Genomic DNA, 72,089 nt, shown 5'->3' with positions numbered 1-72,089 from the left:
GTGAATAGTGAATTGGATGAACAGTCCGCATCCGAGCAGGACTGGTCGCGTTTGAGGGAGCTCAGTGTGCCATAATATTGGCATAATTTACCAAGCTAATACTGCGTTCGACGCGTATAGGGCCCAGGAGTGGCGTGAAGAGAATCGGGCAGCAAGACAGAGAGATATCCGACCCCTTTGGCGTCGGCGGATTCGGTCCGTCGCAGGAGATTGAGACTGAGCCCCAACCATCGTACAGTGCGGCGAGCTCGGAGAGCTCGGAGCAGTCTCGGGCGCCACCAGCAGGGGGGGGGGGGGGGGAGGTCACTTCTGTGCCTAACACCATCTGGAAAACAAACGGGCACACTTTTCAATAGTGAGCGAGTACGACTGCGAAAGTACACTTAATGCCTACTTGCTGTAATATACGTATAAGTTAGGCATGTAGGCTTTTTAATGCGCTAATAAATGTGACTTGTATATTTCATTACGTCATTTCTGTACCTTAGTGCGCATATACGGTCTGCAGCACGCACAAGCCGTATCACGTACACCATGTACTGCGGCTGCGTCCCTGATACAGCCTACCCGGGCTTTTTTTTTTGTCATAAGACGGATAAAGCCAGCGAGATAATACTAACACACACACACACACACATACTATATATATATATATATATATATATATATATATATATATATATATATATATATATATATATATATATATAAACGTCAGAAACAAAAATAACAGAAGAAATGAGGAGACAAGACAAGATAGGTCGCTATAATTGGCATTATTTTCATTTCTTTGTTGCTGTTGCTCCGCACACAAGAGAGAGAGAGCGATTGATAAGTGAAAGGTAGGGAGGTTAACCAGGATTGAGCCCGGTTGGCTACCCTACACTGTGGAATGGGAAAGGGGGACAGAAAGATTAAAAGAAGAAGAGAAATTCCACTGGCGATATCATTCGATCACTCAGTCCGGATCACAGACGCTGACTCAACCCGGTAACTTTCAAATATGGCAGCAGCGCTTTTGTGGCCTTTTGCAGCTGCGATATGCGAGGCCATGGTCTCAAGATTTTGTTCAAGGTGAACGGCTTTCTATCTAGCTGATTGAGAGCTGTGCAGAGGTCATGTCTTTCATTTTCAAAAGATGGTCCGCACACAAGAAATTACAGTAACAGAGGTACCTGACATCTCCAGGTAAGTACGTATATATATATATATATATATATATATATATATATATATATATATATATATATATATATATATATATATGCTGAACTGTCACCCGCAAAGCCAGGTCATTTCAAGGACACTATCATATGGACCATGTAAAGATCATTTTTTAGCTGCATGTGCTAAAGGCACGCCGAGTTAAAGAAGACGACGTTCGGTAAGTTACAGATTCCAATACAAAAGGGTGCAATGCAATACTACCCGCCGTCGTTGCTCAGTGGCTATGGTGTTAGGCTGCTGAGCACGAGGTCGCGGGATCGAATCCCGCGGCCACGGCGGCCGCATTTCGATGGGGGCGAAATGCGAAAACACTCGTGTGCTTAGACTTAGGTGCACGTTAAAGAACCCCAGGTGGTCGAAATTTCCGGAGTCCTCCACTACGGCGTGCCTCATAATCAGAAAGTGGTTTTGGCACGTAAAACCCCATAATTAGAAAAAATGCAATACTGTAACGACACTCGAAAAGGGAATAGCTCTACAGTCGAACGCCTCTACAACCAAACAACGACGAGACCTGTACAACGAAGGGTTCCCGCGCATGTCCCGCTGAAATTGCTATTATTCATAATTATTGTGAAAGCGTCTAACAGCGAAGACCGCTTCAACGAATTGGCCTGTACAGCGAAGGAATTCACGCATTCCCCAACGGCTGATCTGGTGTTTCAAAGCGAACACACAGCTGCCGCTGTCCTCCGCAGCCGCTACCTGAGCGGCGGCGTTCACAAGGAGAAACGGTCGACGCAATAAAGACGCGGGAGCATGCCGTGAGCCTCGGTGCCATATAAGGTAGACCGCGGTCGCACATTTCGTCGGGCGAAGTGTGAAGAAGAAAATTATCCACCTCTTTCACTAAGTATCGCTTGAATTCGTGTTAAATATAGATGCATTCTTTTGTTTACCATAATGCGCCTCTCCTGCACTATTGCGAGTATTACGGTACGCGATCCTTACCACGAAGAGGCCTGTGTAAACGAAGGAGTTTGGAGCTTCCAAGCGCTTCACCATAAAGGCGTCTGACTATGTTGTGAATATTAGCGTTTGACTACAATGACGCGAGCGAATCTGAGACGAAAGAATGACGATAATTTTTGCATGCGCGCCAGCGTAAGGGCCGCAGGTGAAACGCTCAAATTATAGCATTAGTTGCAAATTATACATCAACGTGTGCTGCCCACTTCGCGGGGCAAAGCGTACAGACGCGAGTCAGTTGGCTGCGGTTAGAGCCGCACTATCGCTTTCTTTGCTAGTGTATATACTAAAAGAGATTGGCAATAAATAGGCACACCCGCTCAGTGACAGAATGAAGAGAATCCGCTGAATGATGTCGAGCAGTATTTGCAGCATGAGGGTGGCAGCACGTGCGTTTGTTATAGGATGCGGCATCCATTATGACTGGTCGCATGCAGCCATGCGATAGTTCACGACGTCAGCCTGAGAACGCGCAAGTGCGAAAGGTCAGCTGACTGGGAAAAGGAAACGACACGGCTGCGAACTTTAGGCATTCAGAGTAGCAAAACCATTACAACAGGTGTTTTTTGTTAACTCTAAAAAGAAATTGCCGCTGGTAGTTGCGCGGCATAATTTTTTCTTTTTGAGCTGGATTACTCGAACAGGCGGACATTAGTTACACGATAAATATAAATGCATAATTGAATAATAATAATTTTTCTTTCAATAAGCTAGTTCACTGAAAGCTTTAGGGCGTATATATTGCAGTTTGCTCATTGAAGCTGATGGATTTTCAAGACACGTCCATTTGAAACGAATATCCAAACTGTGTCAGCTTCATAATTCCTTCTAAGTATTGCGAAGTCCGATTCGTTAATTGCAACATATACCTTAAAGTAATTAGTGAAATGTTCATTAAGAAACAGTACATTTAGATTTCTCAAGCAAGTAATGTGTCGCCTATTTAGAGCAATTCAGTCAAAAATAGTAATAATAACGCTGTATATGGCACAGTAAAAGCAGTATCCTTTTGTTTTTGCGACCAAGCCTCGACAATCGCTACATCCCAGTCGTACCATAAAGGCCAAACTACACGTACGCGCGCCGGCGCGCGACAGCTCGCGCCCAGGCGCCTTGCGTTGGCCCCTCGTCGCGAGTAATGACGCTTCGAACCGACAGGACGCGCGCCAGCGCGCGCCCAGCACTTGGTTCACTATTTTCGCCTTGGCAGACGTCGTGTCGTTTTGCAGAGAAGCTGTTTATACGGACCCTGTGCCGTCGTTGTCGGACTTGGCGAAAAAGGGGCCACGTGACCTTGAGGGAGAGGAAAAGAAGGGCTCAACAGGGGGAAAGGGGTTGGAGTGACCCCTTTCCCTCTGTGAGAATGGTATCTTATACGCGAATCTTATACGGTTATCACACGGTACATTTTCGGCGATCGAGCCAGATCGGCATCGAATTTATCGACGATTGATTCCACCCTGTCGCGAAAGAAACAAACGTTATGCTGGAGGTATGCGGCCAACGAACTGTGCCCAATGCCGGCAGCCACGTCTACAGACCTCTCCTGGGCTACGTCACACCGCGACGTGACGTCACCGGCGCACGTGCAGTGACCCTGGTTGGCAAAACATCGCCTCCGCCAGCGCTTGGTGCGGTTTGAGCCTCGTGGACGCTTTTTTTATTATTATTATTTTCGTGAAACCCCACTCTTTTCAGTCAGATTGGCCGTATTGTGTGCCGGATAGCATCGGCGTGTGGTAAACGGCGTGATGTAAAACTGTCCACGCTGGCTTTTTTACTTGCAGCAGTTAACAACATGATGGTTTATGGTGGCCAGCAACATCGGCTTTTCTTTAGAAATGCACCACGTTTGTATTGTAGTGATAAAGTATGCGGCAAAAAAAAAAAAACGCGACGGCATGGGCTCATCTTTGCATTGGGAAACGGAGCACATTTCTGCGCGGATGTGTGTGTCGCGTAATGCGCGATTAGCAATGCGTCATGTTCGCGAAAATGTGGACGTGATGACTTCTAATAATGGGAAGTCTTAGTGACCAGGAATCGGCAGAACTTCAGGACCCATCATTTTTGTACAGGTGGGAGTGAACGAGACGCGATGACCAGTAAGCGCGTTTATCGCAGTGTCGACTGCGCTGTATGGAGAAAAAAAAAATGTTTCAGCATAATCCATCGGCCCCTAAACGTATGACTGTAAATGAGCTTCTCGCATTCTCGGGACGTGCATGCGCTATAAGCATGTTTTTTACCATTGCCGAAGATGCTGTGTACGCTTCGCCAAGGGATCGCACAAAAGGCGACCCACTAACTTAATCACGCTTTACAGCGGATATCACGGGTTTTAGCTAAAACAGTCGACTTTCTTGTTTTATTTTTTTTTGTTCCTATACTTCCTTTGTGAGAGAAAAGTTATGCTGTGATGATGCGCATAAACGCGTAAAACTGGGTCCTTTAAAATTAAAACCAGCAAAGGGAGGCCGCAGGCACAGCGAAGTTAATGCGCAAGGAATTCATGATGATTTAACTATATACGCTTCGTGCATTCGCATTCCGATGACGAAGCGCTAAATCAATGAAAACATGGTGTTTGACATTCCTATTCAGCAGGGTAAGTGGCTTATGAAGAACGCTGTAAGCGAGAGCTCCGGATTAAGTTGGAACACCTGGGGTTTTTCATCGTCCACCTAAAGCACGGTAACGACTATTTTTGCCCTCCGCCCCCATCGGAATTCAGGCGCCACTACCGGGTATGGCTGATGGCATGTACACCAAATTAATCTTGTATATCGTTTAAGATTACATTGTAAATGGACGCAAGTAAGTAGACTCATGTCAACGCAATGCAATTTCTTTTTTCCGACGACCACGTGTGTCGTTTCGGCACGAGGAAAATGTTCAGCTTCGTGGTAATATATTCGCTTTCGAAGAGTAATGTAATTTTTGTGGCTGTTTGATCTACGGAAGAGGCATTCTTACGAAATCACCATATGCTGACTTAAAAGCTCCATGCACTTGGCGACAACGCTACGCTGTTGTACCAGTAAAATGAAGATGGGCATTTTCTGAGCACAGTTCATAGATGCTGGCACCGATCGTAGCCGCTTAGATACAGGCAGCGCTCCTATGCAGAGAACCGGTCGGCTGAACGTTTTTTGCCAACCAGCGCCCTCTTCGGAGGTGGGGCAGATGGGAGGACAAATCCCAGTGACGTCATACTGATTGCAAACAGGCAGAGGTCTATCGTCAAACCAACCCAACCAATTGTCAAAACGATTGCAGTGCCCGCCTCTCCAGTGGCGAAACACAGACAAAAACCTCACGCGCAAAAAAAAAGAAAAAAATCCACTGGGAGAATCGCAAAAAAAAAGAGCACTTCTAAGGCATGCTCACCACGCAAAGCACGCAAACGCGAAAATGAGGTGAAAGAATGGTGGCACAAAAGAAAAAAAACTACGATATACACTGCTTGCGAAATTTGACTTGCATGATGTGAAGTGTGTTAGTTACTCGGTGTAACTAACACACTTCGCTGTTCGACCATCTTCGCGGATTGGAGAGGGCGGTGATTATTTTTGTGAGGAAGCCAGAGTACCGATATTTGTCTGGAGAAGATATATCCGTGCTCGCGCCGCGGTTCTACGCGTACAATCTCTCCTGCACCATCTGCGCATGCGTGATACGTGTGGGCCCGAGCTTTCATGCGCCGGCAAGCGTACGGGTAGTTTAGCCTTCAGAACATGAACTAATAGCGTACCCTCCGGTTTGGTTCTGAAAAGTACCTATGTTGCCAAAGTGATGACCGTGGCCACCTTCATCGCGCAAGGCGGCTGAGTAGGCCGCAGCACCACTATGATAAAAGGTGCCCTCGGAAATGGCATACGTAACGCATCTTTTTCATTGTTCCCGCAATGCCAAGTAGTGACCGGCAAGGTAACTATATATATTCCAATTCTCTATTGCATACTTTGTTTCCGCGAAGCTAGGAAAAAAGGGAAAGACATCGTCACGTATCAGTGCTAATTTGCTGAAAGTGCAGTTTTTAAGACGAAGACAACAGGGAGAGTACAAGTACATATATTTTGCTTCTGTCACGTGTTCCTTTCTTCTCTGTGCCCTCAGCCTTCTAACAGCTTGAAAGGTTGTGACAGCAAGTTATCACTTAACGATATTGCCTAAGCTGACGTATATGTAATTACTGTATGCTCTGTTTAATACCATTTGTGTTCTATGGACCTTTTACAGCATCATGCTACAGTGGACTGTAACCATATTTATAGGCGCCGCCATATCTGTTCACGTGACAGCGCCCGCCATTGAGCCCCTTCTGACCGCGGCGTCTGTACGCTTGTTTACAATGGCCATGGCGGCCGCAGGCACGGCTCAAAGAGTCGCTGTATCGGCCGCTACGATCAGTAGTGAGTGGATATGCGGCACAAAGCTTTGGCCAAAGCTGTATGGACCCGCCGTGTGGGCTTAGAGAATATGGTGTTGCGCTGCTACGAACAAGGTCGCGGGATGAAATCCCGGCCGCGGCGGCCGCATTTCGATGGGGGCGAAATGCAAAAATACGGATGTCCCGTGAATGGGCACGTTAAATATCTTCAGGTGGTCAAAATTAATCTGGAGTCCACCACTACGGCGTTCCTCATAATCAGTTAGCGTAAACCTCAGAATTTTAAAGGGCCCCTCACAAGGTCTGGTCATTTTGAGCTGCAAGCTTTCGTGATCTCTCGGATAATGCATGGGACGGCGTTCCTTAACCTTTCCATGTCGGAAATTGAAAAGTTGGAGACACTGATCAGGAAAGCCTACAAGACGGTACTGGGGCTACCAAACTCCACGCCAACGGCAAAGCTCATGGCTCTAGGAGTACATAATACCCTCAAAGAGATGTGGGAAGCACAATACCTCTCACAACTCAATAGGCTCGCACTCACAAAACCAGGTAGAGATCTGCTCGAAAGGATCCATATTAATCTGCCCTATACGATAGACCAAAGGGAAGCGGTACCACGTGATGTGAGGAGACGCATCAACGTGTACCCCATTCCGCGGAACATACATCCCACATATAACATCGAAAAGAGAAGAGCAAGAGGGGAAGCCCTGCGGAAGAAATGGGACGAGCAACCTAACACCCTTTACGAGGACGCCGCAGGACCAAAGAATGGAGTGATGACTATTGTGGTCTCAACGCCTTCAGGATCGATGGTGAACTGCGCCTCGATGAAAACATCCAACCCCACTCACGAAGGGGAAGCAGCTATTGCATTAGCTATAGCACCTAAGCCCAACGCCGATGTGCTCACTGATTCCCAGAACGCCTGTCGCAACTTTAATATTGGATTAACTCACAGGTCAGGGTTGTCATTGCTGATTAAGCATCCACCCAGCCAAGCCTCAGTCATCTGGTTTCCCGGCCACGTGGAACTACCAGGAAGAAACGAAGCCGCTCACAGGCATGCCCGAGCTCTTCTATACCGGGCATCTCCCTCTGATGACCTTGAAGGGTGCTGCGACCTAACTGCTTTAGCAGTGTATGCTGAAAATCTCGCACCATACAGAACAGCCAGGAAGGAGTACCCAACACCACATAAATCCGTCGATAAGTTAGGAGAGAACACCCTTAGGAGACTACAAACCAATACATACCCAACGCCAGCTAAGTTACACCAGTGGTACCCTACATTATACTCCCCACAATGCCCACACTGTGGAGAGGTAGCTAACCTCTACCACATGGTCTGGGCACGCCAATTTAATCCCATGGTTGACCCCATTCCAAATCCCGCAGAAGAGCACTGCGAGGTTATTCTGCTCAGCGATGATCCTGACCGTCAGCACTGGCTGGTGGGGAGGGCCAGCGCAGCAGCAATAACCAGTGGACTACCGGACTAGGCGGCCCACCCACGAATTCTACGAATATTCTGCAAATAAAGATGTTTTCAATCAATCAATGAGCTGACAAGCGCAGAGCATACAATGCGCGATAACGATCGTGTCTGCAAAGTATTACGTCGCTACGCGTCGCGGAAAGATCTGCAATTTCAAACCGAATGCCGTTTTCCATTCTCGCGGCCGGCGCGCTCCAAGCCGAAGGATAACGTACACGTGTCCGTGCTGTGACGTCGCTTGTGGTGACACGTGACTTCGAAAATCATCCAAGGAAGCATCTGTTATTTGTGTAATGTATTACTTGAATAGACAGAATAGACGTGAATAGCAAGAGAAGTGTACTTCCGTTTCGTCTGCTTGTTCCCACGTCGTGAAGTCGCGCACGCAGAGAGCGAAACTATGTCATTTTCTACCGTGTTCCAGATCGGGATCATGCTCTGTGGCCCGCTTGTGTCTGCCTCAGTGTTCGTGTAGCACACTGACTTATACCGCTAGTCAGGTGTCCTCGTGCACAGCGCGCAAAATCGTGCGCTGCGCCAAACGAGACAACAGCTCTCACGCGACGCCGTCAGCGCAAGTGCGCCGCGCCGCAAGAAAGCGAAGATAAAAAAAAATGAAGGCGGTGCCCGGGACGTATGCGCCGCGCGATCCTCGAGGTCCGGTATGGGAAAACGCTGGGAAGGAATTTCGCTTGCGGAGGCTAGACGGGGCAAGTGGAGAGAGTCTCTCGTTGGGCAGTGGAGCTCGCCTCTTGAAATCCTGGGTTCGCGGCACTGAAATATTTCTATCTCGGCTATTAATGAGCCGATTTGGAAATTCTTTGCGGCAGAACGCCCCCTAGAGGACACGTAACAACTTCCAGCGCATAGCCGAAGTTTGCTGTGTGGCTTGGTGAGGGGCCCTTTAAAGCTGCAGAGGCAGTGCAAATATACTTCTCGTTTATCCGTTTCGTCGGCATTGCAATCTTAATATGCAAGCTTGCTGGTTTAAGGCGACGAATCTAGCAGCCTGCTTGCTTTTATCCTTCATATTCTATTCTTTACAGCTGTATATCTATAAGGCTGTTACGGTACGTCCTGCGCCTGTTGTCGTTAACTGTATGCAGAAAACCTGCGCTCGGGAATAAGTGTGTGCGTGCGCGCTCAGAAAATATCTGTTTACGACCTGCTGCGACGGCGCTGTTTGGTTCCGACCGCGTAATTCTTGTCGCCGGAGCTGATCAGGTAAATTGGGGGTGGTTTTCTGATGATCTACAGTGCAGATTAATATGTACGCGTGAACAAAAAAGCATTGCAAGTGACCGAGCGATTGCTCGCCAGTCTGTTTGATTTCCAGCGCAGAAAGAAAACTCGCAGTGCGCCCGCCTATTATTCCACGTTTGTCTTCGCTTTGATGTAAAGTAGAAGTTGTTCGAGTATATCAGTCGTGCTTGCGTGGGGTGGACATAGCGCTGACTTGCATGAAGCTTATCGAAGTTAAACATTGCGTGATTTTTTTCGTGCCAGCGACACGAAAAATTTCGGCCTCCTCCTCAAGAGGAAGCTTTATAGTTCGGGTGCTCCTATCAAAATACATGTAGAAGGAGAATTCGTTTTTCTCGGTAACCACTGCACCAAATTTGACGAGGTTTGTTGCATTTAAAAGAAAAGCTTAAATTGTAGTGACTGTTTTTTCGGATTTTTCATTTAGATTGTCACTTCTTTATTAAAAATTGGCGAAATCGCAAATATTCAGAAAATGAAACTATCAAGTTTAAAACTCTGTAACTCAACAATAAAAAATGATATCACAATTCTGTGAAATGCATGTAATAGTACATCTACAGCGGACAAAATTGATATGTTACACATGAATCTCGAAAAATGTAGTATTATGGAAATGCGGCTTTTGCAGAACCGTTGTACAAAAAGTAACAAATTCACGTAAGATACAAACTGACTTACCAAATTTGTCCGCTTTGACATTTATAGTAGATGCCGTTTACAGAACCTTGATATCTGTTCTTGATGCAGAGATATTAGTTTGTAAACATCGTCCGTCTACTTTCTCAAAATTTCGAATTTTTCAAAATATTTTAAACAAAATTCAGGCCCTAAATCGAAATTCCGCTTCCAACAGACAGTAGAATTCAACTTTCTATCTCAAATGCAACAAATTTCATTAAAAGCGATCCAGGGGTTATCTCAGAAAATAATAATAATAATATTTGGGGTTTTACGTGCCAAAACCACTTTCTGATTATGAGGCACGCCGTAGTGGAGGACTCCGGAAATTTTGACCACCTGGGGTTCTTTAACGTGCACCTAAATCTAAGCACACGGGTGTTTTCGCATTTCGTCCCCATCGAAATGCAGCCGCCGTGGCCGGGATTCGATCCCGCGACCTCGTGCTCTGCAGCCCAACACCATAGCCACTGAGCAACCACGGCGGGTATCTCAGAAAAGCGTTTCTGCATTTTACATGTATCTGAAAAGATCGTGTCGGAGTTGGGCCCGAGCTAAAGCTGCATCTTAAACAATTTGTCGAGGGATCAAATACATGAATAATAATTGCAGTGCCATTGCCAAAGATGCTCCAAACGAATTCTTGAACGCTACGCAATGTCAAAGCAAGTAAAATAATAATTTTTTTTATAAAAGAGTATACTCTTATGTGCCAAAAATTGTACCCAAGTAATTGATATCAATGCTTCCATGTTTTTGTCTATTTAATACGTAAAGAAAATATCACACGAACTTTAGAACTATATCAGTTCGAAACCAGCAAAGCATGGCATGCCGCTGATATGAGAAATGTAAAGGCCATGAAGTGAACAAGTTGAGGACAATATGTTAATGAAACTTCGTCATTCAAGAACCTTATTTACATTCTTGCACACATGCAACGGCCAGTGAAAAATCTCAATGACGCTGTCATTTGCTCTGATGTATTACGCAAGAGCAGCGGTCACCGGTCCTGTATCGTGAGTAATTGCACCGAAATTATAGTCGCAACAAAGAGCGCGTATAAAAAGCAGGAGTTCTGCAAAATATACGAGGGCGAGTCAAATGAAAGTGATCCAATGCGAATATATGACAAACGGAATACTTTATTTAAAAGTAGCCTCCATGAGCAATTAGACATTTGTCCCATTGACTAACCAGTCACGTGATTCCCGTCTCATGAAACTCCTTGGGTTGCTGCCCCAAAAGTCTGCACCTGATTCTTTCACGTCATCGTATGACAATAATCTCGTTCCCTTGAGCTGTTTTTTTTTTCTTCAGTCGCCCCAAAATGTGGAAGCCGCAAGGCTACAGGTCTGAGCTGTATGGCGGATATTGTAGCGTTTCCCATGCACTTGAACTTCGCCACTTTTATATTAACCACATCAGCGACGTGGGGACGGGCATTGTCGTGGAACAAGATGACCCCATTCGTCAATTTTCCACGTCGTTTGTTCTTGATTGCGACAGTTAGCCGATCCCGCGTTTCTCAATATCGGAAAGAATTTATAGTCTCTCAAGATTTAGCAAATTCGATCAGTAATGACCCCTGAAGATCGAAAAAGTCAACACCTTTCAGGCGGAAATGAAGGCCTTTGCTTTCTTGAGCGTGTTGAATTCGAATGTTTCTACTGTAAACTTTGCCGTCGTGTTTCAGGGTCGTAGTAGTGGCACAATGGTTCGTCCCCGATCACAATTGCACACAAGAAGTCGTCACCCTTATTGTTATACCGGATCAGATGAGTAAAGGCAGCGCCGAACTTCTCCGTCTTCTGACGGTGGTTCAAAATCTTGGGCATGCAATGCGCACACAAGAGCCAATAACCGAGATGTTCATGAATTATGGCGTGAACGCAACCGTGACTGATGTTCACGCGCTCAGCCGGTTCATCGATGCTTATCCTCCGTTCTTGTCTCATCAGCTCATCAACCTTTGCAATTTTTTGGGGGGTGATTGCATGGTGGCTTTGGCCCGGTCTTTGATCGTCCTTGCAACTTTCACGTCCTTGTTTGAACCGTTTGCTCCAACTCTTCACAGTGGCCAATGAAGTGCAATGTTCTAGGATACACGGCAGCCATACGACGACTAATTTCTTTTTAGGAAACACCTTCAGCTGTCAAAAACCTAACGGCACCACGCTGCTAAACTTCTGGAGAGTTCATTACGTCACGCAACCATGTTCAACCCAGTGTATGAGAGCATTAAAGAACATTTATCCTCACACCTGCGTGTCAATTTTTTAAATGAGAGATGCCTGTGTGCTACGCGCATGCTTCGCAGATAATGAACTGAACCATTATTGCGCGGGGTGGGTAGACTCACTTTCATTTGACTCGCCCTTGTACATTAGAAATTCTAAGATAAAATGGAATATACAAATGCGAAGATACAGGTTGATAAAGGGCAAAAAAGTGTCACTGGAAACCAAGTTCGCTGCACGTATACACAAAACCTCGCAACAAGTTATTTAAGTATACGTATAAGTCTCCAATAAATCTACGTATCTAAGAAAAAGTCACGGTATATAATAAATGAAATAAGGCAAATAAATATGTTGCACAGTCACAGATTCACGGAATCCTAGATCCCGCCCCCATTACATCCACTCCCCCCGATGTATCGCCCGAGACGGGCGATACATAGAGCGCGCTTCCTCTCCGCTTACGCGGCGCGCTTACTCCGCTTTTCTCCTTTGCGCACAGAAGACTGAGCCACTATCGTCGGCCCACCCCCCACTTACGCTTTCACTTGCACATACAGCATGCGGTGCGCGGTACCGATGTCATCGCCCTTGGACTTTACGCGGAACGTGAGGGCGACGGCGACGGCGGGAATGCGCCGGTAGTGGCCGTATAATTGATAATATAATAAGAGTACCCGGCAAGTGAAGCTTCCCGCGGCCCATTGCTTTCCTTTCCGCAAAAGAAGTAACAAAATCGAACTTTCAGCATGCGACAATTCGCTGCTCGACAACAATGTCTTTTTTTTTTTGTTCCTCTTGTGGGGCGTGGGCACCAAAATAAAAAAAAAAAACGCGAAGGAAAGTATCTTGGGATCAACCGTATGCCTACTTTGGGCCCCTAATGTGGCTACCGAAGGGATATCGAAGAAAACGTGAGAGGTTTGGTCCACCGATAACCACGTGCATACTGCTCGGTATCCTACACCGGCTAGACAAGGCTTTCTAGAGATGTTGCTCTCAAGCGAACGCGGTGCAATCCGTCGAGTCCCCACAGTGATGGCGGCGAGCGACCATTGTTTCTTTTTCTCGTCTGCTAGCCAGAAAGCGTCCAAAACCCTGCTAGGCGAAAATGCACTCTGCCAGAGAAAACCGAATGCGCACCGAAGTGCGCTGCGCGGTGGTAGGAGCAACACGAGAAAAACGCATGCGCTCTGGGGACGTATTCTGAAACGTTCGCCGCCGCGAAAGTTTCGCCCTGGCCACGCCTCCGCCGTTGCGGCGCGCGCTGAATGGCTGCTTTGACAAAACCGGAAATTTACTTGCGCCACCTGAATTTCCGGTTTTGTCAAAGCAGCCATTCAGAGCGCGCCGCAACGGCGGAGGCGTGGCCAGGGCGATACTTTCGCGGCGGCGAACGTTTCAGAATACGTCGCCTGGTTGGCTCTGGCAGCCCGCGGGTAGGGTAGCGAGAACAAACAAAATGAAGAGGCTCAATGTGCCCTCGTGAATAAAAGTCAAAGTAGAAAAAATAAATAAGGACGTAGCTACCTTTGCTCGCTTTAATGTCTTAACATGGATGCTTTGGAGTAAGTGATAACAAATGTTGATATTTTTCTGTGTGAGATGGCGGCACAAATGAACCACCACAGCGCTTCGTCTCATCGGGCTTCGCTGCGTGCTTTGTCAACTTGTCTGATAGTGCGTTGATTTGGCTTGTCTTGTTGCATGTTCCGGTGTACCACTTTAGAAAAGTCAATACACCTTTGGCGTCAAATGCTTATAACAGCATTAAACCAACAAAGTTCCGCAATTGAAAACCGAGAGTACAACTTTGGAAATGTCAATGCACCTTTCAAATCAAAAGTTCATGAGAACTTTATACCCATAAAGTTTCGGAATTGACATTCATGAGCTCCGGAGATTCCGCGGCCTCTGCGAGATGCCGCGGCGAGCCCGTTCGCCATCAAAACGCCCTCGAAACTTTGTGCTCGGATGGGGCTGCTTGCGTTATGTGACTTCCGGTGCATGAATGTTGTCGCGAAATCACGTCCGAGTTCGTAATGTTCACGGTGAAATGTTTTTTTCGAGCGTGAAATAAACATTCTAGACAAAATCCAGAATGATTTCTGACGCCGGGGGTTGCTTTGGTCGGCGGTGCATGAACAGCACGAAAAAATTTCGGGGGGGGGGGGGTGAAGTCCCATAAGCCCCCCCCCTCCCCACTGGCTACGGCCCTGGCCAGGACATATATATCCTATGGGGATGTGTGGAATATGTCTTGCGGACGACCCTCACATATCCATTTGGCCGCTCTTGCCGTGCCCTGCGGACATCTTTCGCATGTCCACGAAGGACATTGCGGGTACTCGCTGCGTACATATGCGAGGTCCTTTTGCACAGTACTTGCCATAATCAAAGTCAATTACGCTCGAAGCACATGCTGCGTAGCAGGTGCAACGTGCAGCCCGCCCGCACATCAAGAATAGGTACATACGCGCACACGTTTTGCGCACTCGCACAAGTGCGGAAGTGCAGTGTATATACTCCTCATTCTTCTAGGCCTTCCGCCATGCGCTAGTGACCTATTGAAATAACTGGAGTTTGCAAAGTAAACTGCGTCAGAAACTTCGTAAAGTACGACGTACACACCAGCTGCAGACACAATATCTGCGGATTGTAATTCGTACACGCACAAAACATAATTCTGTTTACGAGGAAACTTCAAGAAAAAGCCTCAATTTAAGGTCAAATATTCACGTGTATGCCGAAAAATGACCATATGGGATAACTTTGGGACATCCGTGGTAGAATATCCGAAGCAGGTTCATGTGCGATATGCTTAATTGGGACATGCGTAATAGGATAGCCAAAACGGAACGTCCCGTGGATGTCCTATTTGTATCCGAAATGGTGCATGAACATTGGGACATGGTTCGGATGTCTTGTGGACGAAGTGTTTTCATTGGGCGACAGAGCACGCCTTCCCTCTGCTCTTCCACATAAGAAAAAAGTACTGAGCGATTTCCGGCCTCTCGGCAAAACGTTTCCGGAGCGACGGACGGTGACTGGCGCCTGCTGGCTCTCGATTCCTAAGGCGTTCAATGGAGGCGGGCTTGAGGCTACCCCTGGTGCGCACACTGCTCGCTGTAAAAGGTCTATAACGTCCGAAACGCTTAAATTTCATTACAAAAAAAGAAAACTCTAGGATTTTACGTGCCAAAACAACGATATGATTGTGAGGCACGCCGTAATGAGGGCCTCCGGATAAACCTTGACCACCTGGGTTTCTTTAACGTGCGCCAAATGCACGGTACACGGGCATTCTTGTATTTCACCCCCGAAGTCAACACGTTCTTCGCTAAACAACGCGCAGTTTTTTAGCTTGAATTAAAGCGGAATATGCAGCCATACTTCTTCTCATTCCTTTTCTCGCAGAGAGGAGCTAGACGATGCGTTGTAATTGTTGGGGCGCATTGTGCAGTGGTGACACGTAACCTTTCGCTCCTGACAAGCTATGGATCGTACGTGACCTTTTGGACATGATCATGCGCGATACTACTTCGTCATGTAGTTTTTGTACAGAGCGATAACAAGCAGACGAGCACCGGTTCGTGCTGTGGTCTCTATCTCGCGCGGTGCTCCACCGGGAGTCACCCGTACCACCTGCTTGGGTCCTCAGGGGGACGACACGCTCAGCCGCGTGTGTTTTGTGTGCCCCAGGCGAACGCTCGTTCGGTCTTCACGGGGATCGAGACAGAGCGCCGCAAGAGGGCCCAGAGTGCAAGGAAGGTGTTTATTGGACGATTACGTTGGCGTTGTCTAACTGTTACACCCTGTACGCGCGGTGCGCCTGAGCCGGAGCTGCCGCAATTCAAGGGTGGCACAACAGTATCAGAAAACGCTGTAACACGCCGCTATAGGGGAGGATAACTTCCAACGACCGCGTTACCAGGGTAGTGTTCCTTCAGCTCAGTATATCTCCTCCGAGGGTGACCCGGCGCATTAAGACCACGCGCGTGAAGTCAGCCCTGTCTCTTTAACGTAGCCTCCACAACAGGAGTAGTGAATTTATGTGTGCACCCGCCTCGGGTTGAGCACTCGGTAGTGCCGGCGAACAATTAGGGTTGGCCGGGAGAATCATGTCGCCGTTCGCGAGCTTCTCGCCGCTCCCCCGGTCGACTCGAGCAGCCAGGAAAGAGTGAGTTCCCACCCAAACAGACCAATCGGATGAGCCCGTGGTCCGTTTGGGGACGGGCAGCAGCAAGTGCTTTACGGTCCCGCTGCTGTACGGTACCCTTGGAGACAAGAGCTAGGGAAAACGGTAGTCCGCGCGCGCGAACTTCGAAAGCTACTTCGCCGAGATGCGGCCCCTATGGCTAAATCGGGCTGGGATATGGCGCAGCAACGAAATGGGAGAATGCAATCCCCACAATGCCTAAAATGAAATTGGCCATACACCTTTATCCAGAAATTTCTGTATTTCCCAAATAGTTGGTCACGGTGTCGCAAGCTTAAAACTTGAAAAAAAAAGAAAGAAAAAAGAGAAGTAAAAAGGAGGCCGCAAGTGATTTCCTCACATAACGCTCCGCATACTCTAGAGCAGAAAATGATAACAGGCCCCAGCTTTGGAAGCGTTGGGGAACATATTTCTGAAGGACGGCACAGTCGTGACACACGCATGCACACACACTTGCGCCGTAGCGGCAGCAGCTCGCATCCCCATAAGCGCAGACAAATTGACATTTTTTTTTTGAAACCAGGAAATAACTGTTCCAAGTGTTATACTAAACGAAGTCGACGCAGAAATGCGATCGTTTTGCCAAATTTGAGCAAGGACTGTGCAGCGGTGAAGGCGAAATCTTTTTTTCGACCACGCGCAGCGAAATATTCAGGACCATACATACATATATATATATATATATATATATATATACACCACCATGTAGCCGCAGTACACCATGTACTGCGGCTGCGTCCCTGATACAGCCTACCCGGGCTTTCTTTTTGTCATAAGGCGGCGATAGCCAGCGAGATAATACTCACACACACATACTATATATATATATATATATATATATGAGGGGAAGTCGAAAAGTAAAGGGACTTTTGAAAAAAGGTACATTTATTCTAATGATAGAAAACTGAAACACGTTATTTTTCTACATACCTTCGCTGCACTTCAACGCATTTTGCCCAACGTTTGCAAAGCTTTTTTGATTCCGTCGCAAAAAAAAGTTCTTTGGTTGCACCTCTAACCAATTTTGCACCCCCTCAATGACTTCTGCATCGGTTGCAAGTCTTCTTTTCCTGAGCGCTTCCTTCAATGGTCCAAACATATGAAAATCGCTTGGGGTCAGGTCTGGACTGTATGGCGGGTGTTCCAGCAATTTGAATCCCGACTCCTTTATTGTTTCGGACGTCCGTTTGGCAGAATGTGGCCGAGCGTTATCTTGCTGTAGGATTACACCTTTTAGCAGTTTTCCACGACGTTTGGATCTGATTGCAGGTTTCAATTTAGTTCCCAACACATCACAATAGTTCTCACTGTTCACAATTTCGCCTCATGGGGTGAAATGAACGGCTACCACACCTTCCATCTCCCAGAAGAGTGTCAGCATGATGTTACCAGCGTTATGGTTGAGGTTTCAATTTCTTAACTTCTGGTTATGATCAGTGTTTTCAAACTATGCTCGCAGCCTTACTTTCCGGTTCGTAATGATGTACCCAAGTTTCATCTACAATAACAAGTTGCTGTGAAAATTCATCTCCCTCGCGACGATCACGGGCCAAATGTTTACGACAGATGTCCAAGCCTTCTGCCTTATGCTGCTCTGACAATTCTTTCGGGACCCACTTAGCACACACTTTCCGAAAATTTAACCTGTCGTGTAAGATGGAATACGCTGAACCATGGCTGATATGTAAAGTATTGGCGATTTAGTCCACTGTGATTCGTCTGTTTTCCATCACCATGACCTCAACGACTTTCAAATTGTTCTCAGTCGTTGACGTCGATGGCCTGCCCGATCTTTCCTCGTTACATAAAGTTCTCTCTCTCTCTCTCTCTCTCTCTCTCTCTCTCTCTCTCTCTCTCTCTCTCTATATATATATATATATATATATATATATATATATATATATATATATATATATATATATATATATATATATATATATAATTTATTTCCTTGGGCACGAACTTTTTTTCTTTCAGATTGATACCAAATGACGTATTCAAATACGAGCAAATGCATCGCATTGACTTCGATGCTTTCTTTGGTAGTTGCTACCAGAAGCGCGCGCCCGCTCTCCAACAGAAAGAGCTCTTCCGTATGCTCGATCCGGCTTGTCGTGGTAATAACACGGGGAGAGGCTATATCTCACTAATGTGCTTATATCACTTGAACGCGGCAGCGAGGTGTTTCTGTTACGCTGCAAAATAGAAACGTAGAGTTCGAAGAGCTCGTAGATGCTTCTGATACGTTTGTTGCACGCACCTAGCTCGCGCCAAATTCGCAAAGTTCGCCTGATAAGTGATGCATTGCTGCAAGATTTACTTAGCCAGAATTTTTTGCAAGAAGTACAGTGGCCAGAAATAGTTACAGGCGATTTGATTTGAAGAGTTTTTTTTTTTGTTTGTTGAGGGTATTAAATTTTCCCAGCTGCCTGAATAAGGGGATGCTTGGCTCCTTGCGACTACTTAGTTGCTGGAATCTTCGTAAGCGAACTTCTTAGAGGAGTCGACTACATGAATGGGGTGAGCGGCAGCTCATGAAAGAAATAAAGAAACTGATGTTTCCAAGAAATAACGGAAGTATGCGGAAGAAGGCACGCAGCAAATTTCATTGATATCCGCTGACCTCGAAAAATCGCCGGAGTTGCGATGCCGTCAATGAGGTGATTCGAAGCTTGCCGCAAGTGAAAAGTTCAACGTTGATAGCATACTTTGCGCCCAGAGCAAGTCCTTGTATTTCTCTTACTTAAAAGCAAAGAAAAAGAAATCCTGTTTGGTTGGTGATTTTGTTACAGCTCTGATATAACGGAATGACCAGTTAGAAAACGAAAGCGAAACTGATAAGTACAGCATTTGACAGAAGCGCCACTGTACCGCGGGGCTGCGGCAGCAGCGGCGACAGGGGCGGGATCTGTTGGATGCTGACTGACTTATCGTTTACGCGCGCTTTCGTGTGGTCATTCTGCTGCGAAACTCGAAGCGCCGGAACGTTTGAAGTGACAGGTTATTTAGAGCATGAGCCGAGACGTGCACTCCAGAAGATCCCATGCTTATCACAGAGGTCTCACTCCTGTTGTAGGTCTTCAAGCTATCGTCCACTCGCTCTGAGCTGCACCCTGGCGCGCGAAGGAACGAGAGCGTTTTTTTATCCCCGTATCGCAAGGACAACTTCTTTACGCGAGTGGTGCTGAAGGATTGCGGTGAGTTCAGAGACCTCCTTGTGTCACTCCTGCGACTTTACTTGCCGTAACGTGCTACATGTGGCCAAGTGTACGCGATTGTGTCAGCTTGCTTCCTTCGCCTCTTAGCATACGTAACCGTCGCCAACTCTTTCCCTGACCAGAACCTTGTAATTTATAACGACTTTCCTCATTTCTGGTTTCCATTAGTTGTAACTGGTAGCAGGTAGCTGTGGGGGGGAGCGGTAATGAGGTCAGTTGCGCGGTTTAAAGTGGCCTTGACCAAGGAGGCACGCAGCTAGCTTGTAGGCGTCTACGTTCCAGCTTGATTTAGTTTAGGTCACAGCGAGTAGCCGTCTTCTGTAACCTGTGCTCTAGATCTAGACCTCTACAAGCTAGCTGGTAGCTCAGCTAATGCTCCCTCCCCTTGAGGCTTGTAGCCACACTGGGAAGCACTGCTGTAGCTGCGGTGTAGACATTCAGTGTCTAGGCTTGTTTTAGCTTCGCAGGCGCTACAGTTAGCTCTGCTTACCATGTTTACGATCCTGTAAGGTTGAATTCATATTTTACATGTCACTACAAACGCACAAAAAAGGCAGCTACAGTAAAATTTTCACTTTGATTGTGGTCAGTGTCTTTCTTGTGCCAAGTTAATTTCCAACCAGATGAGCTGTTGTCAAGCCCTTGATTTCATGCCACTAATATTGCAGAAATACCAAACTGATAATCATTTAATAAAGTAATAAATACAGTGCAACAAAATACTGAAATAGTTATTCCAACATTCACAAAGAAACATATTTGTGCTCTATGATTGTTCTCACTCACCTTGTAAACTGCTCCTTGTAAGCTGAAATACTAGTTTTTGCCCTAAGCTCGAGCAAGTATAAGCATTTCTAGTCGTCAAATGGTGTCGGCACTAACCAACTTTAATGTGTACCAAAGTTGGTAATGAAACATTATTGGAGGTTTTCATACAATGTATGACATCTGCCACCATGCATGTGCAGCAGAGAAAAGGGGGATCTCATTATGCCTCTTTCTTTTAGGAATTTAAGATACAGCTTAAATAAGTTTAGCAGGTCAGCCTAAGCAAACGCTGAGTGCACATAATACATTGCAGTCCACTCATTTTGTTCAGCCATTCTCAACATTTGAGCACCATGCTTGTAAACAGTTCTACATTTTGATAGTCTGAGAGGACCATTGTTTTCTGATAGTGGGGGGTCAGTATTACCTGAGATTACACCATACCATGCCTGTCGGCTATAGCAATGCACTTAATAAGCATGTCTGTCTGAAATAGTGCAACAGATGTACGATTATATTTCCCTAGTTCCACAGGCCATGAGTAGATTCCACTGCATGTGCATCTTGTGTACCAGTAGACTTTTCACTGGTACGAAAACATGTAGATCCATATGCTGAAGCCGCATATGACATTTCCATGACCGAATACAGCCAATAAATACCACTATCATTTCAGGTAAACTGTACTCTAAACAAATGGTGGCATGCAGTATTAAGGGCAGACGAACATATTGAATGAACATTTTTTAGAGAGGGTATAACAAGGAGGCATTAAAACAGCCTGCATAAAAGCTGTTTTCTCTCTCTACACAGAAACATCCTTGCACAATGGCTTATATATGCTTAAGGGAGCAGTAAACACTGCAGTTTATTTCATAAATATAAATGTGATTCAGTATGGCTACTATGCATGTGAGTAAATAGAGTGAGTCCTTAGTAAATGCAGCTTCTTTACAGAGAACTTAGAAATCTTAATTATCATTGCAACAAAAAAATGAAATTTGCTTAGTTAAAATGGTAATTGAAATGTTTATAAAACAGGTACAGGGACCAATTACCTTTTTTGAGAGCATCACTAAATGTAGTAGACTTTATTTTATTTTCAAATAAAGGGGGGGGGGCAAACAGTGCAGGGAAAGAACAGGCTAAGACTTGGACGGAATTGTAAGCTTAAAAGGAAGTAAAGGCGCATTCACAATTCTCTCCTGAATATATCTATCCAGTAACCAGTGTTATGAAAGACTTAGTTGGCTGAAATCATGGCTACGAAAACTATACTATTCCCCCCCCCCCCACACACACACATGCACACACACGTATGTATACAAAAATAAACAAACAAATAAAACTGATTTGTGGTGCTTTAGAAAATTACCGATTAGAGTGGCAACTGAACTGTGGCTGGCCTACCACAATGAGCTCATTGTGGGCCCTGGAGCCATATTTTGATTAGGAGGCCCACCATTTACGCTAACCAGAAAGACTTGATTTGCACGCTGGAATACTTTGTTGCAATCTTCTGTGGACAACTGGGACTGCCATGCAGATGAGATCACAGCTACAAACTTCCTTCTTTGTGCCACCTCAGGGAAAGATGCAGCGGCTTACACAGGGATTGGCAGGCTCAATGGTTTCTAGTATTCTGCACAAGTTAGAACAAGACATCGACAGTGCAAAACAAATTGCGCATCAAAATTATTACTATTTTTAAATCAGTTAATGCATCTAGAGAAATTCATTAAGGCTGTGCTGACACAAAAACTTTGTGCCCCGGCCCTACATTTATGACATGCAGCCTCAATTCCTTGAACAACACAAATAATTATTATGTCACATTTTATACAGCTAATTTAAAATGTGCTCCAAGTGCAGCACTATTTTATCAGGAGACTATTCACAACACCGAAACCATAGTTGGTGTCAATGATAACTCAAGCATGTGACAGTCGACTCAGTGCAATAGTTGACAGTGATATACACTAAATTCTTCGTTGTACTAATGTCAGTTCAACAAATATTTCAGAATAACAAACTTTTAGAAAATCCCCGGTGGTTTTCTCATGCATTCTGTGCAAAAATCTTTCAATTAAATGAATTCTGAATAGCGGAAATTGCAGTTAAACAAACTTGAGTACAAACAGAAACTGCTGGCATAAATCCAGCCTTTCGTTCCTGTGCAAGTACAAGCGGAACAGCACGATGAGGTGATCGACCCCGGGATGTGGACAGAGGTCTGTCACCAGTTGTATGGTGACGGCAATGCTTCGTTTGAAGAATATGGACAGTGACAGTGAGCTCATTACCTGTGCTGAACTGTGCTGTTTCCAGTCTTCCTGCACTTTTTGTGCCAGCACATCTGTGTCAGCATCAGCCACTTGAATATTTTTCAGAATCCGTTAGCTTGTGTCACCGGACAATATTGCTGTGTGACTAATGCGGGCTACCGTGTCTTCAAGAAGATCCCATGACTGTGGTATTGGCCTTCACAGGCTTATATTCTGCTTTCTGCCATGTGCAGCAAAAATGACTGGAGGGGTCTGTTCCATCCTCCCGCTTTCTGAAAAAGAAGTTCAAGCTAATTCTTCCTCTTTGTTTATTGTTGCACAAAAGCTTGCACAAGCTGGCTTGCATACTACATGCTGGGGGTAAATAGTGCATGCACATTTGCCAACGGCCATTCCATGCATCTGTTGTACAACATTTAGTTTTGCTGCATAGTAGTTTTAAGATGTGCACAGGTTTATGAACATAGCTTGAAACGATTTAAAGAGCAAAGAATACTTCACTTGATGCATGCATATTGCGAGGCTCAAATACGACTTATAAAGAAACATCCCCGGTCACATTTATCTCACTATTATCATTATTCCCACCATGTGTGTGGTTATGCCTCTCAAATGCATGGTTGCCACATATAGATTCATTGTTATGGGTAGCGCAAGAGATGGAGACAAAGAAAGGGAGAACAACAAACACTGCATTGTCACCTCGATGCTTACTAGTCAGTTGCAGTCCAGGTGGCTCTATAGATAGCTTGCATGTCACATCATGGACACAGCTTCTCACCATGCTCCAAGCCTCCAACGTGGCAGCTAGGAGGATGTCAGCCACCAGTGTATTGTATTCACTGCCACAAATAACCTGCTTCAGTGTCATAGAGACGTGTTTGGAATGCTGACGGCATCTGTGCCAGAACCATGGCAAAACTGGCAGAACCATGACATGAGATGCCAACAGACGCAGCTTCTCACAGTTGTGGTGCTCCATCGTGGTGGCTAGGATGACATCAGTACAAGCTCATATAGATGCAAGCTTATTTCTCTTCTCAAGCAAAGTGAAAGCGAAGCGTCTTCCTACCACTGCTGCACTTAGTGATACTGTATTGATTGTGCTTTTAGACTGTGGTGCAAATGGAAATTGCAAGAAGGGTCTGAAGGAGATAAAAGCATGCGGTAGCAGCAAGGTCACTCCCTACAGAAAGCTTCAAGACTTCACTCTCCTGAGTGGAGCCTTGAGCTCTTGCACTGATTTGACTGTTGGATTTCAAATCCCTTCTTACCTACTGCTTTTGAAGCCAGCTATCTTTGCTGGGTAAGAGTGTTTCATAGTGCAGCACCAAAGGTGCCTGGATACCACAGTGTGCTTTATGTTGAGAGCCACGGTTGCAGTATTTTGCATGTAGTAAAGTATGAAGACGTGCCCCAATGATATTTCACACAGCCGTTCATGCTGACATGAAGGCGTGCGCAGGTTCTGTTTTTGAAGAAACTTGGCCATGGCATCTTCAATCCTGAGAGCACCCCATCTTGGCACCATTGCCTTCACAGCCACAGTTGTGGGTGGGGCGGTCGCAGCGGCATCTTACATTTGGCTCAAGCGCAAGGCTGCCGCCAGCAACTTTGTGCCCGTGGCTCGTTTGGTCAACATCACCATCTACCCTATCAAGTCCCTTGCTGGCATAGAGGTGCCATATGCTGACTGCACTGTGGCTGGGCCAGTCTACAAGGGGCTCAAGGACAGGTGATTATTCCATGCATTGAAGCGCTGTTGCTGAGCTGTTGCCGATCTGTTTTTGGTTGGTGGCTGTACTCGGCAAAAGCAACTTCAAGTGACACATGACACACTTCAGTGACATACAACCGGCAAACAAACATGCTGATCGTGGGTGATAACACCAGTCACCTTATTGTATATTAGTGATGACTGCAAGCCAGTGCATGTAATTTTTTGTTGTACTGGTGCCACGTATTGACATGGCAAGTCACTGATGAGCCATAAAAATCCTCAAGAGACCGTTGCTTGCCTATCAGAGCCATATTACACTTGCGTTTACTTTGGAAAGACCTCATAGTAAATTTTATTAAAGCCGATCTAAGTGCGTGAGCTTATAGGGAATATTGGATATAACAAAAATATTTTTGTGTCGAATGTGACTTTGTTTTAACGAGGTTCGACTGTAACCTGCTTCATTTTGTTTATAAGTATTGTGAGGTCTCATAAATAGCATGTGGGCATGATTTTCAATGTGCACTGACAACAGTAGCTTAATGTGTCGGTGTGTACATGGTAAAGTATGAACATCCATCTATTGTGGAGAAGATTGAATGGGGGCGAGGTATGTAGATTAAAATGTATGACATAGTGTTGTTTGGAAGTTGCCTGGCCCTGGAAGTACCCAGCTGCAAACTGAATCCCGTAGCTTTCTCAGGGTCTTAGTCATTTGTTTAGTTGTGTGTGTGTAAACCTGTGTGTGTAGTTTGGGTATAGCTGTTCAATTTATTACAGAAGCAATTTCTTTTAGAGTGGAATTGCTCGATGCAGAAATATTACAAGTGTAATCCAGCGGCTAAAAACATTTCAGTTGATGGTTGAACGGTAACATTATTTTGTATATTCATAGGTTCCTAAAAAAATATCTTAATGGAACTACTCATTCATGCAGGAAGAAAGGGAAAGAGCCATTATAATAAATTATTTAGGGTACTCTGAGGTTTTCTAGTACTTTTTCTAGCATTTCGAGGTCTAGGGTCCTTATTTAAAGGAAAGAAAAATGGAGAGTCGAAAATGTCATGTCAGTACTCCTTTGATGTCTTAATGTTTTCGTACAAAGTTTGTTAAAAAAAATGAAGTGCAGCCTACGTTTTCACTGTCTTGTATTTTTTGTCTGTGAATTTACTGCTTATGTGTTGCCTATTGCTTGCAGTGTTTAATTTTGTGCAATTTTTGTGCAAGCGCTGAAACAGCCAGGAGGCACAACTTTTGTGTTTTGTGGAATGTGCATATTAGCACATGATGACCGCGTGAACTGTCCAGTGTGTGTTGCTCCATTGTCTACAGTGGACATTCACTGCCTGTTCAGATTCTGCCTGAGACTGAGAGCTTCTCGAGAGGGGATTTTTATGACTGCTGAGCTGTCAGCTCATTCTGCACACATTTATAGGCCTTTGTTCACGGACGATAAGTTTGTTAAGCTGCTATTGCAATTTATACATGAAAAGGGTCTCCATGCTTTTATTTAAATACAGATCGATGCTGCAGGGCAGGCTGCTAGAGAAAGCATTAAAAGCATAATAAATAGGACAGAGTGGAATAATGTGCAGCGCAATAAATTTTGGTCATATTGGCATTCTATTTTATATAGTCATATTGACAATTTATTTTACATTACTTTGGTCTATTTTTTTTTTCTTTACTATACTATACGTTTTTTGTGGGTGCTTATTCTTAACTTACGTGCCTGAATACTGCTCTTTTCATTTACTGCTTGTGTACATATTTTGGAAAAAATAATTACTCGTTTGTTGATATGATAATTTGGTTGTTAAGCAATTTGGCTAGAGTGTAGCTTGAAAAGAAAGTGCAGCATTTTATTTGCACATATTCCTGTTTTCCGCTATTAGAGGTTTTCTTTACAAGTGTCTTACCAGAAACAATGTTGGGGTGGGCGCAGTTAAACTTGTCTCAACTCATGTAAGTTGTAAACATGGTTGTATGCAAGTTACCGTGACAAAATTTTTTGTGTTGCTCATCAGTAGTAGTTTAAGGCCAACGTAACATCCTCTTTTTTTTTTTTTTTGTTTTGACAATCTGTTTGACATCTGCTGCAAGCTGCGGCATTTGTTGGGGAAATCACACCATGCAGTGGTAAGCTGAATGTAGGAAGAAGCGTCAAAGTAGAGTTAACCACACCCACACTACTGTAAATGCCACTGTTTTTGTTCAGTAAACAAGTCCTTCGTGACAGTGACTGAAACGTAAGTGCAGAGCGGCTGGGAAAAGTGGAATAAGCAGTGGCCACTCATTTCGCTTTATTTTAATAGGAGATTTGATATTTGGGTTTATCAATGTTGCACATACATACCTGTTGTGGTGGGCAGCTTCTGTTGAATAGCATTCTTGTAATAGAGGGACAGGGCCACATGTTTGAGCATTGTATGTCAGTAAAAGGATTATGGCCACTTTTCTCGTTAGTGTGGGTATGACCTTAAAAAAAAAAAAAATTATGCAGTTTCATATGGGCCTCGAGTAAAACAACTTTGACGAGGCCAATAAGGCCAACAAGTTTGAAGGCAGATCCACTTGGAACAAATTCTCGGGATGACGCCAGTTCTGAGATATTAATACCTGGACTTTGTGGAGAAATGCATTGGCGTTGCAGTTAATTTTGTGCTTCAATGCATAAAACATTTTGTTAAAGGGCCCTTGAAACTGTTTGGACAAATTTTGTAGATGTGTAGGGTACAGCTAATGTTAATCATTCGCACCACAATTTGTGTGAAGTGTCTCATATTAAGAGAGCTACAGACAATTACAAGTTATCCTCCTCCATAGTCACGCATTTTCTCCTCAACTCTTTCTCCGAATGATCGGGGCTAAGCTCCGCCTTCACTGGGTCTGCATCATGATGGCATGTCATGTCGTCTACTTCTGTTTCTCTAGGAGCGCGCGCATGAAGCCTCTCCAAACTCTCTGCCAGCTGTTTCGCAGTTGACCCCTAGCGAGAGCTATCGAAGCAGCGTGTGTTGCGAGCATTCTGTCCCAGCGTCGAATGTGCCTGGTATTTCGGTAACCATAGGCGAGCTTGGTGTTTTGACGGATGGGTTGAGGCATAAACTCAAGCTGATGAAGGAAATTTAGTGTAGACATACGTGAGCGGCCTGATCGGTCTGTATGGTCCAGCCAGATTTTGGCTTAGAGCTTAACCAGCCAAACAAAGAGCCAATATTGCTCTAACCAAGTGTAAAACATTTTAAATATTTACAAAAACATTGCGTTAATGATTACACTCCAGTGAAAAGTTTACACCAGCAGCAAAGAAGAATACATTTTGTTACTGCTACGATGTTGTTTGGTTGAGCTCTGTGCCACCAGGTGGCTGCACCGTGCAGACCATTCACATTTATGCTTCTGCTCACCTCGTGAAACGGCACGATCAAACGGCCAGGCCCTGTCCTCTTTCGCTTGCGTTTGCCAGAATACCGTACTCGTGAAACTCTATTGTGGTACCCGCCGTGGTTGCTCAGTGGTGTTGGAATCTCAGCGCTGACACCTGTTGTTGCACCTGGGTCGCAAGCCCCAAGGGTAGCGTTGGCCTGGCGGCCTGGGGCACAACTGGAAGCATCCGAAGGTCCCGGCAAAGCATGAGTCGACTGGTAACAGAACAACTTGTTTATTCTAGCATCGCAAAAGAGCGGGCGGTCAGGTCGACCGAAGTGGAGAGACGGGAGAGCACGTAACTCAACTGAAGAAATCGGAGCCCCCCTCGGCGTCCGGGAGCAGCTGTTCTTATACTCTCGGAGTCGAGGGGAAGAAGGAACGCCTCGTCAGAGGCGCACGTGATGCGCGGCACGGACAGGCTGAGAGACATGTTGGGACGAGTGTAGTGACGCATCCGCCGGGCCGGCGCCGGTCAGACCTCCTCGCTTCACACTTGGGGAGCTCCTCTCCCCGGCTGCCGCGCTTTGACAAGCGTGGGCACCAACATGCACACACACACACACGCACTCTTGAAGACACGTGGCATTGAAACATGCCTGGACGCGCTTGGCGGGGAGGCGTATCGGCGGCGCCGAACGGGCCAAAATGTCCGCCGCTTTGAACGAAGCCCCGGCATCCGTTGCATCCGCGCCGGCTATACCGCGCGTCGTAGGCGAAACGTAACAGTGGCTATGGTGTTGCGCTGCTGAGCACGAGGTCGCGGGATCGTATCCCGGCCACGGCGGCCGCATTTCGATGGGGGCGAAATGCGAAAACACCCGTGTGCTTAGATTTAGGTGCACGTTAAAGAACCCCAGGTGGTCAAAATTTCCGGAGTCCTCCACTACGGCGTGCCTCATAATCAGAAAGTGGTTTTGGCACGTAAAACCCCAAATATTATTATTATTATCTATTGTGGTAGTAATCCTCCGGTGTAAAGTGACGGACGGAAACGCGCAAATCCTGGCGCTGATTGGATAGCGACAGTCCGATGCGCTGCAGCCACTCCGCTCGTCTATGGCCTTGCAGAGGGACACGATGTCGCAGCTTGACATATTGCCAGTCGCTATGTTTGTTGCCCACAATGCAACAAAGGCGAATCATGGTGCTTGCAAAAAGACTGAGCGGCACTGACCGCGGAGCTCTCATCAAAACAGAGCACGTTGTAACACAAGGAGATAAAGCTTGCTGTGTGCCAGAAGTGCTCAAGTGTAGGGAGAAATTGTTCTTGTGCATTCTCTTTCTGTTACTTTCTTTTTATAGAAACAAATTAACTAACATTTCAACTATTGCAAACAACACTTGCTCACCATAACGTTGGAAAAATTATCCACGATGCGCTCTGGACAGCCATTCGGATAGCTCGCCCTACTAATGTCATTAAAGCAATTTGCGTCATATGGTTAGGGGTGGCTTAAAATTTTGCCGAGCGATGTGCTGCGATCGGCAGCGATGTACATTTTTAAAACATTATAATAAATTACACACTTTACGTGGAGCACTTACATGCATCAATTGATAATCAGAAGGACCTACTCTAACAACTCAGTATGTTTGTACCAAATCGTCAAAGTCGTTTTGAGGGTCCCTTTAAGCAAGTGGAACAACAGTGCATTTTTACTGCAAGTTTGATGGTCCATATCTTGTAAATGGTGTCAGCCACACAATTCTTTTTCAAGTGCATACACTGTGCAGTCTCGCCTACTAGAATTTCTAAATTGTAATATGAGCCATAAGGTAATTAGCTAACTTCATCAGGGATGTTTGTTAATTAATCGATTATGCATTTCAATTTTTTTTGCTAGTAGTGTCCGTGTCTTTGAGTAGACCACCTCATGAACTAGAACTGTGCTATCTGCCACAGGCAACCTTTAAATATTTTTGAAAGTGTTTGCTGAAACACCCTGTATATATATGTGTGTGTGTATACACACACACTCTCACACTTTTCCTGGCCTATGCATGATCTGTGAGATGCCTTTCAAGGATAATGCTCCTGTATTATTTGAAGACTGTAATTGTAGTCTGTTAGTCACCTTGTTGGGGTCATCACATGAATCTGCATATATCTTTATTTTCTCTAGAAAAAAGGACTTGAGTAGCAAATTAATAATGTTCTGGCAGGTCGTTTGAAGTACAGGGTGGGTGAGGCATTTGAGGACACTGCTTCGTATGCTATGGACATTTAAGTTCTAAATCTATCCATCTAGGCAATTCTTATTCATTGACCCCTTTGTTACATACCTACAATATTTTTTCTAGCATAGCAGCCTCTAGTTTGACACAAGATATGAAGCCGCATGCAATCTTAGTTACCGTACATGCTGGCCGCAGCAATTTGGGTAATGCCACATTCTCGGCTGTGGAGAAATCTCCTGCTTTTTGGAGTGAGACAAGAGGTCATGCTCAATTGTCATCTGCTACAGGAGAAACAAGCACTGCATGTGATACAGTGTCATTCAGGCTGTTGAGTTTCTCCAGCAGGTGGAGGCCATCATAAGTGAGAGCCCTGAAGAGCCATTGATGTTCTTGGCAGATCAGCTTCATGCGGCGAAGTCATCAGTCTGGTCTTGTTTGCATGCAATCATTAGGGGTTGCTCTTAAGTAGTGGATCTTATTCCTCCCACATCACCTGCCCAGCCCAAGAGTGGCTCGCTATGAACTTCTATGGCCGCATCATCCTCTCTGTGGCATCTTAGTTCCCAATAATTTAGACCTGCTATGCTGCTTTATATGGGGGAGGGCATCACTGAGAGGGCATCGAATAAACAGCCATGCAGTTTTAAAAGCTGGCTAAAGGCTGCTATTGTGGAAGCGCTGGCTGACATGAAAACACAGCACTTGATCCAAGCATGCAGTCGTTATTGAAGCCAAAGTCAGTCATGTATTGAGGCTGAAGACGATTTTATTGAGCAGTCTTAGGAAACAGCAGTGAAAAAACCAATGTAAAAAATGTAAATAATAGATCTTTTTACAGTTTCATATAGTATATAATACAGTTTTAACCGGGAGGACGCACGGTCTGAAGTAAAAAAAAAAAAAAAAAAAATTCAACGCTCAACTGTAGTTGATATCTACGTAATGTGAAGTGTTGCGAGAATCGTTGCGGCATGAGATGCCAACGCACGCCAAGCTCGTGGGGCCCGAGTTGCGTGTTGTCGTTTTCGTGCTTCAGCAGGCTCACGTTTGCACTCCTCAAATTCAGTCTGTGTCAGCAGCTTCTTCGAGCGGAGCATTTTGGCAGGAAGTTTTAACATGCCCACCCGGTGCAAATCTTTGGGGGCAGGAGATGTTGGCTTGCATGGAGCTTGTGGGCCCGACCAACCCGAGACGCAAGCTGTCGTTTTCCTCTAGTGCTTTAAAACGGCAACGGAAAAATTGAAATGAGATTGTTGCTGGGGGGCTCCTACGATGCTGGTGCCTACGATGCGAATATAGTGCCTACGATGCGAATATAGTGCCTACGATGTCGCTAGAGCAAAACACGATGCTCACTTCGCGCCGCCTGCAGCTTGGAATGGTGGCGAGTTTGGGTTGTCGCCTATTAAGTATGCGCAGTGCACTTTCCAATGGCACTATGCCCCACATGCTGTGAACAGATAGGTGAAGATGCTTATTGCAATACGGTTAGCAGTGATAGCTGTGAATGTGGTGTGCAACCACCTGTCGGTTTTGCTGGTACCGGAATAGGAAGCTGAGTGTGTGCCAGCATTTTTATGCTCGACTGGTGGGTGAGTATCATGGGAAAGCTGTTGCGGCAGCCGGCTACTGTTGCCGATCATGCATGCCTTGCGCCTTTTCTTGTTTGCAGGGGATTTAGCTGCCTGAAAACATCTTGTACGATTTCAGTGTGTGGGTGTACTGAAAGTTGGTACCGAAGGGTCATGTTTTCCGGGAATGTGTGAACTGGTAAAAATGAGCATAACTGTATTGGGTCGCTTTTGTGTTATCAGTCGCGAACGTTGGCACCCAGAAATTGTATCAGTGAGGTTCTAGATTAACAAATGTTTTCCGAAATATTGTTGTTATTCCTGAATTCTTCAGCATGCACTCAAATACCTTTTGCATCCTGTAAATGCCCATAAAAAAAAAATTACCAAACATATTATGCATTGACCGCAGCAAGCTTGGAACTCTGTTGTAGGAGGCTGAAGTGTTTTTTTTTCTTTATATTTTAAAGCGTGGACACTTAGGGAAGGTGGCTTGGAGGACTCATTTGAGTTCTTCATGGGTTAAGCACCACTGGTTTCTGTGCCAGTGGATATGAGTGCTGTTAACATTGTGTTGGACATGTTTGCACTACTTTTGATGTGTCTTGAATTCTGTAATTCGATATAGCCTCAACACCACTGATTGTTCTGTCAACAAGAAAGGTGCCTTGGTACTCCGTCTTTGCTTACAAGATGATGTGCAATGCTGCAAAACATTATTCCTGTAGCTTCCTTTTGAAATGGTGACTTTTACTTTCAGGCAAATGCTCCTTGTAAAAGATGACTACTTTGTTTCCATGCGCGAAGAGCCCCGTCTTGGCATGATCAGAGTCGTCTTTGATGAAAACAAATTGATGTTGACACTGACGGTGAATGGGTATCCACCACTGGTAGTTCATCTCCATGACTCGGAGGAACAGAGTGTGCCTTCATTCACTGTCAGGCAAGTGTCTTTCCTGTTGTACATTAGTGCTGAATAGTGGGCTAGCGTTTATTCACATGTCACATGTGCTCCTTTCAGCTGCCAGTGACCACATTTAGTTCTGTCAACTGTCTCACTTTTATGTGGGACTGCAGTTCTTTATCAACTGCATTTCAGTAATGCTGGGGAAAAAAGAAAAGTCAATTCTGTGTTGCAAGATGTGGCATATCACTTATCCTAATTGCTCTAAATGTCAATAGTTATGTGTCTTTTTTTTATTTAGGCTTTGCCTTTAAAAAATATGTCGCCTTGATCATGTGTGTCACTGTTCACATTGAGCTCCTGCTGCACTAATCTCGCACAATGGGCAAAACAGCTGTAGCAAATACAGAATACATAGAAAGTTCTAAGCTTTGCTTAGCCAACTGAGCAAGGCCACCTAAGATCAGGCCCCAGCTGAGATTATCTTATCTAGGACAACACTCGTACGAGGTGGCTCTTCTTTTGGCAATTGGTGATGACAGTAATTGGAGGTGGCACTTTCATTGACGATTGGTTCAGTGGGGCTGAAACAGCGTTTTAAAGCATTTGAAGCCTACAGAAGAGTTCAAATTCCAGCAAGTTAGTAAGGGTTCTTTAGAAAAGTGTGAAGAATGAGAGGGGAAGGCGATACAAGACAGCACTGTCTTGCTACTTTTCTGTCTGCCCTTTTGTTCTGGGTTTTTATAAAGGTGCATTTGAAGTCTGGTTAAGATTTTTGACTATAGCCCAGGTAGCACAAACGGGGTACGTGAAGTTTTTTTCACCGTTTATCCAAGACAATAAAACTGTCTGAAAGAAGACGTGGGATAGAAGCTCATACTGTAGAAAACATTGCATATCTAGTCTAATGTCCGGCTTGAGTCCATTTTATAGCAGGTTGAAATCTGGTTTTAGAAATGTTGCAAAAAAAGCTATTGTAGAAAAGAGATTTAGAAATTCCTAAGGCATCTCGTCGTACTCATTGTGGAAATCAGTTTTAAGACTTTTACAAGCCGTCGTGGAGAATTCAGTTCGTTATTTTGCACTTGCTTTTGCAGCTTAGCTTCAGTTTTTGTACAGTCGCAACAGAGAAAGATCAGCGTGACTAACCAGTGATTCGGGTGGCAAAATTACAACACCTGGCACTGCAGCTAACAAGTGAGAGTACCGGGCTGTTCCCACTCTTCACACTCGAGGGTAGTTCGACATGCAATTTGTGATTTGGAAGTAACAATGTGGTTTTGACAACTGGTCAATGTACAAATGAAACCTAAACTGGTCATGATAAGGATCCATAATTGCGCTGTCGCCATGGTCGATAAATGCTGACTTTGCCACGTAAAAAATATGAGAAAGAACCCAGCACTCTCGCTATCTGCATATGCTGGCACAACAGCATCACATATCGCAATTTCGCTAGCCTGGTTGGCAGTGATTTCCCTAACTGTTAGTACAGCACATGCAAAAGAAAGTTCTTGGACTGTAATAAGTAGACTCCCAGACAGATATTGATGAAGTATGATTATATTTTGAAATTCACAACACTTGGAGTAAACCAGTTTGTAAGTACTATACCTTCGACAATATAAAAGGCAACAGCCATTCACGAACACAGCAGAATGGAAATGTAGAACAGGGTAACAAAGCTTCGATGGTAATCATATTAGCAGAAACTTAATGTAATATGGTGTGGTAAACTACAACCAAGTAAAAAAGTGCCTCCAAGTATTCACGGAACATGTCAAAGGTTTATCAATAACGAAGACCTTTGATGGCTTTTCGGTAGGGTTTTTTAGTACTAGTACATAACAAATAGCAACCTGTCATCAGTGGCAAAAAGTTTTTTTTTATTTACTCATACTGTAAGCCTTCTCCGGCTCATACAGGAAGTGGGTACAGATACAGATAAAGAAAGCTAGTGCAAGTAGTGTGTCAGCACATTGCAAAAAGTCAAGAAATTTAGCTTCTCCAAAAATGAGTAACATCAAGACATGAACAGACATTATGAAAAATAGATGACTAGACGAAACCAATTGCGGGCTATAAAAACTGACTCCACACTTGTAATAAAAGATTGTCTTCACAAACAGCACTGCTAGCACAGAAATTGTAATACATTCTTTTAAGTGACCAGAACCTGAAGGTGTGTGCCAAACGTTTTTTTAATTAGGGAAAATTGAAGAGAAAGGCAAACTTGGCCCATGTACTGTTTTCTTAAGTGACAATAAAAATAATTATTCTTTATTGTCCCGCCGTGGTGGCCTAGCAGCTTTGGTGTTGTGGTGCTAAGCATGAGGTTTCAGATTGAAATGCCGCTGCATTTCGATTGGAGCAAAATGTAAAAGCGCCCGTCACCCGTGCATTGGGGGTTTGTTAAAGATCTCCAGGTGATCAAAATTAATCGGGAGTCCCACACTACAGTGTGCCTCGTAATCAAATCGTGGTATTGGCATGTAAAACCCCAGAATTCATTCTTGGTTGCTGTACAAGTAAATTTCTAACAATATGAAACCAACAGAAGCCAAGAAAAGCATCTGAGAATTTAATTGTACCTTTTAATTTGTGATGAATAAACTTTAGTTCTGAATCAGTGCTGTGTCTGTGTCTTTCTTTGTCCGGCCTCTCGTCGTTTTGCACTATGTTAAAATCTCAGGATATGATTAGCTAACAGGAAATAAAAATGGACAAGACAACAACCTAGTGCAGGTGGAATCTAAACCCACAACTTTTGCACTATGTGTGGGTTTCATTACCAATTTTACAGTGGTGGTGGCTGTTCCCACATTATCATTCCTGACAAGGACAACTTTCCTTGTCAAAATTGTTCATGACTTCAAGTCTCCGTCTTCCTGTGAAAACTGCCTTGCTTGAGTCTCGTTAGAGGTTTACAGGTATATTTATGAAGCCAGTGTTTTTCTAGGGTGGCCGTCTGCCTTCAGATGCCCTTTGCCAGAGCAACTCAGAGACATGGATGGCAGCAAAATTACTCGAAAAGACTGTATGCCTTCTTGATTCTCGCTTTGTTGCGTAAGAAAGAAGTGCCATCTTTGTTCTTAGCATTGCATCAGCTCAAATTGAAGTGGAGGGCTTTCCTGTGGTAAGACTCGTTCTTCTTGCTTCTGTCAGGTTAGTGCTCGCGCAGCACCGTGAGTGCGGCATAATCCATGGCCAGGAGAATGTAACAATTCTTTTCCAATGTGATTCCTTGTCGTGCTTTGTCAGTGGTCAAAGCAGCACTCTGCCTGCATCATTACTGGTGTCAGCTAGCCAGGAATGTTGGATGATAAAAGGGGCATAGAATTCAACAGAACGAATCCCTACATTATGCATGCCCACGTTGTGGATCCACACATACAGAAGGAATCTACTGTGCAGGACTGGTGAAGCCTGTAGACTCATATTCCATAGATGTAAGAACGTTTCTAATCGAGGTGTGGTAGCTGCAGGGGCATCATTTGTCCATTCGTGCATTGTACTGATGAGACTCGCAACCACAAGTTTCACCCATATGGTGAACTTTCGTGCGGTAACAACAAACAAGCATGAGCCCTGGCTGATCTGGCACCAGCTGCACTTTTCATTAGTGCTCAGGTGAAGGCTTCCTACGTATGGGAGGCAGACAAGTAATAAGATGTTGTTTGGCTGTGTTCAGGACAAACCCCGAAATGCAGCCAAGTCTCTCAACAGGGGCGGCATTCTCTGGCGATAACTTTCAAAGATAGTTTCACTTTTGTGGGATATCGCGAGACTCGGCACTGCACATGTCAAAGTACACAGCTGACAGTGCTCTTGGCGAATTGTGAAGATAGCGTGCTTGGAACAGACCAAATACGTTGACCTTATATGCATACACGTCTGGTGCCGAGTCATGATAAATCTCGCAGTAGTGAAACTATCTCCAAAAGTACCTAAAGGCCAGAGAATGTTTTATTTTTATTTATTCACTTAACCATACTGCAGGCAAATTCATTGGCCTGCAGTATTCATTGGCCTCCAATCGAAATGCAGCCGCAGCAGCCGCATTTCAATGCCAAACCTCATGCTTAGCAGCGCAACACTAAAGCCGCCAAGCCACCACGGCGGGACAATAACAAAGAATAATTATTTTTATTGTCACAAAGGTCTACCTCTAATTCAACCATAGTCAAGTTAGCAAAAAAAAGGGCGAAAACCAGAACATAAAAGTTACACGTGCAAAAGTACAAATAAGCTTACAAATAAGTAAAACACGTTGTGGGGCTGGTTGGTGCATAGCTTTCAAAAACTGAAGCGCCAACGGTAACGGCACACAAAGAAGGAACAAAAGACAGGACAAGGCGCACAAAGAAGGAACAAAAGACAGGAAGCGCCTTATCCTTACAAATTACAAATAATTACAAATAAGTTACCAGGAAAAAAAAACATGAAGGCAGAGACTACCATTTCAACTCTGATCTTTTATCGCAAAGGAAGTTCACAAATCGAGAACACATTGCAACTTAAGGCACATTTGCTGCTTGCAAAAAAATACATTCCAGTTTAGTGGGGAAGTCGTTTCATTTGAAAGTGGTTTGTAGTAATTTGTTCCATTCTTTCACTGTTTTAGGGAAAAAACTGTTCTTAGAGGAGCTTGTTTTTGCAAAAATTGGAGCCAATGTGTGTTGTGTTGTATGCCTTGTTTGCCTGGTAGTAGCCTGCTGTGTGCAATTTGGAAGCTTTACCGAGATTTTTCCTGAAGCAAGTTTATGAAGGAAGAAAAGTCGACTTATTTTCCAGCGTATTTGTAACGTTGGAATCTGGTGTTCTTGCATGAGCAAGGAAGGAGAATCTAGTCTTCTATATTTAGTGTATATAAATCTTACTGCTTTTCTTTGAATGTGTTCCAATTTTTCAGTGTCCTTCTTTATGTAGGGATCCCACAGTACCAATGCATATTCCAGCTTGGACCTTGCACATACATTATATTGTAACCAACAGTTAAGGGAGTTCAGACAACTATTTATTGTGGGCTAACTTGTGCCGTGGGGGTAAATGAAAAAAAGACTCCCGCGTTCTAAACAGGAGATCAGGAATGCCTTCTTCTTCTCTCTCGAGCGTCGCTTCACTTCTTGTACACGCTGACAACAGCCACCTACAATGCGAGTGTGGGCGGCGAAAGCACATGCCATTATTTCCTCTTCTTTTTCTCCAATGCGCCGTTGTCCTCTTGGGGGGTTCACGAACCTGCGAGCGTTGTTTAAAGATGTTTCTGTCTTGTATCATTATCCCCCCTCCAAAATGCATCGTCCCGATGCGTAAAGCGACGAAATTGTTCACAAGCTGTTGTCCATAGTAAAGTGGTATATGGCACAGAATAGATGTTTGGTAGAATATTCACTGCCTGTCATAATATGGCTTCAGTCTGACCACATGTACAGTTTCTGTGCGATGCCGGCATCGTGATGAGCTCACTTGTCCTTCTGGCGTAACTTCGTAGTTTAAGGAACTGATGTGGCGAAGCACTCGGTAAGGGCCAAAATAATGGCGCAAAAGCTTTTCAGACAGGCCGCGCGTCGGCACAGGAGTCCACACCCATACTCTGTCGCCTGGTGCATACTCGACTTCTGTTCGCCGCAAGTTGTATCGGTCTCCGTCGATGCGCTGCCTTTGTTGAAGGCGATGTCGCGCCAGCTGACATGCTTCTTCAGTCCTCTGGGTAAAGTCGCTGATGTCGGGGTTCTGTTCTGCACTCTCGCTGACAGGCAGCATTGCATCCAAGGGTGTGGTAACTGTTTGACCAAAAACAAGCTGGAATGGCTTTACTTGAGTGGTCTCTTGCAATGCGGTATTGTAGGCGAATGTTGCATAGGGTAGTATCTTGTCCCATGTACGGTGCTCTAAGTCTACGTAAATTGACAACATATCGGTGAGCGTCATGTTCAATCGCTCGGTTAACCTATTTGTTTGAGGGTGATAGGCAGTTGTTTTCCTGTGGCTGGTATGAGGCAGTTTCATAATGGATTGGTCAAACCGGCTGTGAACGAAGTGCCTCAGTCTGTGATAATAATTGCAGGGGCACCGTGTCGTAATACTATCCTGGTGACAAAGAATTCAGCCACTTCAACGGCCGTTCCACTGATTAGAGAGGATGTCTCGGCATATCGGGTTAGGTGATCCGTCGCTACTACAATCCATCGTTTCCCTGATGACGATGTCGGAAAGGGACCGAGCAAGTCCATTCCTACTTGTTCGAATGGGGCTCCTGGGCGTTCTGTTGGTTGAAGGAGGTCTGCGGGTTTTAATGGAGGTGTTTTGCGTCTTTGGCGATCCTGACATGTTCGTACATAATGCTGTACTGAATTCAATAGCTTTGACCAGTAGTACTTAGCATGAATTCGGGTGAACGTTCTGCTCACTCCGAGGTGCCCTGCTGATGGGTTATCGTGACAGGCTTCCAAGTTTTCGGATCGCAAAGCTGAAGGAACGACGGGTGGCAATTTCTCTGTGCTGTGCTCAAAATTTCTTCTGTACAGGACGCCATTTCTCGTCACATACGATGACAGTCCCCGGCAGAAAACTCGTGGAACATGGAAGGGGTGTCCCTCGAGGTGCCTGATGAGTAGGAGCAACTTGGCATCAGACTGTTGGTGTTTGGCCATCTCAGATGTGGTCACAGCTCCAAGAAACGGAAAGTCGTGTCCATCTTTCACAGGAGCAGATTCGACCGGCGCACGTGATAAACAATCAGCGTCGCTGTGCTCCCGACCTGACTTGTACATGACCGTTATGTCGTATTCCTGCAGCCTCAGACTCCATCTAGCAAGTTGTCCAGAAGGATCTTTCAGGTTTGCAAGCCAGCACAATGAGTGATGGCCGCTGATTGCTCGGAATGGTCTACGATATAAGTATGGTCGGAATTTTCCTGTGGCCCATGTTACTGCGAGGCATTCTTTTTCTGTGGCTGAATAGTTGGTTTCAGCCCTCGAAAGAGTGCTGCTAGCGTATGCAATCATTCTTTCTTCTCCGTTTTGCCATTGAACGAGGACGGCACAGAGTCCTAAATTGCTGGCGTCTGTGTGGATGTCTGTTTCCGCTTCCTCATCAAAGTGCGCAAGGACCAGGTGGTTTTGAAGTCGCTGTCGTACCTCATTGAATGCAGCTTCATGTTCACTTAGCCAGATGAAAGGCATATCTTCTTTCATTAATCGCGTTAACGGCTCGGCAATCTTCGAAAAATTTTTTACGAAATGCCTGTAGTAGGCGCAAAGTCCTAGGAATCGCCTAATGGCCTTTTTATCGGTTGGTCTAGGAAACTTTTCTACTGCTGCGGTCTTCTCAGGGTCAGGACGGATGCCTTCGGAGCTAATCACATGGCCGAGGAAAAGCAGCTCATGGAAGCCGAGGTGACATTTTTGTGACTTTATCGTCAGCCCTGCTGAACTAATAGCTTTGAGCACAGTCCTTAGTCTTTCTACATGTTGAACAAAGGTGGTAGAAAAAATCACGACATCATCAAGATAAACCAGACAGGACTGCCACTTTAAACCGGAGAGCACACTGTCCATTATCCGCTGAAAGGTGGCAGGTGCGGATCAGAGGCCGAACGGAAGTACCTTGAATTCGTATAGTCCGTCTGGTGTGACGAATGCTGTCTTCTCGCGATCTCGTTCGTCCACTTCTATTTGCCAGTATCCGCTTTTGAGGTCGAGAGAAGAAAAGAATTTCGCATCCCGTAATCTATCGAGGGTGTCATCGATCCTCGGAAGTGGATAGACATCCCGCTTTGTGATGACGTTTAGCTTTCAATAATCAATGCAGAAGCGCAAGGTCTGATCCTTTTTCTTTACCAGCACCACAGGCGAAGCCCACAGGCTGATCGATGGTTGAATTATGTTGTCTCTAAGCATTTCTTTGACTTGTTTGCTGATGATCTCTCTCTGCTTCGGTGACACTCAGTAGGGTTGCTGGCAAATAGGCCTCACAGCTTCATCGGCAATGATGTGGTGCTTGATGATGTTCGCTGGACTTTCGATGTCGTTGAGAAACACAAGGCGAATTCTCGTACAAGGTTCTCAATTTGCTGCTTCTGGCTCAGTGATAGTGCTGCTTCGATGGTGATGGATGTGAGTATGGAGTCTACGTTGTCAGAATGCAATAGTGCAGCATCGGAAGGGTTCAAATCCATAATCTGTTTGTAATCGTTAAGGCTGGCAATGACGGTTCCCTTTGCAACATGCTGGACTTCATTTCCAAAATTAGTCGGGAAGACATTCGAACACGCATCACGCAGCCGAACAAGACCCCTTGCCATGCAGATCCCTTTTTCGAGTAAGAGCCCTGTGTTACTGTCTGCTATTCCTTCATAGTTGCTGAATACGGTGCTTCGTACAGCGACAGCTGTGCTGGATCTTGAGGGTATCGTAACGTCATCGTCTATAATCTGAAGTGCATCAAACTGTTCTTCACACTCGAACATCGCGATGGCGTGCTTCGGTGAAAACGACACACAGGATTTCTGCAAGTTGATTACTGCACCGTTTGCCTGCAAAAAGTCCATTCCAATAATTAAATCCTTTGAGCATTCTGACAGGACAATGAAACTGGCGACGTATGTAAAGCCGCGTATTTCAATTCTAGAAGTGCACCTGCCCACCGGGTCCATAGTTGTCGCCTCGGAGTGAATTCGGTGACGGTACGTGGAGGGCTGCAAACCAAATCGGCAAAAAGCTCCTGCTTCACATTGTGCATCAGGTGCCGAAGCTTCTTGTCCTCGCTCATGCTTGGATCGGGCCAGCGGAATAAGTGGGACATATCTTCAAGATACATTGCCATGCTTTCGTTGTTTTGTTGGCTTCTTGCTTGCAAAGCGGCTTCAGCTCTTTCCCGGCGTCTGTGCTCTGATACGTGGCCAACGGCTCCTGTCGGAAGTCATCCCATGACCGGAGGACAGTTTCATGGTTTTCAAACCACGTTCGCGCACAGTGTTGCAAGGCGAAGTAAACGTTGCGGAGCTTCCGGTTTTTGTCCCATCCATTGTAGTCCGCGACACGCTCGAAGCCTTCCAACCAGTCCTCGGCTTCTTCTACGGTGTCTCCGTGAAAAGGCTTGGGCGTCTGCGCCTAATCAACGACGATGTGGGTTGAGGCTGTCTGGGATGTCATTTCAGTATTGTCTGCTGCTGCTACTATAGTTTGCTCTGGCAAAAGGGAAACTCGGGCGGCTCACCACGTAGGCGACGGCTCGTGCGCTGGTGGACAGGCGTGAGCTCATTGGGTCTGAAATGGCGTGGCTCCGGGCTGCTTTCTCCAACTCGAATTGGGCTGGAAATCATTACCCAGCACCTCCACTAGAATTGTAACGAACAGTTAAAGTTCAGACACAATCATTCGTAATCAGTCAGATCACATACATGGCAGCCTTCCGCAATTGGTTTGCAGCTGAAAAGCATAAAATTAACAACCTGATAAAAAAATCATACAAATTAGCACTAGGGATTCCCATCAGTACGAGCATGGATCTCTTTCTAAAGTTAGGACTCCACAACACACTGGACGAACTCATAGAAGCACAACAAACATCTCAAGCAGAGCGACTAACCAAAAACAAAACGGGACGTCATATACTAAGCAAACTAGGAATGAATTGCCACAATCTATACGGGGAAAAGAGGAAGATAACGAGAGAAATTCGTGACAAACTCCTAGTACCGAATATACCTAAGAACATGCATCCAGGTTACAACGACGGCAGACGCAAGAGTAGAGCAGAGAAAATTATCCGAAGCTTTGGGTCAGACGACAGAGCAACCTTCGTAGACGTGGCTGAACACCCAGACAGAAATAGCTATGTAGCAGTAATCGTAGATCACACCCAAAAACCCCTTACAAGTGTATCAGTTAATACCAAACATTCCGAGACAGCAGAGGAGGTAGCCATTGCACTAGCATTGGTCTCCACGAATGCTCAGTACATCATTAGCGATTCTCAAGTGGCCATTAGAAATTATGCAAAAGGTAGGATCTCTCCTGAGGCATGGCACATCATCAGAGTCAATGAAGCAAAATTCTCCAATGCAGAGAAGAACGGCAGGCAATTGCTCTGGTTCCCAGCGCATACGACTCCAGACATTCCCGCAGTCAACCTCAACGAGGTAGTACACCGCGAAGCTCAAGATCTTACTCGCCGAGCTGAGCAAAGAGTGACTTCCATCGTTCAAGAGAATGCGGAGGAGGAAATCTGGAGAGAAAAAGATATATTAAGATTTAGCGATATTACCAAATTCTATCAAAATCGGAGGCGAGTATTACCACCGCCTCACACTAAACTGAACAGAGCTGAGTCCGTTACTCGGAGGTGACTACAAACAGAAACTTATACGAGTCCCGTGCAACTAAAGAATTTCCACCCCGATATATACGAGAGCGATATGTGCAAGCTATGCAAGTCTGTTAGCGCCACCCTTCAACACATGTTGTGGGGATGTGAAATATACCAAAATAAAATGGCAGTCTCCCCAGAAAATCTACGGGCGCAGTGGTCAGCCGTGCTGCTCAGCTGAGAACTCCAAGACCAACTTTGGGCCGTCCAGTGAGCCAAGGAAGCCACACGGGAGCAGCAGCTCCCAGTGGCCATCTAGGCGGCCCCAGGCCCAGGCCTCCCAACCACCGGATTCCATATAAAGTTATCACATCATATCAACTATTTATTGTGGGCTAACTTGTGCCCTGGGGGTAAATAAAAAAAAGACTGCCGCGTTCTAAACAGGAGATCAAGAATGTCCTCTTCTTCTTCTTCCTCGAGTGTCATTTCACTTCTTCTTGTACACGCCGACAATGGCCACCTACGAGGCAAGTGCGTACGGTGAGAACACGTGCCATTATTTCATCGTCTTTTTCTCCAATACGCCGTAGTCCTCTTAGGGTGCGCACGAACCTGCGCGCGTTATTTAAAGATGTTTCTGCCTTGTATCAATATGCTAAAAGCTTTTTATTCACAGGGGCATCTTTAAGCTTTCTTTTAAGAAAACAACTTTTGAAAAGCAGAACTACAAGTGTCCATGATATGTATGGCCCATGATAGATTTTTCATAAGGGTGACTTCTAAGTACTTATACTTGTCAAGTTCTCAAATCGCACTCCTGCCGAGATGATACATGAATATGCTGGGATTTCTTTTTCTTGTGATGCGTAGAACAGTTTTTTGCCTGTTTAGCTCCATGCTCCGCTCCACTCTACACAGCTATCAATTGCCTGGAGAGCTGCCTGTAGACAATTATGGTCGTCTGTGCACAAGATCTTTTTAAAAACGCAGTCATCTGCAAGTAACCCGATTGAAACATCATCTGGTGAGACATCTATTAAATCATTTATATAAATTCAGAACAACAATGGTCCCAGTACACTTCCCTGGGGAACTCTGGAGGTAACTGATGGCATGCTGGATGAATAATTTTGCACTTACACAAATTGTTGTCTGTCTTTAAAATATGCAGCAATCCATCCTACAGTGTTGGACGGTAGACCAATGTACTGCGACTTCAACAATAATTTACTATGAGGCACGTTGTCAAACGCCTTAGAAAAATCCAAGAACAAAACATCCACTTGGGCATACATATCAAGAACACTAAAAAAAATTCATGAACTGTTGCGACTAATTGCATGACTGTAGACGGACCTTTCCTAAAACCATGCTGGTAAACGGAGAGTATCTTATGTTCAACAAGGGATTTCTGCTGGTAACTTATTATAACATGCTCCAACAGCTTACAACATTGACTGGTGATAGAAACTGGGTGAAAGTAACCAGCAGGCGACTCCCTTTTTTATGTATTGAAACAATGTGGGCCTATTCGCCAATCACATGGTATTTCATATGATCTCAGTGATAAGTTAAAAATATCCGTAAGAAATTCGGAAATCTGTGCAGCATAGTGCCTTAAGAATAAATTAGAGATGCCCTCTGGTCCGCTAGCCTTCTTTACATTGATATTCAAAACCATCGCCAGAACACCTTCGCGTGTGATTACAATTTCATGTGCACAATACATGTGGGTGCGCTATGCTCAGTTTAGTCTAGCTCCGAAAGTACACTTTGAAAGTAGTGATTAAAATTTTCCACTATGCGACAAGGGTCTATCAGTGTACAGCCACCAACCTTTATTTTCGATAATTCTGTTCTAGTTTGACCAGAAATGGCCAGAATTTAGAAGGGTCACTTTTAATAAACTTTTCCACACTGTTGCTAAAAAAGTTATGTCTAGCTTGCTTAATCTTAGTCAATAAATTATTTTTAAGATGAGTAAAATGCTCTGTTCCTGTTAGCTTTCTTTCTCGGCTGTTTTATTTTGCGCTTACAAGGAATTATCTCTCTGCTAATCCATGAATTTGAATGACGTTTGCAAACGCATTTCGATGGGATAAAATTTTCAACATAGTATGTCGCAGTATTATGAAACATCTGCCATGGCGCTTTCAACAGTATACCTTGGACCGCAAGTAGTCTGTTATTGCCACATCATCTGCTTGACCGAAATCCTTAACTACATTTTTTACAGAAGTTTCTTTCTTGCTATCAAGATTTCGGTCTCAACTGTCACATGTGCACTATCGAAGATTTCACAAACGAACATAAGGTCAATAATCGAATTCGCTCTTGTGTTCACTTTCATTAGTTCTTCGAGGTTAAGAGAAAGAATAATGTCAAGAATTGAGTCTTCAGAAGCGGAACATCCTTAACTGAGATTGTTCCAATTAATATTTGGCAGATTAAAGTCACCTGTGAGTATTAGGTTTCTGCCTTGTAGCTTTACGATTTCATAGTCTAGTAATTGAATTGTGTAATCATCATTAGCATCAGGGCATCGATTGACTGTGACAATACAAAACGTTATTCCTGACAATGCCACTATCGGGAATAAGCTCTCGTGATTGTGGATTTCAATGAAAACTTGTACTACTTCTATTCCGTTTTTTGCAATGACTGCAACACCGCCATGAGCACCTCTGTCCCTTCTACACAATTGATAAGCTGGAGGAACTATTTCGTCATCATGAATAGACTTGTTCAGCCAGGTTTTGGTGATTATGCAAAGATGACGTGCATATAGCAGCAGAAGATCTTCAAGCTTATCTTTTTTATGTACGATGCTGTGAGCGTTCAGACACAGCAAACATAACTGGCGAGGCTTTGATTGTTAGCGAGAAGATAGTCTGTTTGAATTCGGCACTTCTTTCAGAGTGTTCAACGTGTCATCCCACAGGAAAATTTTGTCACCTATTGGGAGTTTATTGCTTCCAAGCAATACCTTTTTCTTGGCCTCTCTTTTGCATTTATCATTAGCCCAAAGCAACCTGAGTTTCCTTAACCTGTCTGCACAGTAATTCTGCGGAATGTGCGTATCCATTCCTTTTAATTTTCTTGCATTTGACAAGACAGCTTGCTTTTTGCGGAAATCCTGAAAAGAAAGAATAATTGGTTGATTTTTATTTTTTTATTTTATTTAACAATACTGTAGGCCTTTGCACAGGCCCAAACAGGAAGTGGATTGTATGATATACACACACGAGCATGGGAAAAACAGGAAAAAAGAAAAACAAAAAAATATATAAAGCAAAAAAAATGCCATACAACAGCACTGGTATACAACGCAAGACACCCTTTTTTTGTTTCACATGAATCAGGGAAAAGGTACTCAAAACAATTGCAATATTTGATTTGATTTCGGCCTTCCTAGTCTATGAATTTGCGCAACCGATGAACAGGTAGCCTAGTTTATCGTGAAAAATTCCCTTTATAACTTTGTTTGTTAGGGTTGTTTCTGTTTCGTCAGGTGTGTCTGGGATTCCAAAAGTGATTAAGTTCGATTTGGGGCTTCTGTCCTCCAAATCCCCTAATTTTTCATGCTTAGAGTGGAGATTCTTCTGCCATAACAGCTGGGCTTACAACTTAAATCGAGGTAATCTTTCCCTGCATCTCATTTACTTTGCCTTCGAGGTCTGTTAAACATACACCAAAACTCTGAGTCTCTCTGTGTTCTCAAGGCGTGTTCTTAAGTCTGAAATATCTGACCTAATTGACTGTTGACCTTCTACAAGAGTGTGCAGTATTATCTCTACAGTAGGTCAGAGGTTTTCTTCCACATCCCCGTAAACCAGCAATTTACAAACACAACAACAATCATCTGCAATATACAAGCACTTCCGTGGGCATGGCATAACAACGAGAAATCGGTTATCACTACGTAGACAAGAGCCATAACTAACCCAAAGGGTGAAAGCAAAATGCATGGTAAGCAACCTTTGCTCAGCCGTTTTGCTGTGCCCATTGAAGATGGTCCAGAACGCTACAGTCTTTATAGCAGGGCCTTCTGTGACGTCACAGAGCAATGGATTGAAGCAAAGAATGGAGCAGCCTTGATGACGTTGTAGATGTGTCCTTGGTCCACATCAATTCTTGTAGCCTTAGACGCTGGTAGCAACGAAGCTGAGGCAACAGCAGGGAACAGCGCACCGCCAATTGACAGCAGCAACGCCTGAAGGGTGAAAGCAAAACGCATGGTAAGCGACCTGCGCACAGCCGTTTTGCCCTGCCCACCACCCCAGAAAGATTTGGTTTCCATTCCCCAAGCTTTGCTTCACATACTGTTGTGGAGCTGGCCACTTCCATAGCCATACTGTGATTCACCCGCCATGGTCTTCTAGTGGCTATGGCCTTGCGGGTTTGATCCTGGGCCCAGCGGCCACATTTTGATGGGGGCGAAATGCAAAAGCGCTTGTGTACTTAGATTTACGTACACGTTAAAGAATCTCAGATGGTAAAATGGTAAAAATTAATCTGCAGTCCCTCACCATGGTGTACCTTACAATCAGATTGTGGTTTTGGCATTTAAAACCACTGATTCCTAGGTGTTATTATCGACAGGGACCTTTCAAGGAGCCCCCACATCTCATACTTGAAGAAGAGGCTTACCTCTATCGCCCATATACTAAGGTTTCTTGCTGGTAAAATGTGGGGCACATCTGTGGCATCTATGCTTCAGCTATACAGGACACTTTTCCTAGGATACTTGTGATGTAGCACACCAGTGCTGTCCAATGCTAACAAAACTAACATCTGTGTCCTACAGAGCATTCAAGGCCAAGCCCTTCAAACATGTCTGGGGCTACCTCGATGTGCTTCAACTGTAGCAACAATTGCCACTGCGGGAGACCACCCAGTAACGACTTGCATAGCTGTCGACGCACTCCGGGCGGATGTTCGTCATATATCCAGAGTCCCCTGAGCACCATCTCGCTCGCTTGCCTGAGAAAAGACCCAAGGCAGCGTTTTCCAGATTAGTTGCAGCTAACCAGCACTCTTTCTCATTGAGATACTCGCCCGCAACAAGAATGCCATCCCCTTTGCGGTGCTTAAAAAAGCCTCCTTGTGTACCTTGCTGTTCCAGGAATTGCGAAGAAGACTAGCCTGACCACCGCAGCTCTCAAGCAGATCACATTGAAACTTTTGCATTGTTCCACCGCTAACCAAATCCATGTTTAAACGGACGGTTCAATCTTGGAAAGTTTGACGGGTGCCATTTTTATACCATCTGAATCAGTCATCATCAAGTTTGACTTCACACGTAACAACATCTACAGGTTCCAAACTGGCCGCTCTTCATGCTGCTGTCGAATACATTGAAAAAGAACCACGTAGCGAATGGGCAATACTTTGTGATTCGAAAGCAGCCCTCCAAAGCTTGTGAGGTTTACAATGTGGTAATTACAAACAGCTGGTGTCCCAAATCAACGAAATTTGCCATTGCGCTTCTGAACGAGGACACGATATAATCTTTCAGTGGCTACCAGGACATTGCGGCATCATCGCCGATGATGCTGCCCAATGTGCCCAGGTTGGAGCACCGACACTCCTTATACCTTTATCGAGAGTCAACGCTGCAAGAGAGCTTCGTAGTCTCGCTCGTACCATCACGTTCAATTACTGGCATACACCACAGAACTCTAACCGTCGTTTGTACAGCCTCGACCCATCACTGATACTGAAATTACCAGCAAACCTTTGACGGTGTGACGCAACACTGCTGTGTTGGCTGTGGGTAGGAGTAGCATTCACTAACTCCTACAACTATTGTATTGGAATGGCAGACTCACCAATGTGCGCTAAGTGCAAATGTGAAGAGACCATCAGTTATCTTCTGTGCCGCTGTTCTTGCTTCGATAACCAACGTCAGACTCTCCAGTGTGCCTTGAATAGACTAAACGATAGGCCATTCACAGAAGCAAAGGTCTTGGGAGCCTGGCCTTGCAGTTCATTAGCCCAGACAGCCATTCGAGCGCTTCAGTACCTGAAGGCAACAGACTTGAGTGCCCGACTGTAGACATCCTGTACCTAACTTAGTGCATGTGAAAGTGTGATATAGACATGTCTTCTCTCTCTCTCTCTCTCTTTCACTCCCCCTCCCACATGTAGGGTAGCAAACTGGACTCAGTCTGGTTGACCTCTCTGCCTTTTCTTCCTCCTTCTCTCTTTCTCTGGCATTTAAAACCGAAGAATTTAATAACATTTTTTAGCCATACTATGGTTCAACAAAAGCCACGAGCTGTAGAACTTCCTCAAAGGAAGTTCTACAGTAGCTGGACTTCCTTTAAACTATGGAGTTTATCGCTCTGAGCAGCCAGAAACACCAGAGAAGAATCAAAAGAATCTTTGACACACAGACAGCTGAAGCTAAATCTTGTCATTGCAGTGTAGCAAAAAAATCCTGGCTGAAGGAAAAAGCTTGCAAGTGTTCTGAGGGCACCGCCTACACAGGAGAATTTTGAAGTTTTACACTTCTGGAAAGGCTGCTCTGCATTCTTGCCAAATTTCTTTCAAGTTATCTGCAATGGTAACATGCATGTTTACAAAATTTTAACTTATTTTTCTCTTCTTTCAATTTGGCGTTGCTTCACTGCTTGTGCCCAAAAATTCTTGTACATAATTTGATTTAACCAAGGCCAAATTTTGCATGCACGTGCACATAGATGTGTAGAATGCAAGTGTCTACCGTAATGTCCTAATAGATTCCCCGCCCGTGTTTTTCGCATGGTTTGGTGTTTTTACCAAAGTGCCAAAAGGTAGCCCAGTTCTCATAATCCCACTGCCCTGGAGCGGTACCACTGCTGCTGCCACCAATGGTGATTGTGGCAAAAATGAGGTCAGTTAGCTACTGCCGGAAATGAGGAACAACGCTTACTGGGAAGGACAGCGATCTTCAGCTCATCCCCCTTTGATGCAATGGTGACCTTGGCAGAAGCTAAGTACTACATGGAAGATAAGCGAACAACGCTGAAACAATCCCTGAGCTTGTAAAACTTGGTCACTTCGTCTTTTGTCACGGAGCAGCAAGGAGGTCATGCTGCAATAGTGCTGCAACAATTGAAAAGAAAACTGAGGCGGTTCAATGGCACCAGAACACCGGCAACAATTTGAGTAAGACTGCCCATCAATTTGGGGTGGATTGCAAGGAAGTGATGCAATGGAACTCGAGGGACACAGTAGAACAGGCATAGTTACTGTTCTTTTGAAGGTTTTGAGGGAGACTGAATAAGGGCATATGAACGAACCTTCACAACCTTTGGCTAAGATTAATTTTTTTTCCCAACTTTTCTTGATTGTTCATCGGAAGTTACCCCACTCCCTCTTTTCACTTGATTTGCGGTAAATTCTAGGTGGGCTATCATTCGGAATATTACGGTAGGCTTTATTGTAATTTGCAGCATTTTTGGTCGCATGCATTTAAGGAAACCAGTCATCAGTGTTCCGGATCACTGGAGTCTAGATTAAAAATTGTATGTTGAAATAATAAAATGAATAGAAGGTAGCTTTTCAGCTTATTTACAATTATATTTGTTTATAAGGGGGCAGTATGGGCTATTTTATAACTCTTCTAGGCCTGGTATGAAGCCCAAACATTGCACAAGAGATCCTACTTTTCTTACTTCCAGGGGACACAGAAAGATAACCAAATATGATATTAACTAAAATTGTATTCAGAACTTGAATAAGCTCTATATTGTAAATAAATTATATCCAATTAACTTTATTAATAATGAAAACTGATCACATAGGTGCACCTTCCCTTAAAACACCTGTGGCACTTCTCACCTCTAATGGTCAGTATTGCAGTTTCGCTAAGCAATGCTCAGCACTGTATGGATGTTTTAAGTTAACATTCAGCATTTGTCAATTTTAACAAAATATATAAGCGCAATAAATTGTAGGTTCAACTGTAGCAAAAATTCGACAGCCTGCGGTTTCTTATGGCTTTTCTTGCGCTATTTAACATCTCATTATATACCGGCAGCCTCTGTCAGTACATGAAAGTTGTCTTATAAAGAAATCGCTTTGGTTGAATTAATGCTTCATTCAGTTTTTCTTGGCTCCCATGGCAGCGTATGCATTCTAGATTGCATTATTTGTGCGGGAGTGCTGCCAGGCTGCACTCTGTTTGAAGCCAGAAAGTTTTGTGGAACCATTGGATGCGGCATAGAACAGGCTGTAAAGCATTTTCGTAACGTTAAAGTGGAAAGTCAAGAAAGCTGCAAAGGCCACTACGCAACATGACAGCAGCCTCTCAAGCTATGTGTCATGCACCGATAATCCACAAATGAGGGGTAGCTGCTCGTGGGCAGCAGCAAAATTCGGCAAACGCTAACTGCTTTGCATGTGTATATTGGGTTCTGTCTATTAAGTGTCTCCCGTCGGTGACTGAAGCCTGCAGCTGTAATGAGCCTTGCAAGCTGCACAAACCAGATTGTTGGTAAATACTGGAAGGATCAATTTCGATCTGAACTCTCTGACCAACATGTTTTTTTTTTTTGCTCCTGCCACAGCTGCAGGAATTGTTGCATTGTGTTGTGCTCTCCAAAGATCTTTCTTTGTTACCAAATGCTATGAACTAAGGCAGACAAGGGGCTCGAGCTTTGTTCAATGCAACTACATGAAGCCAAGAAGCAAAGTAGGCTAAGGAAAGCAATGGGTGAAACTTCCCTGGGGTTTTAATTGACATGTAGAAATACGGTAAAGGGAAATGAATCTCGGCGAAAAAAGAACCTGACGCATTGTCTTCAGCATTACGTGTGTGAAGCTCTACAACTTAAGCAACAGTGACTGTTGTTCTCCAATATAATGTCATAGATATTTGCTCATGTACAAGATCTGACCCTGGGAGTGTTAGCTAATGCCCCTCATCGCTGTCCTGGTAGGTGTAGAAATTAATTTCGCATCCCAATGACTTTGTTGTAAGGAGGGTTTATTAAAGTTCAGCTTTCTTAGTGAACCCTCCCAGGCTTTTCCTATCGTGGCTACTGGCTGGCTGGGTGGGTGCTGCTCCTGTTCTGCTGAATAGCGCCCCCCCCCCCAAAAAAAAGTTGAACTGTTAAAATAATGCATAAGAAATGCAAACCAATATAAGAAGTCTCATTACATAGCATGGGTGCATGAGTGCACGTGTGCGTGATCCAGTTTCCTTTACACCAGAGACTCGGGAATGAAATGGACAAATTTGTGGCATTTCAAAAGCCACTTCATGCAAACTTTGCTTCACATATATTCCAAAATGTGCATTGGATCTACATCATTTTTGTACTTAGCGGAGAGTATTGCTCTTAAGCACACTTCAGATCACGACTCTGGCAGTCTGAAGCTGCGCTTGCAAACTTCCTCGTGAATTTTCACTCTGGTACCTTTCTTTCTATTCAAGCGTATTCTAGGCCATCTGTTTTACTTTACCTGGTAGCTAATCCATGTGAATGGTTTCCTTTTAGGGTCAGAAAGAACAGTTACAAGGCTGTGGAAGTGTCGGAAGAAGCGTCCCGGTGGTTCAGGAACTTCCTCAATTGTGACGGCATTCGACTCGTCAGAATTGTTTTGGACAAGGAGACCATTGATCGAGGAAGGGATGGTAGTGCTTCGGTAATGTATTTATTTATGCTGGTATGACAAGCAAAAAAGTGAAATCATGCAAAAATCCTGCATTTTGTTGCACCTTGCTATGTTAGGTAGAGTGACTGTCAACTAACCACACTTATTTAAAAATATTTAATATCTCTTTTATGTAGCCTTTAATGTCCCGAAACTGGGGGGCACAATGGGTCACAATAGATGTCTATAGTGGAGGGCTCCATGTTAATTTAGACTACCTGGAGCTCCTTAAGATGCACGTAATTCAAATTACAGAAGTGTTTTTGCATTTTTCCCTTGTCAAAATGCGGCCGCTGTGATCGGGAATCCAACCCACGACCTTCTGCTCAGCAGTAAAATGTACTGTGCCACCTTTGTGGGTACCGCGCTTTCAGATGTGTTTGCTGTTCATCCTCCTTGTCTTTAAGGGACCCCTTCATAATTGGACATCTTTCCAGGTTTTCCTACAATGCATTAAAGGGACACTAAAGTGCACCACCAAATCTGTTTATGGGGCTGAAATGTCTGTTCAAGGCTCTGGTTGCAATTATTTGACAGAAAGAGGTTGCTTACTAGTGGAGGAAATGAAGGCCAAATGTTCCCTTTCTGAATTTCATGCCTGAACAGCACCATAGATATGTTGTTGTGACATCATGGATTTCAATTTATTTTTGCCTGTTAGAGTAATTTGGATAGAATGAGCCATGCTTCTAGCTCAAAGCTCTGCTGCTTCGGCACAATTCTTTAAGTAGTCGCTATAAAATATGATGTACTTAATTACTTGTGGCATCACACCATGCGTTGACAGGGATCCATTAAAGAAAAAAAAAAACTTTGTGTCAGTACTGCTCTATTAAGCTGTTATAATGACTCACATATATTACACTTTTCCTTCACTTGATGTTAAGCTTTTGCTGCACTTTTTCTTCAGTTGATGTTAAGCTGTTGCCATAGCAGTTACCATTGCTCCTTTCATGTACTTGGAGCTCTTTACGATACTTTCCATCATGTTAGGCTGTTGTTTATCCCACTTAACTGGTAATTGTTGCATCAGTTGCAAGTTTCCATCACTTGATTCTCCTTCTTCCTGAGCAGTAATTTTTTTAGCAGAAATTTTTATTGCCTTGATTTCAGGTGGCCTTCCAAGATAAGTCATCATTTCAGGTCCTCTCAAAGGCATCACTGGATGAGCTAGTGTCGAGGCTGCCTCCAGGTAGCAACATCAGGCAGCGCAATTTTCGGCCCTCACTCTTTGTTGAAGGCTGTAAAGCCCATTCAGAGGTAATTGTGAAGACAAGGGCTAGGGTTTTTTCCGCCACATGACAAATGGCCCTCTTGTTTTGCCCCTTTGTAGGACCACTGGTTGCGCTACAGGATTGGAGAGGCAGAGATGGCTTTCTTGGAGCGCACAAGAAGGTAATGCACCGTTTCTGGATAAAAGACATATTGGAAACTTCAACTGCACCACCAAAATGACGTATTAGCTCAGATGTGAAGTAGACTGTTTTTATGTGAGGTGTTTCACATAATTGAAAGCATACTTTAAGAAAAAGTGTTGTATTGTAGACAGACGAAGCTGACTGTATTGTTTGCAACTGTCTTGAGCTATTTTAAATAAGCTTTTAGTACAGAAGGGTTAGCAGTTAGTGCTCTCTTCTGTCTCCTCTGCCATCCTTCCGCTGTTATACAAACTGTAAAGAAACTTTTAGTGCACTTATTTAGCCAGATAATTATGAATTGTGAAAAATTTTAAATATTCATTTTATGGCATAAGTTGGACTTGATGCAATTGCGGAGCATGTTCAAGAACTCGGTGCACCTGTTTCCATTAATGAGCTATCTCCCACGAAAATATTTGCAGAGTGGGAGAAGCTCTGCAGAAAACCTACATAACAAAACAAAACAGTAGACTGCATTGTGGATTTACGCATCTGGAATGTAGAGACCTCAGGCATTTTCCAAAGTATGAAGCCTGCCTTCATGTTACGAGGAAGCTTGTGGCACTGTTATTCAGCGTATAGGCCAGGCAGCCATGTCAGCTTCATCGTTTTCAACATGGTGCACTACTCTTGCAACTGATCATACACGTGACGCTGAAATGTGCTTGAAATTCTTTTGTCGCTTTCGTCTTGGCCGGCATATGGGTGTCGTTCACGAAAAGTACACTTCAGGTGCACAGTGCACTACAGATGTGCAAACGCATTGCGGCCTCCTTTTTACGTACTTCATGGACTTGCCGCCAAGTCTGGAAAAAGAGAAGTGCACAACGAACAACTCCATGTAAACAACTGCATTGAGCGTTTCTGGAAATTCTCTGCAACCTTCATGAATATAACTTGTGCCTTAAAACGAGCATTCGACGTATTGCTTGGTTGACTCTAACTAGCTAAATTTACTACAAAAATTACCGTTTCCCCATACAAGAAAGTGGATGGGGAAACGGCGCCGCAGTAGTTCCATTGGTTAGAGCATCGCACGTGCAATGCGAAGACGTGGGATCATTCCCTACCTGCGGCAAGTTGTTTTTTCATCCACTTTCATTGCCATTAATTTATCATTTCTTTAATTTAATTAGTAAGTGCAAGTAATCTTCTCTATATTGTCCTTGGTGTCTTTGCTCATTGGCTTCTCATGATACGATTAATAAAAATGACTGAGTAGTTTGAAAAACCTGTGAGCAATATGCAGTTTGGCTGACCGGTCAACAGTGTGCCATGTCTATGTTAAAGTTTAGTTTTAGTTGCATAGAACATCCTATATGTGACTAAAGGAGATTAAAAGTACTACAGGCCTAGAAACTGTTAACCCTTTCAGTGTTGGATTCTTTCAGAAGTGATACACCCTCAGGCGTAAATATTTTTCTTGGATATTATAAGACAAACACAACAGTTTATTTCTGTTATGCAGTAGTGAAAAAAATGACATGGATAATGGCAAATAGTCTCTTGAGATAGTCCTCACATTCCTATATGACAAAAGGAATAAAAACCCACAGCATAAAATAAAAACCGCAGAAGACTGAAAAGCACTATTGATTCAATGTGAGATTGCTCTACGTAAGTCTGCTGTTATTAAGTACAGAATACTTATTGCTTAAAATTGCAGTTTGTATATTATTAGGCTTTTTCACTTTATTCTATGCATATTACGAAGTAAAAGAAAGTGCACACTAATGAGTGACTCTGCCTTCATGTTAACAAGTGGAGCGGCAGAGCTGTTCAGTGCATCACGGCGTGTGTGAGGGCTGTTGTAATGCGCGTGAGTTTGTGACTTAGTACCCCGAGTACTGTGGTCTCTGAGATGCAAAATGCCATCGACGAATTGTGTCATGAAGGGGTGCCATCACTGCAGTAATAGCACTACTGGCATATCCTTCCGCTTAGCTTGGCTTAGCTAAAAAAAAAAAAACCCTGCCGCATGCAGCCAGCAAAAGCACAGCCTTTGAGATCAGTTTGTTACTTGGAGGGGTTGCTCACTGGGGTGTAGCTTCAAACGCCACCTATTATTGTAAAAGTAATTAAACGCTCTAGGAAATATTAACCGCAGGAACATTGGCTTGATACACAAAACATTACTTTCCTACAGCCGGTGTATAATCTTGATTGCACTCACCTATAACTGCTTCCAGCATGTTTGTTGAGCATGACTACATCCACAGTGCAGACCAGAGAATTCTGATAAAAAATGTTCCACAGCGTTTCATGCATTAGCACCGTATGATTGGACACTCGCCAGTAAGCTTTCTGTTGCACTAAAAAAACGGGTACCATAAAAATTTGCTGTCAGTCCCTTTAAATAAATGGATGCAGTCCTTCTTCGTGAAGGAGCTGCACAAGTGGCCTGTGGAACTTATTCATAATTAACTGTGCATACCCTGTAGTCTGTCAGTATCCCGGCACCTCCAAGCACATTCTTTTTTGTGGCCTTTGTCCCTGGACACAGCTACGTCTCTTTGTAATTGTTTAAAGTACCAAAAATGTAGGTTTTTCTCAAGAATTCAACCTCGATTTCAAGCACTTGAGTGCATTAGAGTGGAGCCACAAGCTTCTGCTGTGTACTGCGCAAAAGCACACATGTGTTTTGCTAAGCAGCTTGTTGGGTGTTGGCTAGAGGGCACCGTGTGCTTAACACAGGGGATTGTCTCGATGTAGCTGGCAGAAAATATTCTGGAGAGAAATAGAACACTTCCAGAGGTGTTTTGTACGATGATCATATGAGAGCAGACACAATAGACCTTGGAAAGCTTTAAAATGGTGTTGCTCTAGAGTACTTGACACATGTCAGGGGAAAGCATGGCAGAAATGGTGTTAACGATAGCCAGAAAAAAAGAGTCATACAGTCGAACTCACTTATAACGATACCAACAAAGTGCAGTATTGTGAAGGACTACAAAGACAGTAAAAAAGTGTGCAACTTGGTGAAGAATTACGGACTGTCGCAACCGACAGTGTTGACAATCATCCACTCGGCGGACAAGTTGGGCAAAGAAAACTGGTCGGTAGACAACGGGCGCAAACGCGCTCAACAAGGTGCTTATAAGGAGGTGGAAGCGGCCCTCTATGAGTGGTTTCTTGGTGCCCATGCCGTGAACTTGCCCATCACCAGGCCAATTCTGGCCACAAAGGCGAAGCAGTTTGCCCTGCTCATCAAAAATGTGGACTTCCAGCCAGGTGGCAGCTGGGTACAATTCTTCAAAGAGAGGTACGGCACTGTTTACAAAGCCGTCATCAGTGAGGGGGCTTCGCTTGACATGGAGGGGAAGCAGAAGTGGGTGGCGGAAATGCTGCCCCGCACCCTTGACAACTGTTTTGACACAGACATATATAATGGTGACGAAGCAGGACTGTCTTGTGAGGTGTTGCTGTCCAAGACACCTTCACTCAAAGGAGACACGTGTAAGGGTGGTAAAAACAGCAAGCTGTGTCTCGCTGTATTTTTTGCATGCCAACATGGGCAGGAGAGACAGATGCCCCACACTTGTCATTAGGAATTGAAAAAAATCCCCGCTGCTTCCGTGGTGCTGCCAGGATACCAGTACACTACTGTCGCAACCGCAAGGCATGGATGACGCGAGAACTTTTTCGTGAGTGGCTTTTGGAGTTCGATCACCATACCGAGCGTTCTAAGAGGAAGGTAGTGCTCATCCTAGATAATTGTGGTGCCCACCACTCCATGCCAACACTCTTATAGAAATGTACGCCTTTTGGGTCGTATCTTGCCACACAACAATAATAGTCATCTGTCTTGCTTGTGTTTCCTTTCTTGAAAACGCTGCACTCGCTACTTTTCTCTCAAGACTGCTCTGTCATGTTGATAATGCGCACGCCGTTTGTGACTTGGAAGTACCGGGCTCGCAGCGTTCAAGAAATCAAATGCGGACAAGACAGATGACGACTATTGTTGTGTTGTAAGATACGACTCAAAGAGCGTAATTTTGTTTAAGGCTGTAAGCTCTGAAGGGTGGAAATTTTTTTCCTGCTGCCAAATACGACGGGTGTCGGCAAGCTTTGTGCAAAGCAAGTAAGGCTGATGGACATGGGGTTTTCTCATACAAGCCACTGAGAAGTATGTGGCGAGATGCTTGTGGTGATCTCACCTAGTGTGTCTTCTGGATTTCTCAAGCTGAGAGGCTGTCGCGCCAACCTTCTCACACTTCTTAAAAATTTTAGCCCTTTTGGGGCCACCAAAGCGATGCCTTGGCGGAGCTCGCATGTCACTTGCCGCCCGTAACCCCTCTTTGCAGTTGTTATATAGCAGTACCATTCTTGAACGCCGACAGCCACGGCTTGTTACATGCAATTGGAGCTTGCAGGAAACAGGGTTAAACAGTTAAATGAGTCGACACAATCAGCAGCTGGATGGAGGAAGGTGGTGGGGAGGGGCACTGGCCTCTCCGCCACTAGTTTTCTCACAGCAGCTCTGCCATCCCCCTATTTTGCTTTTTTTAGTGCAACCTGGTTATAAAAATTATCGGTTATAACAATGACAGTTTCAATGGCACTTGAATATCCTTATAAGTGGGTTCAACTGTGAACCTTGTTTCTTTAACTTACTTGAGGAAAAGGTGTCGGTACCAAGTGAGTGTGTGCCCTAATTAGGGTTGTAATAAGTGGGCATGACTGTAAAGAAGTACAACAATTGAGGATATACAAATCTTGATGGCTTGTTTCCCTGTAACGTTCTGTATAAGAGTTTCAATACATTTACTGCCTTGGTAGCCTCAGCAGAACTGAATGACTGAATCATCAGGGTATATGCCAATATCTGATCGGTAAACATGTCTAGCACTTGTGGTTGCCAAATAAATTATGCTTGGTGAATCACAAATCGGATATTTTATTCTAACGTCGTGTTGCACATTCAGGTTTTTTGTGTGAAATGGCATTGCTAATAATGATGCACCATTACCAGATGTGTAATGACCACAGTTGACCAAGACACTGGTATCAAGACGGGGAAGGAACCACTTGTGACATTGAGAAAGTAAGTGCAAGAAGTGGTGTGCTTTATCGAAATCTGACCTTCATGTGACCATGGTCTTGCTTTGCAGGTACAGAGTTGACAGGTCCAAGCTAGGGCTTGAAAGGTACGAGTATCACCCATTGCTTGGCATCGGCTCAATCCACATTAAAGATGGCAGAATTGCACCTGGAGATGAGATCTGCGCTATAATAGCCCCAAATCCACTTCTGTAAGAAGGGTGTAATTTTGGGCCAGTTGATGATGCATATTTGACTACGGTGAAGTGCGACAGACTGGACAAAGCAAGGGTGAGACAGACGGGACAAGCGCTTGTACCATCTGTCTCGCTTAACTTCAAGAAGAGATGGGTACATTATGCCTGTGTTAAAGACTTACTGGCAGCCAATGCAATTTCTGGTGCAGGGCATTCACTTGTATTTGAGCTTTTCTCGACACTAACTGAATTGTTTTATATGCCTTGTCTGTGTCAGGATTTTGTTCTCAACTGTGTTGTCATGGCAGTTCATCAGGTTCCCTGTAATTAAAGTAAATAACTCTTCTGTTCTCTAGTCTGGTTGCTGTCAGCATTTCAATTTTATCAGCTTCTTTACCTATGACTGCATTATTATCAAGCCACACAGTAAGGGTTGGCTGTAACTGAAAAACATGAGTGCATTTTGGTACCGTGTAAGTGTTCAACTGATTATCAGACAGGATAGTTTGGATATTGTTAATGTGTTCGTAAAAGAGTTGCCCCGTACATTATATAAGAGACGTTCCTGTCCTGCAACTGGGCATAGTTGGGCTTTGACAAACTTCTCCAAACACAATCTTTGTCACTGATTTTCACATTCTTGTGTCACAAAAGTATAACTCGGCAGTTTACGAATGCTGTTACGAGAAAGATTTGTTGACTGTTATCTCTGTATTCAAAGCAAGACATTCCGCTGATTTATGCTTGGGTTTCTGTCAGTGCCCATTCACACTTTGAGTGCGCCGATACAGTGACAGTTTTAAGTAATGGTTCACGCTGTTTGTGTAACTCCTAGAATTAATATGCGAGTGTGAAATCAACACTGTTATGCATTGTGCTCGGGCAGTGTATGTTTGCTTATGTGCAGCCCCATTTGCTATAAACAAGCTGCAATGTAGCAGCGTGTGATGTTCAGAGGCTGGCAGCATGATGTCAAATAGGCAGCGAGTCAGATTCGGAGGTCCAATTTGTACTCGCGGTACTGGTAGTCGCTGCATGTTGCCACGAAAGGGCTTGCTCCAGTTGAAGATATGGTAGCCCACTGTGTTCACCGTGAGCAATGTGATAGCTGTAAAGGTTGCCTTGGTCATCAGGCCAGCTGTCATCTGCGTTATGCAATGAAGATTGTTGAAGCTGTTCCACGCATGCACAGTGAAGGTTTTTTCTGCACAAGCATCCTCCAGATTAAATTGCTACTGCCATAGATCATTGTGAAATTGCGACGAATTGTTTTGAAGGGCTGTTCTGAATAACATAAGAGACACAGTCGCTTTATGTTGAGACGTTTCAAGTATGGGCTCTTCTGTAGTCATGTATATCAGCCATTCAAAGTGGATGCTTTACTGTGACGTATGTTTCCCCGAGGTTCAGCTGACAGTATTCTAAAATTTTTGGTTGCTTTTTGCACAAGGGTTGGATATATGAAAAGCATTTCTTGTAAATGTGGTTCAATAAGTTAGAATGATAGCTTGTACAAGGTGTGCATGACCTTTAACCTAACTCGAGAACTATGGTGGCTTGTGTAGTCTGGCATATATTGCAGTTTTGGGCTTTTACTAGAGAATGCAAAAAGAAAATACCAATATGTGCCAGCCTACCGTTTCTGGTTCATATGTTCATGGTAGCTTTATTGAGCATGTTGAGCCCATTGATTCTGGTTTTATATATTGAACCACCTGACATTTACATGTACAAATACTGTACCCAAGCTTATTTTGGAAATGCTTACATTGAAGTACTTACATAACGTTGCATTTTACAAGAGCAATTTGTTGTTTACCAGGCTCTTACAGAACAATATATATATTTTTTTCATTTTTGTATTGAGACCGTAATGTTATTGGTCTGCATTTATGATGTAACGATTGAAGTAGGTGTTGCTGTTTATGCTTGTTATTTTTAGAAATACTTTCGGATGCTTACAACATGTTTTTTGTGTGATAAGTATCAATCGTTAATACCACAATTTGTAAACACCCGACAGTGTAATACCAGTGATACCAAGATGTATAAAAGCATTTATATTTTTGTCTTGATGTAGAAGGATACTACAGCACTTGTGTTATGCATTGATGGGTGTAACCAATAAAGTTTTCCCACCATTTAAACAGCATAACTAACTACTCCTTTAGCTGTCTACTAGTATTTTAGATCTCTTCATGCTGTATGTACTCCTTTGAACATGCCATTGCAGCATAGAGCATTCAGGAGTGCTCTGGACTTGTTAACACTATTCGCAAACATTTTCTCCTCTTGCATGCTAATTTAGCTGAATGGATTGGAATTGTTTTACAAATCAGCAAATATGGCCTGCATGTTTCTCTTTGTAGAAGAAATAATTGGGTGTTAAAGGGGCTTTGCATTGAACTTTAACATAAGTGTCAATTTACTGTTATTTTCATGGCCTCACCTCATGAATTTTTCCCTACAAAAGATGTTCCTGTACGAGTGGAGCCGTCAGCAATGCAATTTCATTAGGCCACGCTGGCATGCCTGTGTGGCATTCCTGTTGTTTTTGTCATTCTTGCTGTGCTTGTACATGTGTTGCTTTTCCGACATGGAGTGACTACTGTATTGCTCCGCACTAGGCTTTGAAACTGGCACGGCTTTCAAGGTTTTCCCCTCATCATGTCTAATCTTGGAGGCCATAGTATATGGCACAGTCGTATAAGCACTGTCTTCTCGGTCATGCGATTTTTTAATATTTTGGCCCTGCCATGTCACGGCATCTAAAGAAATGAAACGAGTAGCATAGGGGCTTAGTGGTTAATTGCAGTAAGCTGCACAAAAAGTGACTGAGATTTTGAGGGGTTGATGGAACGGGCAAAATTGTAGGCTTCCTGGTCCATGTTTGGATCGAGATGCTTTCTTGCACCTCATCCCCAGCTCACATCTGTGGACCATCTGCCATGCTTAATCCATGGGAACCACTGCCCTGGTGGGAATTTGGCAGACATGGCTAGCAAGCAGGAGCTCCTTTTCCCGCACATACCATGGCTATCATTCCCAGACTCAAGTCGTGCAGTCGCACTTCACCAACATGCACCCTGATTGGCCTCCACGTGATCAACCTCCGGGCACCGTCTCAACCCTGAGCTTGGAACCACCGAGTGCCTGAGTGCCTCCTGAGCCCTTCCATGCCACAACAGATTCTCTGCAGGCCTGCTGCGAGTTGGATGTGGGACCTTTGCTCCTGCGACTTCTTCAGCTTCAACTCCTATCTGGTCAGCCTAGTGCAGTGGCCGCATGTACTCGATCGGGCTTGATGGAGCCTTTTCTCATATGCTGCAGCTGTTGTGCTGTGGTGTATATTAAGTTACTGAATCCCACGTTTTTTCACAATCAGACTGCAGCTTTGTTTGTGCCTTGTAGCAGAGTTGATGGGCCCAGCAGTAACATACTTTGTGTGCTGTGCAGGAGCATTGTCCTTTTCTGACCACTACACAGCCCGACCATGGAGGTGCCTGTAGCAATGTGGAGATTGGCTTCTACGAGGCTTACCTAGCAAGCAACAATCAGACAAGGGCATAATGCTCCTCTACTTTGCAGTACATAAAGGATGATATGTCTAAGTTCTCTGTCTTTCTGACGCAGTGCAGAGATGACTTCATAATCAGATCACCAACAAACCTGTTTATTGACTGAAGACACCACAGTATGACAGCTGCAGTTCAGACTCTTGCAAGATGCTATGCTAGGGTGGCCAGGTAGCATTTCAGAGCTCAAAATGTCGTTTGTGTGAAGATCCAGCTCCAACTCGCAGCGGATTTCTGGGGAATCTGCCACAGCAAGGAAGCATTCAAGAGTCTAGGACCAGTCGGGCACTCAGTGGTTCTGAGCGGGAGTGTGCCTGAAGGGCGATCATAAGGTGGCCAATCAGAGTGCGTCCTGGTAATGTATGCCTGCATGTGTGACTCTGCCGTGGCAAGGAGAACCATCGTTTGTGAGGAAAAGTAACTGATGTGCTATACAATAATTTCCATTAATTCGACTCCAGTCAATTCAACTTTTCGGTTAATTCGACCCTGGCCGAAGGTCCTGGCTGGCGCCCATGAATTTCTACGGACCCAAGCTCTTGTTATTTTGATCCTAAAATTTGCCTTCGCCGAACATTTCAAACTTGACCAATCAATATTTATGTGCTTGACTCCTATGGGGACACCTTTAGTGGCAGCGTCTGTCTCTGTAGAGCTTAAAGGGCAACTCCGGCAATTTTTAGATGTCCAATGATCTTAATAAAACTCTGAACGTACATTATCTTTTGCACTACGATTATTTGTGCCAAACAATATGGCTGCAAGTAATTTAGTTTTCCTGAAAATGAATTTTATAAAGAATGGTTGCATTCCCGACTCGTGACTTCTTACTGGCCATCCTGTGTTTGTGACGTCAGGCACTACGCCGCCACTTGCTGAAGTCGCCACTTTCTAGTTCAGAAAATCGGTAAAAGCTCCCTGAGTCATTAGGAGACATCATCAGCTTCACTTCTTTGGCGTTAGCACTACGTGTACTGCGCATTTAGCACTCGTTTTGCGTCTTTACATTATGGTAGTCTATGGTCTGATGTCATCGACAGGTGATGTCACACAAAGCAGCTACCCGTTTTGGTATCTCGATTCTTGGTTATTTAATGTTATTGATGAATTTCTAAGCAAATTGAACCACTTTATCGGTGACAGGACTGTCAATTCCATTTGAAGATGACAGTATCCTAATATGGTAAGAAAAAATGCTGGAGTTTTACGGGACAGCAGATATGTTGAATGCCCCACATGAAAATGGGCTGTGAATTTCCACCTGGAAAATGGCCTTTCCAGCCAGGTTTCCAACTGGAATTAGTCCCTCCAGCTGGAAATTTTCCAGCTCCAGTTGGAAACAACTGGATTGAGTGTTTTCCGGCTAGAAAGTGGCAGCTACAAAATGGTGGTAGCTTCACGCTTGCATTAAGACATTATTTATATCTGCTACATGCCCATGTTTGTATCAGAACGAAAAACTTTCACTCTTGCAGCAGCAAGAAATTATAATTTTCTTCATTTGTTTTGTGACAGAAATCCTAATTAATTGCGTATTCCACAGGAAATGCTTGACACTCGTGCGATGGGTTGGCTCGCCTTGGTTTCATTTTTGTTGCCCCGTGCGGCCGTGTGTTGGTTCGGGGCTTGGAATCTGACATGGCTGCGCTTGGGTGCCGTTATTTGATGCTGCTATGGCGAGCGCCGTGCTCTCTCGTTTGTTTTGCGAGTTCGTGCGATGGGTTTCATTTTTGTTGCTCCGTGTGGCCGTGACAGCAGCGTTTTTCGCGATGATTTCAGTGACAGTGGCGTTGTAGTCTCTGATGTCACAAACGCAGGGTGGCCAGTAAAAAGTCGTGAGTTGGGAACACGCAACCAATCTTCAAAATTCATTTTCAGGAAAACTAAATTACTTGCAGTCATATTGTTTGGCACAGGTAGAGTGCAAAATAGAACGTATATTCAGATTTTCATTAGGATCCGTGAGCATCGTAAAATCATTGGAGTTGCCATTGAAGCTTTTCCGCAGTGGCTGTTCTCCTTCAACTCTCATGGGCATTTATGCATGTGTACAATCTTAGCCCTGGTAGTGTTAGCCTGCGCCCCTCGCGGTTGTGGTGGAGGATATAGAACATCCTTTCAACTTAAGGCGCCATAGAGTACTTGAACTTGGGAGCAGGCAACTGGCTAATAAACTCTTGATGCCATGAGGTACTATATGAGGGTTTATTGGTGAGCTGCCAGCTTATAAGTTAAGACACTACGTGACAGCGGGGGTTGAAAGGATATTCCCATAGCTGCGATTGTTGGTAGCTAACACCACCAGTACTATTATTGTACACATACATGAATACCAATGAAAGTTCATCCACCCAACCATTGATAGATGAATGGACGCTGTAGGGCAAGAGGAGAACCCTGGCAGAAGTGACGGCAAATGTCCTGCCTGATCTACGTGTTCTGTATTAACATATGAATATCTTATTTGTAGTTCTACCAGGGTAGCATCCTGAAGGAAGCCAATGAGTTAGCACTACTCGTCTTAGACATATAAATCCTTGAGGAAACAGTAGTCGGTTGAAATGGTTTCACACGGCGTGATGGTCTTAAACCGACCCAGAATATTATTAAAGGCTACACCAAACAGTTGACAAATGCAGAATAGACAGTCCCATGGGTCTTCGAAGATATGTACCTAGCTCGAAGTAGAACTAGCTTCAAGGATCATTAAGACAGCTGGATACAAAACACTGAAAAACATTCATATGCTTGAAGGCACTCGTTAGGTATTGTCCAACATCTAGAAACACTGCCAGGTTCAATATTTGTCATTACGAAGATGCTTCACATGGTGAATCAAGCCTAGAATGTTCTATTATTCATCTAGTCAAAAAGAAAAAGTGGGTCCTGCACGTGAGAAGCATCCCCTTAATCTCGAGGTGTTGAAGATGGTATGCACGAGTTCAGCCTCGCGCATACCATGTTCTCTATCCAACTTAGCACACTAAGTCAATGAAGCAGGATAATAGGAGTCGAACTCTGTTGGGTCAGTTCCAGATATCTGGACAAAGAACACTCAGGTAAAGCTCCAAGTGCATGGGTAAGCTGCAGTGGTCCTCACAAGGTTAAGAATTCGCAACAGATCGTGCAGTCGCACTGGCCATTCATAACAGCTCTGTCTAATTGAACAAGGAGTTGAGAACAGCGAGTTTTAGACACTCATGTCAAAGAAGATTAGCAAGCTTAGTTCGGGCAAAAAAAAGAAAAGTGAGCAGGCACAAGAAGTTCTGTAAAGGTTTAAAAGCATGCACACTACTCGGTCACTGCAACTATATGGCGCAGAGAAACAAATCATGCCTGTGTTCTATAATGATGAAATGTTTTCATAGATATTTTGTGCATGTCACAGTAAGACAGGCTCTTTAATTGCGATAGCAATTACATGGACACTCCAGGCGCATTTCTGCAGTTGGCGTGGCCGTGAGGTTCCCTGTAAAGCCCAAGGGCGATAAAATCGTACCGGAGTGCCGTATGCTGTATGTGCGAATAGAAGCGGGTGATGTTGAGCGGCCGATCGCGGCTCACTCTCGTGCACGCAAGAGAGGAAAGCGGGGAAGAAGGGCGCCTTCCGTCGCGCTCAAGGCTCTGGAGCGGAAGTGGGTGTGGGGGGCAACGTTCTACTCCGGACGGCCCGGCGGGCCGCGCACGCCCGCCTGCCCGGGCCGCTGTGGCCGCGGCGTCCGCGGCGTTGGCCGTGAGCGATAAATCACGGCAGGCACTTCATAAATAAAAAGCAACTTCCAAGATGGGCTGGGTGGGAATCGAACCAGGGTCTCCGGAGTGTGAGACGAAGACGTTACCACTGAGCCACGAGTTCGATGCTTCAAAGCGGTACAAAAGCGCCTCTAGTGAACGCGGTGTTGCCTTATAAGCAAGCTGTTTCTAAGGCTCAGGCGTGCGTCGCTTGCTCAGGCGCACATTGCGTTGTCGCGCCGAACGCTGCGTTGCTCGACGCTCACCGCGTCCGATGCGGGGCGCGTAGTCGCTGCGCCGTAGCCCATTGTCTTACACCCCTTGGCGGGTCGACGGGAACGCTGTCGCGTTCCACTCTTGAAGGCGAAGCTTAAGCGTCCTCCAATTTTTTTCCCAGAGATCGCGAATGCAGCCGGTATTGGCGGCGAGGAGTTAGGGAGTCGCCATCTATCGGAAGCTCCTCGCTGGCGTAGTGTGAGGGATCACGCGGCGCGCTATCAGCTCACTGAAAACACCGCGCGGGAGCTCTCCCGGACATTTCTGTAAGTACATTAGAAACGAGAGAAGGATTTTACTGTCTTATATAACCTATATATATATATATAACTTATATATAAATTATAACCTTGGGCAAACTGAAAGCACAGAATCGTTTACAGACGCTATCTCTTTACCGAGTACGTACAGTGAACGCCACTGTGCGCGGTCGCCGCGATGGAGTCTCCCGAACCGGCTTCTTGCGTGAAAGGTAGGTAAACGCTGAGAGCAAACTATGTGAAATATGTTCTTATAGTGTTTGTGTAACTAAATTGAGCGTAGTAGAATGAAGCCTCAATGCAGCGATCGCACAGCTTCGCAGTGATCGACTGCGCGTCTGCATGCTGTTCCGCGCACTGTTTCGCTTTCGCCGCGTGCGCATTTTCGCACCGTGCCATGAGCTTTACGCTGCAGAATATGAGCATCTGACAGTACACAAGCAACCATTGCTGCGTGGACGCGATCAGAGCTGTTCAAAAATGATTTCATTGTAGAGTCTTCGACGCCTACAGGGACTGTGATGTGCCGTCGCGACGATTCAATCTTTTTTTTTCTAAATTCTTGGACGTTTCAATATTATTTCTCGAGTTGCGACGCCCTATATGTTTATCGGTGTTCTCAGCGTGCGATTTCCCGCTGCTTCTTTTTTTGTAATCCAGTGCATTATTTCGCAACACAAACATGACCATATGCCATGCTTCTTTTTTAATGTGCTTACCGCTGCCTTTCCACTCCAGTAAACTTGCCAGTATCTATAGCATCGAGAAGTTCATAGGCCAAACCGTCATGGCATTAGTCGGGCAGCGGACTCGGGCGAGCGTCTCAGTGCGCGTTTTTCGAACAACGCAGACCCGGCGCCGTAGCAGAAATCTTCCTCGCGTCTGTGCTTGCTGCATACCCGAGATGTAGCCGATGACTGTTTACCGGTTTTATGTTTCGCGAGCCAAGCTTCACGCAGCTTCTTGTCCTGCGGCTGCGTATGAATAAGGCTGACACCGGGATCCATTGCGTACGTCCGGCACTGCGTCACCGAGCAGTAGCCTACCATGTTGCGAGCCTTCAAAGGCAGCCACTACCTATTGTAGTGCTTTCAAGCGTTCTAAAAGAGACACTCGAAGCGGGAAAATCTCGCCACAGGACCGCAGCGTACGAGGGAATTTAAACACTTGTTTTCAGCTCGCTTCGGCGCTCTCGAAGCAGCCGACGCGGCCGCTATGTCCACGTGATCCTTAATAGCACGTCATGCCGACGGAGACGCCAGCTTTTCCAGTGGTGGAGCTCGAGGCCACCTGCCTCCCTGCTGCGCAGGCGCCAATGCTATGACAATTACGAGTTCTCTTCATTCTAATCAATAAAGCCTTGTTTTCATTTGCTGCTATACGGACAAACGTGATTATCCGAGCTGTGGTACCACAAGAAGATTGGGAACAGAATAGAGCACGCTTCACGTCGATTCTTGGCGTCACCATAAAAAAAAAAAGACCGCGATGAAGCCCGTGCCAGCGAAACCTGTTGGTCTGCACTCGCAAAGGAGAGGGTTGAGGGATCAACGCTACTGGTCCACTATTTTATATTTGTTTCGCTGCGGCCATACTGGGCGCCGCTCCCAGTGCCAAAGTACTGTAGGTTGTAGCACCCAAAATGATTTTGTTTAAGAAGTTTTTGTTGAGTTAATAATATGACTTTGAGTCCTCAATTCTTGGAAATGAATGTTTCCTCTATAAGTACTAAGTAAGGAATTGTTAAGGATATGGTTATTACTTATCTGCCATATTTTTCACGCTACCCAGTTCCTAGTACTCACAAAGACGCATATCTTCATAGAATATCGGGAAATATCGTTACAAATTTCACGTTTTCTTTTTGTAAAATTCTTTGTAGCTGTCACAGACACTGTACTTGTGACATGAAGTCACACAACAACAACAGCTTTCTGAAACTTTCGAGGGTAGGAAGGAAAGCGTGAAACATAACGGCAGGTTTCGCAGCGGTTTCATCGGAGCGAGTGGGAGAGGGGAACATCGCGGCGCCCGCGACTATATATACAGCCTGTAGAGTCATACGCCGCCAAACTCTTCGGCCGAACCGAGTCTGAAGACGATCCAGAGAATCCCATTCGCGACTTTTGTCGGCCGCACTTATGCAACGTCGCTCTCAGCGAACGCTTCGCTGTAAACGCGAGCGCCGGGCGCGCTGGTTGGACGCGCTCTTGCTGCTGACTTCGCTGCGCGTTCTGAACGGAAGAGGGACCCAAGAGCCTCAACGCCTTCCAACGCCTGACTGTATGTTTAGCGACGCCTGCTCCCAGCATGAACGCACAGCACGAGCGCACCTCACATGAAACGTTCCGCTAAGGCGAGTAGTTTAGCGACCATTTTGCGAATTAAATTTTTAGCCCGCACATTCGTGCAATTATTTCGTGGGGTGTTGATAGAACTGCAGCCGACAATTCTGCGGCGCAACGCATCGTGTACATGAGCTCGGGCTACTGGATACTGGAGCATTCTTTTCCATTTGCGCCCAGTCAAGCCGGCGGAAAGAGGGCTGTCTTCAGGCGTATGACACCCCCCCTCCCCGACTGACCCCTTGCACCCGGGGCCCACGGCCCCCCGGCCCCCCCTATTGCTACGCCACTGGCTGTCCTCCCTTTCTTCCCTCCCTAGCTGTTGGCGCCAAATATGCGCGCTGTGCGTCGGTCAAATCGAGAAACGAATGTGTCTAGAACCATTTCAGGGCTATCAAAATATTAAGTGGCCGGGTGACGCGCTTTTGCTGTCGTTGTGGCTTGAAACCGTATTATATTGCGGTGCGTTTGTTGATTGCGACTGCAACCAGCAAATCTAGTCAGTCGATTTGCAAGAGTGAAAACGTCGAAATTACCCATCGCCGTTAAACTAGCGGAGATAAAGGCGATAACAGCGGGCTGTTTGAGCGGAGCAGTAGCGGCATATTGGCAAATTATGGTGACTTGCGGTCACTAATTAAGTAGAAAATATGAAATGCTCCGTGGCCCCTGCCCTCCCATGAGTGCCAGTCTGCTACCTAACCTCACTTGAATGAAAATGCAGCTATTTGAAGCAAAGTTCCAGCATAAAACAGATGTGTGCTGATGTTCCTGAGGGCCTGCGGTGTGCCCCTACTAATTTAAGGGTACTTTAGCCACCATTCACCAAATTAAGTGGTGTAATGTGCGGTAAACACCTGAAAGCTTGTTGCGGGTTGTCTAAGCTTGATTGCTGGACTCATGATTTATAGCATGCCATCTGAAACATACCATGACAAGAAGCCAAACCACTTCAGTCAGCTTGAAGTTAGGGAATTGACCTTGCTGTTATTTTGTGGCCCAGTTTAGGCGACTACAGCAAAGCGCAGGACGAGTGCACACGCTGCTGTATCGGCCAATAACCGGAAACGAAGCACGCAGGTGGGTTCCACGAAGAGGGGACGCGGGAAACACTCACGCGTGGAGAGAAACGGATTAGTGGCTGCGCTGTAGAAAAGGCACTAGATCTGCACTCTCGCTCGGAACAAAAGGGTAGACGGCCCGAACTAAAGGGGATCGTTCGGGGAGACGGGCGTGAAGATGAAACGTGGGGGGTGCTTGAGGTCACCGCTAATGCCCATGCGCTTCCCAAATGTCCTGCCGACCGTCTCGGTCACGGAAATTGGGTGACGCGACGCTGCCCAGCCGGTTTGATGTTTGGCATCCGCGTGCGCCTTCTGAGAATGACAGTGAAAATGGCGGTAGCTTTACCACCACTTAGCCGGCTACTACCGAGGGATGCTTTTCTGTGCGATCGCCATCGGATCCCAATTATGGTGCTTGGATTTCAAACGAACCGGCCCACAGCTACACGGGAGACAGTTTTCTCAGTACTGGCATGGCAGCCCGCTGTCCGGCAGATATGCAGTCAATAAGCCGTGGTTTCATGGAAACATTCTAGGCATCTTGCATCGCGGCCGCTTGCAGGTTAAAAGAGGATATATAGTGATTCGGAGGAAGGAGAAAATGATGCTATATATTTTCTGCTACCCCTGAGGGAGCACGGCTAAGCATCAGGGGGGAGGGGAGAGAGGGACAAAAAAGAGAAATAAGGAAGGCAAGAAAGTAGGTTGTAGGTTGTGGAGTGTCAGGATGGCCGAGTGGTCTAAAGTAGGTTGTGGGAAGGGTCAGCTGTGGCAACGTGTCATGACACCGCAAGGAGCAGGTGGTCGGGGGATCGGCTACAAGGCGGTAAGTCCGGCCGCAGCAGCAAACTCGAGGAAGGCCTGCAGTGCTGTGACCGGCGATAGACGGGGGAAGAGAAGGTGTTCTACGGTGTTGACTGGAAAGCCGAGGCGGCGGTATGCGGCTGTCGTCTCCTGTCGTGGAGAGGCTAGTCCTGGACAGTGGCATAGGATGTGCTCCAGGGTCTCAGGGGAGCCGCACCTCCTACAGGCAGGTGATGCGATTCTCCCTGCGTTGAATTTCCGGGCTGCAGGCCAAACGCTGCCATTCCTGAGGCGTAGGAGGAGTACCTGTTCTCCTCTCGTGAGTCCCTTCTCGGGGAGGGGCTGGGGTGACTTACCGCTAGCCACTCGCGCGTCCGGGTGGGCTGTGCTCAGCAGTTTGAGTAGCCGGAGCCGTGTATAGTCCGATGCGGCTACCGCAGTGGTTACCGCAACGGGAGCATTGTGGGCTGCTGTGTCTGCAGCATCTGCCTCTTCATTTCCAGCTATCCCTACGTGTGAGGGCAGCCAGTGGAGCGAGAGGGGGATGCCACTCCTCCGAGTAGCAAAGAGCTTAGCTAGGAGCAGGGTGACGGTGACTCCAGCTCGATCGGGTTTGAGTAGTCCTTGAAGAGCCGGGCGAGAGTGGGAGAAGATGGCTACGGGCACTTGCGGTGGGTGCTCCGCAAGGAAGTCAGCTGCCAGGTGGAGGCCAGCCAGCTCTGCTGGTGCGGAGTTCGCAGCAAATGGAACGCGGCATTGCAGGGTCGTTACAGCTGCCGGCACTATGCAGGCCGCGGCCGCCGAGCCGTTGGACGGGAGGACAGAACCATCCGTGAAGATGTGGAGA

General features: G+C 45.1%; 1 protein-coding gene across 1 annotated transcript; it reads left to right on the top strand.

Annotated features, from left to right (window-relative positions):
• The first annotated feature begins 19,373 nt into the window (after positions 1 to 19,373).
• On the top strand, positions 19,374 to 61,333 carry LOC142576573 (mitochondrial amidoxime reducing component 2-like). Its single transcript, XM_075686760.1, has 8 exons — positions 19,374 to 19,690; positions 24,230 to 24,499; positions 32,426 to 32,608; positions 52,375 to 52,522; positions 53,645 to 53,791; positions 53,865 to 53,926; positions 58,922 to 58,993; positions 59,061 to 61,333. Exons 2-8 carry the CDS (start codon positions 24,255 to 24,257, stop codon positions 59,203 to 59,205), a joined length of 1,002 nt encoding a protein of 333 aa, XP_075542875.1. The 5' UTR covers positions 19,374 to 19,690; positions 24,230 to 24,254; the 3' UTR covers positions 59,206 to 61,333.
• The last annotated feature ends 10,756 nt before the right edge of the window (positions 61,334 to 72,089 follow it).

The sequence above is a fragment of the Dermacentor variabilis genome, chromosome 1, assembly GCF_050947875.1.
Source record: "Dermacentor variabilis isolate Ectoservices chromosome 1, ASM5094787v1, whole genome shotgun sequence".
NCBI classification, from domain to species: domain Eukaryota; kingdom Metazoa; phylum Arthropoda; class Arachnida; order Ixodida; family Ixodidae; genus Dermacentor; species Dermacentor variabilis.
This window is presented reverse-complemented; position numbering and strand designations above follow the sequence as displayed.

Bases quoted from the DNA above. Each gene is read 5' to 3' on its own strand.
- LOC142576573 (XM_075686760.1), top strand. From the start codon at position 24,255: ATGGCATCTTCAATCCTGAGAGCACCCCATCTTGGCACCATTGCCTTC. The intron at 32,609-52,374 runs GCAAGTGTCTTT...GTTTCCTTTTAG, and splicing joins GTGCCTTCATTCACTGTCAG to GGTCAGAAAGAACAGTTACA. The intron at 58,994-59,060 runs GTAAGTGCAAGA...CTTGCTTTGCAG, and splicing joins CCACTTGTGACATTGAGAAA to GTACAGAGTTGACAGGTCCA.